Source organism: Takifugu rubripes, chromosome 6 (assembly GCF_901000725.2).
Source record: "Takifugu rubripes chromosome 6, fTakRub1.2, whole genome shotgun sequence".
Taxonomy (NCBI): Eukaryota; Metazoa; Chordata; class Actinopteri; order Tetraodontiformes; family Tetraodontidae; genus Takifugu; species Takifugu rubripes.
The window spans coordinates 6,836,885-6,906,815 of record NC_042290.1 but is presented as its reverse complement, the minus strand read 5'-3'; the positions used below and the strand labels follow the sequence as shown (position 1 = coordinate 6,906,815).

General features: G+C 44.2%; 4 protein-coding genes across 13 annotated transcripts; 2 read left to right on the top strand and 2 right to left on the bottom strand.

The window, feature by feature from the left end:
* Positions 1 to 33,845: 33,845 nt before the first annotated feature.
* Positions 33,846 to 59,707, bottom strand: arhgef28a (Rho guanine nucleotide exchange factor (GEF) 28a). The gene is made up of 36 exons (XM_011604673.2): positions 59,500 to 59,707; positions 58,493 to 58,540; positions 55,097 to 55,241; positions 54,642 to 55,010; positions 52,820 to 52,997; positions 52,209 to 52,398; positions 51,983 to 52,046; positions 51,039 to 51,085; positions 50,849 to 50,927; positions 48,638 to 48,753; positions 48,278 to 48,549; positions 48,029 to 48,209; positions 47,838 to 47,949; positions 47,219 to 47,305; positions 46,630 to 46,672; positions 45,881 to 45,982; positions 45,399 to 45,522; positions 44,709 to 44,844; positions 44,445 to 44,500; positions 44,276 to 44,336; positions 44,073 to 44,205; positions 43,869 to 43,984; positions 43,600 to 43,740; positions 43,279 to 43,529; positions 43,059 to 43,184; positions 42,841 to 42,958; positions 42,476 to 42,730; positions 42,315 to 42,391; positions 42,051 to 42,229; positions 41,735 to 41,826; positions 41,465 to 41,650; positions 40,906 to 41,135; positions 40,445 to 40,492; positions 39,450 to 39,968; positions 37,755 to 38,013; positions 33,846 to 34,964 (listed from the first exon to the last, which is right to left on the bottom strand). The coding sequence occupies exons 2-36, from the start codon at positions 58,523 to 58,525 to the stop codon at positions 34,789 to 34,791; spliced, it is 5,301 nt and encodes a 1,766-aa protein (XP_011602975.2). The 5' UTR covers positions 58,526 to 58,540; positions 59,500 to 59,707; the 3' UTR covers positions 33,846 to 34,788.
* On the top strand, positions 59,571 to 62,507 carry LOC115250160 (uncharacterized). Of its 3 annotated transcripts, XM_029837548.1 has the most exons (4): positions 59,571 to 59,797; positions 60,811 to 60,869; positions 61,513 to 61,599; positions 62,238 to 62,507. In XM_029837548.1, the coding sequence occupies exons 1-4, from the start codon at positions 59,598 to 59,600 to the stop codon at positions 62,243 to 62,245; spliced, it is 354 nt and encodes a 117-aa protein (XP_029693408.1). In that variant the 5' UTR covers positions 59,571 to 59,597; the 3' UTR covers positions 62,246 to 62,507. The 3 variants fall into 3 exon arrangements, with proteins under 3 accessions (XP_029693408.1, XP_029693406.1, XP_029693407.1); XM_029837546.1 differs by having other exon boundaries at positions 61,513 to 62,507; XM_029837547.1 differs by lacking the exon at positions 59,571 to 59,797 and having other exon boundaries at positions 59,833 to 60,869; positions 61,513 to 62,507.
* A 359-nt stretch (positions 62,508 to 62,866) lies between these two features.
* On the top strand, positions 62,867 to 65,865 carry ankra2 (ankyrin repeat, family A (RFXANK-like), 2). 5 transcript variants are annotated; one of them, XM_011604670.2, is made up of 9 exons: positions 62,867 to 62,983; positions 63,227 to 63,572; positions 63,660 to 63,818; positions 63,898 to 63,963; positions 64,048 to 64,145; positions 64,275 to 64,400; positions 64,504 to 64,570; positions 64,662 to 64,742; positions 64,825 to 65,865. In XM_011604670.2, exons 2-9 carry the CDS (start codon positions 63,281 to 63,283, stop codon positions 64,878 to 64,880), a joined length of 945 nt encoding a protein of 314 aa, XP_011602972.1. In that variant the 5' UTR covers positions 62,867 to 62,983; positions 63,227 to 63,280; the 3' UTR covers positions 64,881 to 65,865. The 5 variants fall into 5 exon arrangements, with proteins under 5 accessions (XP_011602972.1, XP_029693470.1, XP_029693471.1 ...); XM_029837610.1 differs by having other exon boundaries at positions 62,869 to 62,979; XM_029837611.1 differs by having other exon boundaries at positions 62,891 to 62,983; positions 63,219 to 63,572.
* On the bottom strand, positions 65,686 to 68,834 carry btf3 (basic transcription factor 3). Of its 4 annotated transcripts, none has more exons than XM_003965254.3 (6): positions 68,698 to 68,834; positions 67,255 to 67,323; positions 66,886 to 66,999; positions 66,598 to 66,799; positions 66,396 to 66,452; positions 65,686 to 66,176 (listed from the first exon to the last, which is right to left on the bottom strand). In XM_003965254.3, the coding sequence occupies exons 2-6, from the start codon at positions 67,321 to 67,323 to the stop codon at positions 66,130 to 66,132; spliced, it is 489 nt and encodes a 162-aa protein (XP_003965303.1). In that variant the 5' UTR covers positions 68,698 to 68,834; the 3' UTR covers positions 65,686 to 66,129. The 4 variants fall into 4 exon arrangements, with proteins under 4 accessions (XP_003965303.1, XP_011602971.1, XP_011602970.1 ...); XM_011604669.2 differs by lacking the exon at positions 68,698 to 68,834 and adding an exon at positions 68,635 to 68,687; XM_011604668.2 differs by lacking the exon at positions 68,698 to 68,834 and adding an exon at positions 68,549 to 68,663.
* Between the last annotated feature and the right edge of the window lie 1,097 nt (positions 68,835 to 69,931).

The following is a 69,931-nucleotide window of genomic DNA, read 5'->3' as shown; positions in this document are numbered from 1 at the left end:
AACACATGCTCGGTATTCTGGCTGATGAGGATTCTGCGTCGTTGACCCGTCTCTACTGACCTTTGCTATTTTCACTCCGTAACATTCACACCTACGAGGACACGAGAATAGCCGACTGTGATGTTGCAACACCTTGTGAAATGACACTTCGACATGTCATCCGCATGCAACGTGACGAGACTAGTTTTAAACAGATGATGTTTGAAAAGCACTTTTAGGTAATTGTTTGTCCTTACAGAATGACATCAGTAAATACAATATATTATGATATATTATGTCAGCTGTTACGAGCATTACTGCTCTTTTATATGGCAATTTGTAAGATTTTGATTGGGATTGTATTAAAGTATGTAGGATTTATTTCAGGAGTGACTCAGGGATCTATACTTGGCCCAGACAGTTTTAGCTTCACCAAACAGGTTAGGTAAGGGGTGACTTATTATTTTATTTTTTTGTCCTTGCAGAAGTATTGAGACAAGAACACAGATGTGACGTGACTGCAGAATGATGGCGTGAGTAATTTGGTGCATCGTCTCTGGTTCCTGAAAGTTAATCCTTAAAAGATGTTGCAAAAACAATGATAGATGAGCATTCTCTGAGATTATGGGGGGGGTCATTCTTTGAATTTCCAAAAACAACATCTGTCAATGTTTTTTTTTGTATGAGAAGGAAAACCAGTGGTCAGCCAGACCTTAAGAACTGATATGCCAGAAAATCAGCCTCCCGGAGCTAAAGTAGTCTCACCGATGCACCAGTTAAAAAGACATTAGAAGTGGCTCTTCTGCACGCAGGTCTTACAACCCTGCATCACCCTGCCCCCCCCCCCCCCCCACAGACCGTGTCCGGGGGCCCCATCTGTCATAATCACTCACATATGTTTTCGTAAAGAACCCGTAGGACCGTCTTCTACAGGCACCCAAACAGACCCCGATTAATCTCGCAGACGCACGTGTGAGGAATACAACACACTCTGACACGACGGATTTGATTGGCTTAAAAGAACGCAACAGACCCCCCCCCCCCACACACACACACACACACACACCAGCCGCCACCACCGCCATCCCCAACGCCGCCATCCCCCGCCCTCTGAACCATTCATAAAAATTAGCATCAGCTTCAAACTTTCAGTGGAAATCTTGACAAAACTGTTGATTTCTCAACATTGTGGAAGGCGTCTGATCGAAACCTTGAAACCTTTCACATAAATAACGAAAATAACGATGAGCAGGATTGGCAACATTTGGCACCTGCTGCCTTTTAATTGGAGGAGAGCCGAATGTTTTGTTTGGCCGTCCTGGGACTGCAGGGTTTTCTCACCTCTCCTCCCATTGCTACCCCTCCTCCTCACCTCTTCACCCCCCCCCCCCGGATTTGTTGCCACTGGTGTCACCCCCTGGGACAGGATGTCATCCACTTGTTAGCTCCCCGCTGAGTGACCATTTGGGGCACTGGAGAGAAGAGCCGGTAACCTGGTGTTTGTCATTTAACTCCGGAAGGAGACATTAGAGGAGAATTGGCGGCATGCGGCGCTCTTTGCACCGTATGCGGAACATACATTGTGCTTTCAGAAGGTTTCTTCTTCTTTTCTGTGGGCTGGAATGTGGTTCAGGCAGTCACATACAGTAGCCCCAGCAGGAAGGATCATTGTATCTCATTATCTCTGCTAATCATCTTCATGCATAAGAACAAGAGGTCCTGGTTGAAATCCTGTTGGGCGGGTTTAATATCCTCCCCACAGTGAAGCAGAATTAAAACAAAAAGGTGGGAAGAAAGAAAAAAATCCATTGTTCCACGCAGCAGCCTCGATCAACACAATTTATTTTGATTTTGAGGGTAAATTGCTGACAGACTGTAGATCTGAGCGTACCATCATATTGTTTTGCGTTGTTCATACCTGCAGATGCTGTAAAACATTCATGAATTGTTGATGATGGAGTGCGAAACGTAGCCAGACGGCAGTTTTTCTTAACTCGTCTCTCCATCGCCGCCCGCGGGGTCTATATCAGGCGCTCCCCCTCCATTGTTGCTGAACACGTTCAATAATTTACCACGTATCACATTTGGTGCGTGCGGGAAGACGTCGTGGGCATTAATATTTGACGCCCTCTTCGCTTCATCGAGCTGATGGGCGACCACCACGCTTGGGCGGTTTGGGCGGTTGGACCGACGTCGACGAGTACAACCGTGCCTCTAAAGTTTTCTTGAACTTTCTTTTTCTGCATCTGACAGAGAATCAATTCAACATTTAAAAAAAGATGAGGTGCTGGGGCCTTGTCCTGCATCTGAATGATGCAGTGAGTGGAAAACAAGGAATCACGCTTCAGATGAAGCTTCAGCGTTTCCATGGTGAAATTATGCAGGTTTGGGAATAATCATTTGGGAATAATCAGCGCTATGTTGGCTTCTGTTGTATTTGTGCACGCCACTTTGCTTACAGGCCGTATAAGTTTGGTGTTCCAGGGCAACAGGTTAACTTGAGCTGTGTGTACGTTGTTTCTTCAGTGTGGTCTGCAGCATCATATGAGGATTGTATTTCATTCCAACTGGAATGAACTCCGGTTACACTACAGGGACTCAGGGCGGTTCTTTTTCTCTAAGCAGATACAGGGAGTAATATGTTTTTCAGGCTTTAAGATGCTGAATGCAGGGAAAATTGAAGATTGTTCGATGAAACACTTTTAAATTGCATGTTTTCACCCTCTTCCCCTCCACACAGTTGCTCGTGACCGTAAAGCTAAAGTCAAACATCCCAGTCAAAGCAAGCACACACAGGAATAGCTTCAACACGCCTTTTAATGAGCTTAGAGGTGTGACATTCCAAAGCATGTGTGACTGTTCATTCATTAAGTTTCATCAAACAGAAGATTGAGGTCACACGAGCCATGGTCAGGATGAACAAATATAAAAACAAGCTCAGGTGGTGGGACAGATTGGTTTGATCTCTAAAGGAAGGTGAAGGTGTATGGTTGTCCATTTACCACTGGTTAATAATAATGTGGAAAAATATTCAGAGTTGGAGTCGCAAACCTTCGTCCTGCCCACCCACACTCCCACTGTGTGTCTCTCCAACTCTTACGTGAATAGAAACATTTGAATGCAGAGCTCACAGATGAGGAGTCGGTGCGCAGGCACCAAAGAGAAGAGCAGATGCTGCGCTTCTGTTTCTCATAAAGCCACACAACAGGAAGTAATGACAAAGCTAACACGATATGACTCAAAAGGTTCGTCACTTCATACCCAAATGCGGTCCTTATTATCCAACATTATTGGACAAATCTATCAGGACTATTCAAATTTGGGTGAAAATACAACGTTACAACCTGAGAGGCTCAATCACTGATGCTAATTTGAGAATAACATGATTAGAATGCTGCAATAAATGAAGATTTGGCTTCCAATGCAATTAAGACACAATTGTTTTCTTTCCTCACCACAACTGGATTTATAGGGAGTAAAAATGTTGAAGTATTCAAACAGGAAACAGCAACAAGAGCTCAATCTACATACAATCGTCACTCACGACGACTGGGTCATTGGGTGAAACTTTATCAATGAATTTTATTTCTATATGCAGTGTTCTGCATGAAGTATAGCTTGATCATTCAGCGCATTTTACCGTCGTGCAAACAAAGCTGTGTTTAGTCAGATGATGTTTTTTTTCGAATTGGTCTATTTTATCAACTACAGAATGTGTCAGAATAAAAACAAAACACCTTTAAAAGGAGGCGAGAAATCTTCCCTGCAACCAGAAATCAGTAATTCTGGCGCTTTAAAGAGACTCGGGAATTCCTTCATAATGGATAACGAAGCTCTATCTGAATGAAAATGCACCTGATTACACCGAATATGAAGCCACTTTTGAAACAGGAGAGTGTGGGAAACTTTACACCCACATCCATTTACATACATCCACATTAACTCCTCCATAGTGCAAATATATACTTATAAACGCATGCAAATATTTCAGTTTCAACATTACATATTAAACACGATGTCATCAGTGTGTTTTGTACATAAAGGGTGAGTCACTGTGGCTCCAGCCTGAGCGTGTTCAACAGAGACAAATAGGATGGGATGTAAACAGAATATAGGTGTTCCTTTATTTAGTCTATGGGATAGACCAAATGTGTTTTCATTAGCAAGGAAAAATAAATACAAGCAAATGGACAAAGAAACACAGGTACGTTTTGAGGTTAACCTGACTGACAAAACAAAATTGCATAAGCCGTAAGTACATTAGGCTTCATGCAACAAGATTTAGGGTGATACTAAACTGCTGATTGTGATTATTATGGCGCTTACTTCCCAAGGCTGGTGGGAGTGGATGCGTGAATAAAGAGATGCATAAACACACCACACAAGCTGAATCCAGACTGACAGTTGACATGATAAAAATGTGACAAATGGCTGAGGGTGGCAGAAGGTAGGACAGACTGAATGATAGTAGGTGATCCGGTCTGCCTGGGTGTTGGAGAGTCGTCCTTTGGTTGCGTGCTGGCATGTGAGAGTGATCATGCCATAAAAATGATACAGGGCGCGGACTATGACCATGGCCAGGGCAGTGCACGTTATACACAACCCTTATTTTAATACGGCGCAGACTGCACACGGTGCCAGGGTCCTCTCCTCATCCCTTCCCTTTTTATTGCCTCCATTTCTCACGTGGGGAATTCATTAGAAATCGACAAGTGCGCCATGCTCAAACCGCTTAATGGGCGCCGGAGATAAGGGTCATCACTCTTGGTGTGTGCGTCGGTGTGAGTGGACATCTGCATGTGTGTGCCCACAGTGTTGACTTTGCAAAGAAACACGGGATGTTTTAGTTTGCCGTGACTGTTTTCATTAACATGAACCACTTAGTCGTCTGAGGCTGACGCTCCGCAAACAGCGTTGCTGCTCCCCTACCCGTAATGGAGACGGGGGGGGGAGATAAGACTTCAAGCACACACACCTTATCGTCAGGCTGCGGCTGGCTGTGTGTGTTTACCTGTCACAACAACTGCGTGACGGTCTCCTTCACGTTGTGATCACCGTGGTCGGCACCATGGAAACATTGACCTTTGGTCGGAGACTACAAGCTGGACTCAGTCTACATCTCCAGTTGTAAATGAGACACGCCTGGACTGTTGCTTCCCACTGATGACATCATCGGGGTCAGTGACCCTGGCCTTTACATAGAGGTAAGACGACGTCAAGTGGCGAGCATGTGACCCTGAAGGATTGGCAGCCTTCCCTTCTGAGTCCAAAAGGAGGCTCCATCCATGCAACATGATATGATAGACCCACCACGTCGGCTCGGTACAGCTGGGATTATACTTCCTTCTGAGGTCCACGTAGAGAATGTGTTCCACACATTAGTTGAAGCGCATACATTGGAACCAGACTGGAGGCGCTGAGACGCAGATGCCTTCACGTACACCGTTTTCTGATAATGAAATCTCTGTCAGATCCTTGTGTATTTGGGAGATGCACCTGGTGCTTTAGGTTTCTGTAGCCATGCTGAATGCATTTAATGCAGCGGGTTAAGGTAAAAGACGTGTGGGCTGTAATTAAAACTCAGACAGGCGGTTCAACAACAATGAGCCATCTGGTAGGTGAGGTCACTCCTTGAAAATGAGGTGGAGTTTCCTAAAGGGTTTGCAGATGCCTTTAACTGAGCTTGTCGTGGCTGGAAGTCACAAAGACTCAAACTGCGGTCGGCCAAACCCACTCGACATGCCTGAGATAGGTATCACTGTCTGCCCCATGTGCTACACAAACACACCTTCCTCTGCACGGAGCAGCGGCTGTGGTGCTGTCACCGCACGGCCACCCAGAATGACCTCTGCTGGCACGTAGACAGGGCGGGGGGGGGACAATAGAGTGCCGAGGCCACTCGGACAAAACACTCATGAACAATGATCTCTGGGGTCGCTGAGTCACTCTGGACTCAGGAACCACCTTTGAGAAACCAAAATGAGGGTTAATGACATTTCAGCATGCACTCCAACCAGTGTGACCACATTAGGCCCACGTAAAGGGTTGTTTCTACCCGCTTGTCTAATTTGACCTGGAGGGACGTTTTCTACATTACTGCCCTCACTGGTTAGGGGTTGGGACAGTGGAGAGACGTCATTCTGGTCCAAGCCAGAAAAACAGGGATCTGTTTTGCACATTCTTGTCACATAATGTTCATTTGAGCGCCGCGTTATCTACAGCGGTTATTCAGATTTTCATCCTACAACTTGCCGGTTAACTGGAGACATACATGGTTTCTCTTCCAGTCGCCACAGTGGTTACATCACACGGTCGACAGTCAGACCAGATTCGTTTTTTTCCTGTCAGAGTTTACTTGACAAACATGCAGAAAAAGACAGAGACGACATTTGCCAGCTCTTCTGGCGTCAGCTCGTTTCCTTTCTGGCCTCATTGTCAGGCGTGCTGATGACATCTGCCCGGGTCTGCTGTGTAAACTCCAGCCAATTGGCCTGGCGTATGCTTTTTTTTTTCTCTCTGTCAACCCAGGGAATGATGGATGCTTCCACATCCATCTCGTTCATTAATAAAATATGTTTCTGCTTGAATGTCTCAGCTGACGGCACCGCCATGGAAACGCCTGTGAGGGAGGGGAGTAAAGATGAAAAAAATCCATTTTACATCAACAAACAAGCATGTAAATACTCCTTATTTATCATCTCAAGCCTCCATCTACCGCCGGCTCATACGGACAAAGTGCTAAAACTCCAACACAAGTGTGATGTGATTTACGAGCTGGATGCGGCCCCGCAGGTTGATGCATTACGCTCTTATCTGACGCTTCTGCAGAGGGCAGGTCTGGTATCATTTAAAAAGAAGAGAGAAGCCTTATAAAGTATGACCACTGGAGACTCATACACCCACGGAGCTGCAGGAGAAGAGGAGGAAGGAGACAGAAATACTTTGTTATTTATTAGGAGTCCATTCGGTAGGAACAGCATTGGAAATTTAGAGGTCGGAGAACAGAGGCCAAAGGCTGGAGAGTTTTAAAGAGAAATCTTGTTAGGAGATCTTTGAGGGGAAATCAGTTTAGTTAGATTTAATCTAATACACTACTTGGATGCTATCACATCGGTCCGTCCAGTGAGATGTTACCTGAATACTAATGAAGCAGGGAAGAAGGCAGTGATTAGATTTTTTTTGAACAGACAAGCTGTTAAATCTGCAATTTTTAAAATCAAAATGGCTGATTACAATTTTTACACAGCATAAAATGAAGTCTGCAAGTAAAGCCAGCACCTCTGTTCCCCTCCTTCTCACTCTCATCTCACCAAAATTCCAAACAGAGCGAAAACCTGTTATTAGTTTGGTGGAAAATGCGGTCTGTCCCACAGGTACAGTGAGAGCTTGTGCTCCTGACTGGAGTCTCTTTTTTGGAATTAGGGCAAAGGACTTTTGATGATGGACCCCTGCCTCTGCAGAGACAGAGCAAATTTAGAGGCATGTCGGGGGGAAATGGAAATTAAGACTGGAAAAGAATAGATTAAAGTAAGATTCAAGATTAAAATAAAACACTTCATTGGAAGATAATCAAAGATTCTATCTCTATTTCTGTGCGATTACATCAAACTCCAATGCTAAGAGATTATCTTAGATTAATAACAATGTTCCTTTATTTGTAGCACCAGGCATGTTGATGGTTCTATGTGTCTAATAAACACTGCATTCGATATTAGCGAGGTAGCTGACAAATCTGGTAATTCTTGCCAGTGATCCTGTTAGTCTCATCTGCAGTGACAAACGTTAAGATATTATAAAACACCTGAAAAAAACAAAAGTTTCTAAAAAATCTCCCATCAGTTTAAACAGGGAGACGCTCGGTGTGTCTCTGTTTAAGCTGACGGGAGAGTCTTTTATCTGGAATTAAACTCTCTTCCTTCAGCTCAAAGCAAGTCATGCTGGGAGTTCACATGCTCACGATGGGGAGCTGGGATTTAAGTGTAGTTTTCAAAGTCTGCGTACCTTCTGTGGTGACTCATGAGTGCCTGACAGAGCTATGCTTGGAATTCCGAATGCTTTTTGTTGTTTTTGTTTTGAGCCCTTTCCTCGCTATGGCTACCTCGCTCGCAGATCAGCTGATAAAAGAGAAGCTCCTCATTTAGCAGGAACTGCTGCAGGAAGATAGCGACAGATCAAGCAGATAAATGTGAAAAGATCCTACGCTGTCACTGAAAGTGAACTGGGTGCTCTGGATTTATGCTTCTTTAAAATGAGATGACCCCTCCATATGCCTTGAGGAGGTTTCATGCATAAATACAAATTCAAATTGTAATATAATATTTATCTGATTAACCGTATCTCAATTTTAATTTATTTTGCTTGTATTAAAATGATATCAGTAGCAGAGTTTTTAAAAATGTTAAAGCTTGAATTTATTCATCTTTGTAATTCAATTTTTTATGTAGTTATTCTGCTTTGCTTCAGTTTTTTGGCATGCTTGTATTAACATAACGCATGGCTAACTTGTTAAATTGCGGCATTTATGTGCATGTGATTATAGGGAACATTTCAATTGCTTGCCCCCCAGGGCATCAAATTCCTATTATTTCTATCAGTGCAGATACTTCCAGTGAGCAATCACTCACAGGGAAAGCCAACGTTATAATAATCATGTAAAGCTGTTTTTTCTTTTATTGTTTGGTATGTACACAAATATATATATATATATATATATATATATATGACACAGATTGCTCATATTGTATGTGTATCACTCACAACTCAGAGCTCACAACACACTGACTGTGGAGGAGGAAACACAACCCTCTCAAGAGTGAATCGTGGTCTCTTTGAGCTTGTGGTTGTGCGTCGACAGGCGGGGGTGTTATGTCTCGGAGACAACCTGGGCAAAGTTCAGCCTCATTCGGAGTCACCAGAGTATAGACTGACCTTGCATGATCACCGTCAGGATCGCGTGAAGCTGCTGGCTGCCTTCGGAAAATAAAGGAGACAGCTCCTTCACACATCGTGAATCGTGAGTCCATTCACATATGCAGCACAGCATTGGAAATGATTTAAAATGGTGGGGAGATAAATGAATAACCTATTAAACAGTCACACAAAGGAACATAAACTGTTAAATACAAGTAAAGCTCTGACTGAAGTGTTATCTTTCAGAAAAGATGATGAGGTTGGTGTAAGGAGGCGTTTAGGTGAAATTTACAGGAGGGGGAAGTTAAAAAAAATTCCCATTTATCCTCTCATTTCACATTATTCAGCTTTCTGTACATGACAGACCAGAACTGAATCTACAGCAGCGCAGTAAACGAGTTGCCCTTTACGGCTGACATGACGGGAGCGTCTGCCATGCGTGAACCAACGAGGCTGGAGCGAGGTTACTCGGCCGGAATCATCTCCACAGGACAAATTTGAAGGTTCCAGCGAGCGCATCAGATGTCAACACAGTAGCAATTTGGAGCGAAATATTCGTCTGATGCTTCCGACCAGACTGAGAGGAAAGAAACACCAACAGCAGGTGTCACCGGCCTGGCCGAGGACGTAACAGAATCAAAGCAACAAAGACATTCAGTGGCTTTGACTGTGAACCTGCCCTGCCAATCCTGAGCTTTTAGCATAGGTGTCAGACGCCTCTGTAAGGAGATTAAGCCCTGCACGAACATAATTTACCCCCAGGAAAACTGCAATGAAGTGGATTAGTTTAATGGGAATCTGTCTGTCATCGTATCTCAACTTGGTCTACATTCAATTACAGCGCAGCCTGTCTGGCTGCCTGTAATTATTTACTGATCTGGCCGACAGAACCTTCAATTTCACATCGGTCCGTGTCAGGCTGGCGCATGAGGTGGGTGACAGTAATGGAAAAGTAATGGAAAGCGGCCTCTACCCACGTCACTTTATGCAATTTGCATCCAACTCTGAACTTATTTTGCTCTCATAATGAGAAAAAAATGTTGAATATCCCAAAAGTAACAGCCTACATAATGAGTATTTGTCCTATAGTAAACAAGATATATGAGTAACCGGGATTTTTACTTCCAGCATCCCCAATCTTTGGTTCTGAACGATGAAGCCGAGCTAAAGCTGTTGGAAAGCATGCCGATCTCTTAATTCCTCTTTGGCTAAAGGTCTGCCAGGACAACCTCAAGAAATCCATAGTCTCGTTGGCCACAGAAGTAGAATTTGGAGCAGGCTTGAAGGAAGACGGACACATTTGCCCATACAGTCACCACTCAGTGGTCAGGCTGTCAGCGTTAATCAGCCAGCCTAATATTTTAATCGCTTGGGGTAACGTATAGCCCTTAATCTAGAGAGCGCTGACATGCCATTGGCACACACCCAGGTGGGTTCCGCCTCTACAAGTCTGCCACTCTCACTGCAGTCTCCCCCTCCCTTTATCTCCTCTACACATGAAAACACTCTTGTAGTCTGTCCTGCCCCCCTAATATCTTCTTCCCCCCCACAATGGTCTCTTATTACAGTCTTATCTCAACTATTAATCTCATACAAGTACTTCACTCAGCAGCTCTTATTGTGAGAGCCACCTGCCCAAGACTTTGCTGTGTGTGTGTGTGTGTGTGTGTGTGTGTGTGTGTGTGTGTGTGTGTGTGTGTGTGTGTGTCTTCTTGTACTTGCTACATATTGAGTACCAAATGCTCATTCTACTGGCAAAATGAGGACATATTTGGGAAGTGAGGCCATTTTGGCTGGTCCTCATAACTTCAAAGGACTGTTTGAGGGTTAAGACATGGTCTTAAGGTTGAGGGTGTGATAGCCTTTTACTTTAGAGTTAGCTGCTTACTGCGTTATATCTATGAAAGTCTCTGCGTGTGTGTGTGTGCGTGTGTGTGCGTGTGATGTTAAAGATTTTGCCTCCCTTTAATCTGTTCTGCTTTCTGTAATCCAGTCTGGATCGATTTCAGTCGCTGCCCAAAAGCGGAAGATTACGATCACGTCGTGCTTCCCTTCGCAGACGGCAGGATGGGATGGATTCTGGACAGCTGATGTAACTCTGTAATGTTTCTTGTCATAACAAGTCATCTCTCAGGCAGCTGTGCAGGCGCCTGCACTCGCTGAACAAACATCTTCTTCTTCTCCTTCTTCCGAGCTTTCTCGATAAAATCTTTTCATTTTAAACATTTAAAAGTGCTTGACAGAATCACGTTGTGGGGCACTTCTCTGCACGTGGACGCTACTGTCACGTCTGCTGCTGCCTTCAGAGCAGTCACACGGACAATAGAACTTGTGATTGTGTGTGGGATATTTTTTCAGGGAAGCATAATTGACACAGACAAACCATACAAAGGACTGTAAAAATGCACAATGCTTCACCTACTCTTCACTCTGCAGGGTGACAGAGGTTAAAAGCTTTTTAGGGGCAGGAAGTGTCAACTGTTGCTATGAGCAAAGCTCTCAGCTTGCTCTCACCTATACAGAGAGAGCAAAGTAGCTCCAAAATAGTTCAGTGGTGCTAATGTAGGTGGTTTTTTGTTCGGTTATCATTTGACATCCTTTCCTCCATTTTTGGAGAGAAGGATCACAACCAGTTTTAAACTTGGGCACGGTTTCACGGGTTTCCTCTTCGCTGTATATGTTTTAATTTGCACAACATATCTATAGGACCCCATTTATAGCACTGTGGACCAACTGTATTTAAGGAACACGTACAACAGATAAACCATCCCCAAATTCTCTGACTAGTCCATGAATTTAAAATCCCGTCAAGCTGTCCACATGTATTAAAATGACAGTATGCCTTGCATGTGATCGTTCATCCATATTCTGTTTGGTTTCCGTGTGCATGCCTGAAATAATATATAAATCTCAGTGATGGATTTGTGTTTGCCTGACTGCACGTCCAGCGATGCTGTTGGTTGTTATTTGAGAATATTCAAATGTGCATAACCCCGGTCTACTCTGCAGCATGTTTAGCCAATACAAATGCAAAAACCTGACTTTCTCCAGAGAAACTCTCCTCCAGAACACAAATGCAAGTGACGACGTAACGCAATAGCAAAAATAACATCATGATGAGTAAAAAGATCTAAACAGACATTTCAACGCTGTAGACACGTTATAGTGATTCATTAAATCTTACTTCAAGCTCTTACTTTTTGCACGCTTATTACAGAAATCAGCCTAAATATCACCGGATGCACCTCCTCTCATGGCATTTATGAGGCCAGTTTAATTGCAAGCCTACCGGCTTTTATTTGCCAGAGAATTTGCATATTGAGCATTGCATGAAAATGGTTGACCTTTTTAGTTTGACCCTCAGGGTGATCGTTTACATTCCAAATCTGCATGCTGGTGGAGAAGCCATGCAGGTTAAGGCGGAGAGAAAGAGAGAGAGAGAGAGAGGGAGGGGGGGGGGGTGGTTGATGTTCTGGAAAAATCTGCCCCCCCCCCATAAAAAACACTGTTGTCCTGGAAATGACACATAAAATCATCATGTGATATGTATTTTTTATTTCCTCTAATGGAGAGACAAGACACCAACACTCACAGACTGTAACATTAGCCAAAATGTAGCTAGTTTTTGCAAAAAGCTGGAAAATGCCACAAAACAAATGGTCACACCACAGGATAATCGCACCATATCTGATGCTTTTTCCAGTGAGAAGAGCTTAAAAGTGTAGATGACATTTAACATGTCCACACAGGCGTGACAAGACACGTGACCTCTGGCAAGGATTTGCATTCAACAGAGATCAAAGTTAAAGACAGCCTGACATTTAAGTGTTTTCAACATTCTTAGCACTTATTTTTTTTCCTTTGGCACCTTTTTCTGTGTTGGAGGGGGATGCAGATTATGTCAGCTCAATGAAAGGCGGCTTCAGCCTTTGAATAAACTGTGCATTTTCGTGCAGCGCTGCCACAGGCTTTTGATTCCTTTTGAGTTTTTCGGGGTTTTGTTAGAAAAAGAAGCTAATCTGCCTGAACGCCTGTGTTTGTTGTGCAGACAGTGGGAATTTAAGGTAAATCAATATCATTAATGGAGCACGTTTTGTCTGGAGAGCAAAATTTCCTGCCTTGTTTTTCTGTGATTTGGGTAGATTTTGGTGGAGCAGGGCAACACTCGCTGCACAATGGCGTGACCTTCGAGACCGGCCCCTCGCCGCAGTAAACTCTGATGTTAAGCCAAAACATCCAGGTGTTTACTCTGGAGACTCTCAAGGTAACCCTAACCCTGGGAGTGTGTGAGTGAACGGTGTGCATACATGTGCCTGGATGGACTGGTGACCTATACAGGGTACGTTCCTTCCTTTTGACCATGACTTTAGCCCCGCCCTCTGACCCTGATTGGGAATAACTACTGGTGTTGACACAAAGTATCATGTTGTCACATCTATGCAAAACGTTAATTAGGTAAAGTAGAATATTTGGCAAGGAGTTGCTCTTGTGAAAATCCCCATGATGCAACAGAGTGGATGATGGAAGTTTAGGCTATAACCTACTTAAACAAACATCAGGAGTGTTCAGACAGTAGTAAATGTAGCTCCAATTCTTCTGATTTATGTTTCCATTTTGGTTTTCTGTTAGCATTAGCATTTCTTTACTGTGCGTTCTGGGATCAGTCATATTTCCAGTGAGGTGGAAACGACCCCCCACCCCCTACGTGGACCAGCGGGGACGATCAGCCCGGGCCTTCCTGTACAGCTGTAGGAGCACAACTCGGCCGTCTGCGGCAGCATTCCTCAGCCGGACTCGAAGCGCCGTCAGGCTCACTGAGCACAAGTTCAACCATGTCCAAAGCCCTGATAACCAAAACACACACAGGCTAAATTCCTATCACACCCACCCGAATACCACAGACGCAGTTATTGTATCACCAACAATCTCAGTTCCTTCTTTTTTTTTTTTGAGAAATCAGATATCAGTCCGTCATTTCATTGTTGTTTTTCTTGGACCGAGGCGTGTTATTATTCTTAGAGGAAGGTGTCCAATCGTGAAGTTCGTGGGAATTCGGAAAGGTGTTTACAACGCGGCAAGGTTGTCAATCCGCGCCACTCCTGCAGAAAAAAAAAAAGTGGAGATGCTGGGAAACATAAACATATCAGGCGATGTGTAAATGTGCTGCAGATAAACACAGCAGTCCTCTGGGGAAGAAGCCAACTGTGAGGTAAAGCCATAAAAAGCCAAAATATGAAGGAGAGGTAGATACATGAGTGCTGACATTCAGGGGAAGCGGACGGTGCACAAGGCTGCTCTGTTGGAGACGAGGGCAGGGAAAAGGAGCAGCTGTCTGCCCGGGAAGGCGGCAATATATTCACCCCCCCCCCCCCCCCCCCCCAAAATCCCAGCTGCCAGAGCCTGCAGAGAAATGGCCAATTCATATACAGGACATTGGGTCAGTGTTCAAGGACTGATGGAACCTCAGATCTCATATGGAGGAAGGTGTTTTTCTGAAAACACTCTGAGGAACATGTATGAAGTCACACTGGAACGAAGGAACTAACAAGAACAAGCCTCTCCTGTCCGGGTTTCTATGGTTCACATCCTTGTTAGAGGGGACAGCAGAGAAGACGTCCGACCACCTTCAGCTGGGGGTGTCAGACGGGAGAACATCCAGGGCTTTTTTGGAGGGTGGAGACAGATACAGCCGAGGCCCGTCAGACTCAGAGTGATGGCAGATGATCAAAATATTGCTTGACAAACACAGGCTTGGTTTTCTCTTCTGACCAGGTTTCAAGATACATGTTGTTGTAAGGTGCACATGCCAAACATGGTCAGATCTCTGACTGCCTAGACCTGCGGGAAACTATTCCAGGTTCGGTTCTGTTTGGTGATTAATTTCTCATTGATACATGAGGAGCTGTATTTTCTTTCACATTGTGATGGATAAGATCGCTGCCCAGCGAGGAAGCTACCTAACCCTGCAGTCTAAAGAAGAAGCTGACAGATGCCATAAACTGTTCAAACAGATAACGATATGCTGGCGGTGCTGTTGCAGTTGACTCATCCACCGGTCTGAAATCACACACAACTCATGTGTCCATGAAAGCGAGCCAAAAATAACATTATCTCCATTATTCACCAGATTCAGATTCATTTACTGTCTGTAAATGATTATTATTAGCTTCTGCTGATGTGGAAGGCGATACACGGTAACCTGTAAATCTACAAATGTAGAATGTTAGATTTACGTACCACTACAAAATATGCCTTTAGCAAAATGAACCTAGGTATAATAAACAACAGAACTTAGTAAAAGCAACACGACCAAACTGAGAACATTAAGTCAGGAGACGGGCCACTTTAGCTAAGTAGTTCTGGTCTGTGTTTAAAGGGCCCTACCCCCCGCCCCCCCGGCTGGCACTGATTTGTTCCGCTTGTAGTATTCATTTGTTGATCATCTCCAGCTTTTCTTCCCCCCGTCATCACATTTACACAGGTATGCGGACACGGGTCATGCTGACAGACCTTTACACTGTTGGGGTCGCGGGCCGGTCTCCGACAGAGGTTTTCAGAAGGCAAGATGAGGCAAGTTTTGTTGCGCTTATTATCAAAGTTTGTGGAAATTCCCCAGTGATACGGCTACATTCCTCGCCTTAAAACCAACACAGACCACCAACCGGTGACAAGACCATAGCTGGTAAACAAATAATCAAGCCCTTGCCAGGTAAGACATGAAAGGGAAAGTAGGCCAGCCCCCCGGTACCGTGAGTGTGGGCAGACGGCGTTTGTTCTCCACCACACTGGCGTCCTTATCCCCCCACAGCGAGAGTGGAGTCCCTGCGAGTGTTGTCCCTTTGAAATCCTCCCAGTGTTTATTTATGTCATGCACTCCCGTGTTTTAGGGATTACATCTTCCTTGGTTTCCTTTCCTGAATTCCCCTTCGAGTTCACCTCGAAGGAATTTAGCCCTCACACACAGACACACACACACACAGACACATACACACAGACACACACACACACACACACACAGACACATACACACAGACACACACACAGACACACAAATGCAATTACAGTCTATATTTCCCTGCAGTGATACAACCTTTTTTGTCCCTCGACAGTACACGCATGCCTAATATGTGCGCCGTCGTAGTTTCCTTCGACCGTTTCCAGCGTCTATTGGGCTTAATGGTCGGACTAATGAGGCCTTTGGAGGATATTGTTGTCAGACCAGTCAAAGTTGTGACAAGACAAGAACCCAGAGAGACTATTAGAGAGCTGATTGATGCCCTGTGGTCAATCACTGCAAAGGTTGGACATTTTGGACCAAATAAGCCCCTCCTGGCTTCACGGAGCTACGCTTCAGGCACTGCTGATTCATTTTGTATTCATTATTGATTAGGAACTTATTCATCTGTACTGTTTATCCCTCCGTCAACCAACGTTCATGAGCAATATAAGTTTATATCCACTTGGAAACGTGGAAACTGAGTTTTTAGAGATAAAATGTCCTTAGATATACAGGCTGAACTATGAAGCCACTACATATATAAAGAGTAATGGCCCTATATTGGACATATCATCTCTCCAACCACTTAATTGGTTTGAATTTTCTTTGTTTCTATGTTGCTTGGGGAAAAACTCTGACTCTGCAGTACATCTGATTGTTTGCACAGGTGGAAGACGGCTCAGTTATGACATGCGAGGAATATCTGATTAACACTTAGAAGCAATCCTGATCCCGCAATCCAAAACCACCCATGTCCCTCTCTATGAATAATTATATAGAACATCAGAAGACACAAGGCCTTGCCACCTTCATAGCCTCATAGTCCAGGTGATGAGCTGCTAATGATCCACTCTGACTCATGTAGCAGCACTCACATATGTGATAGTCCCCACTAGACTGTAAAATAATTTAGATCTTGCGTTCCTTTTCCTGCCTGACGTCAGGCTGTCCTTAATAACCCTGTCCCAGGTGATGAATGTGCTATGGAGATCTATCAAATGCAGACAAAATTAAAAAACAAACTTTTGTGCTGAGTGTCTGTTCTGCTGAAGAATGAGCATCCGTGTCTGCTTCTTGCTTTCTGGGGTTGTTTTTCTAGTGCTGACTGCACTTTTTATACTAATAATGATTAAAAAAAAACAGTTTAGCTTTAAAGATCAGTCAGATGTCCTCAACATAGAGCCGGTGGCTCGTTAATGGATGCGTTCTTGTGCTTCATGCTTTAAAGAAAATGGAATCCTGATGAATGATTGTTGCATCAATTTGGGCTGAAGGTCTACATGGTGGTCCCTGTCAACCGGCAGCAGCAATTCCCTCCCTTAATCAGGAGTGAGAATCCATTCATGTACAGGAGGAACAATGTCGCTGTTGCTGGGGAAAAGCGGATGTGGACGGAACCATTGAGAAGCTTTATGATGCAGATCCAAGTACAGCCAGGGCAGAACGCTCTCAGGAGAAACAAAACTGCAAAAGTTGATGCTCCCGCAACATCTGGGCTCCAACCCTAACCCTCTGAGTTCTATGAGATGGCAGGAACAAATTACATGGTCCTATCGGACATGTCTCATCCTTCCCATGAAATCCAGAGGATCTCCGAGAAGCCACATCAGAAGCTGCTGAAGCTCATCCAGAGTTACAATTACCAAGTTAGCGGGATTAAAGTGAATAAAAGAAAGACACAGTTGTTTTCTAATACATTTGCCACAGCTGTGCGTTGGTTTATGTGTATATGTGCGACTGTCGGCGAACACACAGCAGCTGTTTTGAGTCGTTGGATCGCTGCTGCTGCCTGGAGCTACGCGTATATTATTCTGTCAAAACAGCAAAACCCCTGACAGGTGAGGCGAACAACCATCTCCCTCCATCTTCAATCTCTGGATTCTGCATTTAAGGGGACAGACGCCACCTGGTTTTAATGTGGCCGAGCGTATGAATGGCGCCGTTTTCCCCATCAAACTCTGCGCTTATTTGGAATTTTCCAGGAAAAATTCACTCCGTCGCGTCTAATTGCTCTAAACTTCAGGCACTTTTCTTATTTCAGCATCAGACTAATACGAATGAGCAAATAAATTTTAAATGCGCAAAAATTTGTCTTGCTGTGAAGCAATTAAGTATAAATATTTCATTAGTTCTTTTTTTCGCTTTAAGTATGAGCCGTGGTGCTTATGGCATTTTCCTTTTTTAAAAACTCATTTGAATTCTCGCAAAATTAGACATAGAGGCGTCTGTAATGGCCCCCTCGGAGGAAGGAAATTATGAGCATCAGAAAAAATAAAACCCAAGGTAATTACCATCAAGACTTCAGAGCCCAACCGAAAGCACCCCCCCCCCCTTCAAATGCTGAGGGAAAGAGAAAGGCAAACACAGGAATCAGCTACTTGACAGGGAAACTGAATGCTCTGGCCACCCACGAGCGCTGACCGCATTTCTGGGAACATTGTGGAGTTTTTGTTGAAATGTTGTAAAGAGAAAAAAGAAATCAAATATCAAGTAAAATGTTCTCGAAAGTTTCCAGTAGAATCTGTGTAATGGTCCCTTGTGACTGCACGCATCAGTCCAGTAAAAACACGAATCAGCATCCGAGCAAAAATCAGGGCCGCTGGAAATAACGATCCATTTTCCTCTGCCTCTTTAATGTTTTGGGTAATTCATCTTTTGCCGCTGTGTTTTGCTCCCACTGCCTCGTTTAGATTTACACTCCAGAGCCATCGTTGATATAATGATATAACCGTAATCCTGCCATTAATCAATATATCTCCAAAACAGACACGCTATCTGCAGCTGCTGCTCCTACACATGAAAAGAAAACCCACCAACACAATCTGTGAAAGATTAGCCCACCCCACTGGTAACCATTAAAAATGAAATAGTGGTTTGTTGCATTTTAATAAACCCGCCTCCATGAGGGAGAGCAGGGTTTCCACAGGCTCCACACTCTGGTGATGAGTTTCCCCAAACTGTCGGGGAACGACTGCACCCTCGCTAATAGATGCAGCTCTCTGCGTATGCTGAGAACCTCATTATTCTCCTGAGCACCATCTGAATCTCAATGTATGTAAATAAGAGACGGAGAAACCTGAAAATGCTGCACGGCCACTCAGTCAAGTGGAAGCAAAACTCTGCACGAACAGCACAAAACGCAAGTCAACTTATAAAAGACCCATGACGTCTTTGTTTCTTACACGGAAATCCATTTTTTTTTTAAATGACAACAACTGGCGCTTATTACCCGTGTCCTCTGTGTCATTATGGGCTTGATTAGGACGATCAACGCTGCTCAGGATGGATGGTGCAGGTTATTGCAGGGTTTTGTGCACGCACTGGTGTAGAAAATGACCTTGCACAAGCACTTTACAAGTTTGGACAATCTCCATTGATGAGTCATCATTTTTGTCTGCAGCGTGACACAGGCTCAAGTTATGAAGTCCGTTCCCTTCCAAAACAAGAGGGAACGGGATATATATAAAAGGAAGGACTTCTTTACTCTTTCTTGGTGGTGCATTCAGGTTAGACACAAACATGCAGTGTGCACCTGGAATGCAAGCGTGAGCCCACCCCCGATGAGACCAGATTCCCCCTAAAGGCCCACTCAGGCCACTACGGTACACACTCAACAGCTGCATGAAAGGAACATGTTCTAAGCGTTTTGTCAGCCTTCCTCAGGAACGTTTAATCAGGCTACAGTCATGAGAGCACAATCATACCAATTGGAATAAATGCTTCTCTCCTGATTGAAGAGCTTTTCAGCTCAGCGATATGGAAGAACACACTGAATTATTGAATAGTGTTCATCAAATCAACAGCTTATTAATTAATGACTACTCATTTATTGAATTTATACTGCAGAAGTCACGCCAAAGCTGCAGCCATTTACCTACGGTTGGGTCCAGATGAATGCTTTATCAGATATAACATGGACAACGAAGCAGAATTAGCATATATGGATAGACAAATGCCGTGGTTATACTTATGGCTTTCAATATGGAATAGCTGGGATACTTTTAAACTAGGCAATGGGGAAAATAAGCTCTTTTCTGCACCAGTAGTCTCACAGTAATAACCACCCACTCACATTGACCTACACTGCTCAGTAGGTCAGAGAGAAATCCTTGACATTGTCATCTTTTCTTCTTCCAGCTTCTTATCACTAAAAGGTTTATCTTGACTTCGTTCTGTCGCAGCTGCACAGATCTAATAAAGTTTATTTGAAAATGGAGCTTAGCTTTTTCATTTAGTTATTAGTTGCGCTATTATTCTATTCTTGCAGATATTTACCAAAGCTAATCGCTAACGGTTCCATTTTACAAGGAGATTAGCATGCAAAAGCATTCACAACAACTCAAATAATTTACATGTGTGTGTGTGTATGTGTGTGTGTGTGTGTGTGTGTGTGTGTGTGTGTGTGTGTGTGTGTCTTGGAAGCCATTCAATGAAGAAGACCCAGAATGGGTTCAAGGGTCATTTAAGGAGTTAGCCGTAGCCCCAAAGCAATGGTTGCCCTTAGTTTGGCCCAAACAGGGAGAAACTTGTGTTTGTTCTTATCTGCATGTTTTTACAAGTGTAAATAATTTTTTTAAATTTCTTTTCGCGACCATAAAGTTATAATAAACTGATTTTTTTTTTTAAAGTCAAATAATCAGAAAACATGTTTAGCATAAAGGTTATCCATACCAGAATTACTGTCATTCAAGGTCCATAAATGCTTCCACAGCAAACAGCGTTTTAGGCCAGTTATACGGAAGTCTGCTGTGGAAAAAAATGAGCTACAGGTCTGTGAACATAATATGTGTGACAGAAAACTGATATTTAATGTTGCTGCAGCATCATCTGCACGGACGTACATTCACAGTGAGCGAAATGCAGGAATCTCAGGTGTCAGAGGATGAGGGGTACCTGTGTCAGGGGCCATGAAATGGACCTAACTGTAACAGCAAATCATGCAACGTGGGGACAATATAGAAACTAAATCCTGAGCTCAGCTTCCCGTACTGTTGACCACACATTGCCTTTCTTCATTATTATCCACACCCTGTAATTCAGAAACCGCATGCAGCATCTGTTAAATGTCCTTTGTGAACAGCAGAGAGAAAAAGGCTCGTCTGCAGACCGCTGATGCTTCCATCTCCTCAATCAATACTTCATTTTCAGCACGTTGCTAATCAATTCACGCTGTCAAGCAATGACAAATATCATTGCAAACGCATATCGGTGGGGGTGCCTCTTTTGTGCCTTCATATTTTCCTCCGCAGTAACTGGAGACAGAGACTTGTGGCAAGCGCCCAAAAAACATGTGTTTGCTTCCATGGCAACAGTGGTTCAAACACCAGCCCATCTCGATGGTCAGACGGCGAGGGTGTTCGTCGTTTCAGCACAGACACTCCCGTGTTTACAGCGGGGAGACGTCATGTAACACGTCTGCGGCGATGACAGGAAAACTGCTTTTTGCTCTCTTTACGGGCCGCGGCGACAGGTCCGTTTCAGAGGGCTGCGCTAAACTGCATGAGAAAAACACGGTTTACGGTTTCCTGGAACACAGTAGAAACGCGGTCCATTCTGTCTCGGTTCCAGAACTTTAATGTGTGTCTGAAGAGGGTGTCGAACGCCTGAGTCATTCCCGAGGCCCAAACTGTGAGCACATATGTTCTCACAAGTGTCGTCCCTGTTTGCGCGGGTGAATCTCATCTGTTAACATCGTCGGCTGAGTTGTGGAATCCTGGCTTGTGTTTGTCTGCGAGGAAGACAATAGTGCACCGCTGTGTGTGTTTCTGTGTGTGTAAACTTGTGTTTGCAGGTCTGCTGGAGGTGTCAAGCCACCCAGGCCTGACGCAGATGTGGCAGTCCACCCACAATGGCTCTCACGGATTCTCAGCCTGGATTACAAGCAAAGATGAAAGGCGAGGTGGAAAAAAGCTGCGGTGGAAGTGTCGGCGGCTTCCTCAGCCGTTTTTTTTTAAAGTGCTGGCTCTTCACTTTGCTTTCAGTCAAGCCCGTGTTGGCTAATTATCACTCGCCTCTAACTGGTCTCAGGATGAAGTGAAGGAATTCAGAACCTGGATGTGATATTTCATCAGACTGCGTCAAAGCAGAGAGCGATTCCCGGAACAGCTACAAGTGGGGGTGTGTGAGCAAACACACAAACACCCAAACGAATGAAATGAAAAGCAGCCGAAGCCTGAAACCTTCCCTCAAGTTGAGTAAGTACACCTGAAAAATCTTTTGAAGCTGTAATAAAAGCTCACGTCTCTATTAAAAATCTGCTCATTTGAACAAAGACACATTTTTGTTAAGAAAAACTAAAAAACTAAAAAAAAGATATTTTGTTGCGTTAGAATCCGACAAAATGGTAATTGTGGCCTACATTTATAGTCAGTAAATACTGGTGAAGTGTTTGTGTGTTTCTGTAGACGCAATGGGCGAACAACATCTGAGGGGCTAACAGAATGATTATAATGAGAAGTTGAGGTCAGAGCGAATGTAATTACTCGTGTATTTAGTAAACGAGCAACCACTCTCTCATGTTCCAGTCGCAGAATGATTAGTGAGAGCAGCTTCGACGGCCGAGGCAACACCCTGAGCAGCATACACACCCCAGGATTCATTAATGAATGTACTTCGGCGTTAAGAAAGAAAAAAGGGGGGAGTGTGGACGCGCAGAGGTCCGCTCCGTGCAGCGTTTAAGTGTATTAATCATGATTAAAGGCAGCCTGCTGCACAGCACAGAGGTGATTTCAATTCATCCTGGGCCTGTAACACCAAGAGAACTGCCACTGCTGCCGCTGCTGTTCATGAGGGGGTGCATGTTCACGCCCCCCTCCCTGATCCCCCTCCTGCCCCCTGCAAGGTCACAACAAGCTGTTGCAATCACAGTCAAGAATCAAGGATAAACGCAGGGACATGAACATGAATATATGTGACACGATCAGTCTTTTCCACTGACTGATCGGCTGAAATGAAAAAGTTTATTAGTGAAATAATAATCTGGCATGTTTGCCTGCAGCCTCGAGATGATTAGGGCAGCTTCGCTTTCAAGCTTCCTGACAAACAGCCACGCAACACTTGATTTGTTCTGTTTTCATGCATTCTGTAGTTTCACAAGTATTATTTCACATGATTATTATTTACACATCCAGACAGAGCGGCGTAGCCACGCACAATGCAGCTGTTCATGGGGAATTGTCACTTTACTTCACTGAAATGAGGGATCAGGTCAATGAGCCGTGTAGTTTATACACAGACTCTCAGTCAGTTGATCTAAACCCAAGAAAAATGAAGGGGCGTTTAATTCGCTCACCTCCATATCAGTGACGTTCTCTGCTGTCGGTGTCCGGAAAGGCGGTGATTCATTTCCGGACACACATAATCATCTAAACAAAATCATCAATCAGTCCTGTTTGGTTTCCAGATAACTGAATCATTCATTTGTTTTATTTATTTGACATGAAAGGAAGCCACACAAAGGGAGGAAAATGAAGATTTAGAGCTTAAAAGGACTGATGATAACACCACTGAGCGTGACGATTTAATGAAAGGTTAGAGCTTGATTATTTGATGATGCCAGCCATCGGGACACAGGGTTCCTATGGGTAATGACGGGGAAAATGGCTGCGGGCGGAAGGCCGCTTGTTATTCAGAGCTGTTGACTGGCAAACAGCCCCCCCCCCCTTCCTCCCCAAGTGAACAAGTCTGTATAAATGTGTAAAATTCCATCCAAGCATTACAAAGATTGCCAAAATGTTGTGAGGAAAAAAGGACAAACTTTGACTTGATGCTACCAAGCCAAGTACTCACAAGTATGTAGGAAGGCTGCTGCCCATTCAGAATCTCTTTGCCCCCCCATCCATCACGACCACTCAGGTCTCTCCCCCACAGTGTACCACCGTCTGCCTCCTGAGATGAATTACACTTCCTGATAAACAAAGACTCCCCCTGTGCCGGACGGAAATGGCACGGGAATCGCTTGGAAAGGGGGTGAGAGGGGAGACTGATAAATGGCGCACGTATAAACACTTCTGGGTGATCCTGGGGTCAGAGGGGAGAGACCCCAGTTAACACTGAAGCCATTCATAACAGGCTGTGGTGTTGCCTTGCTCTCTTTATGGATATGGAGGCATAACTGACACGGAGACATGGGAAACTGTCTCCTCTAAGACCGACAGTCTTAAAGGGTTTAGTGGTAAGTTTTCATGAGCATGTTGTGTAAAAGCCCTCCCAGGAGTGATGAACACTGAATTTATTGGCTATGTCACGCAGCTATGATTTCATGCTGTTCTATTTATGTGACCTTCTAACTATCTCGCTCATCGGTTCGGTCCTATTTCAGTTTTTTACCTGCTTGAGGACTTTTACCACATTTGCTGCTAATTACATGAAGAAACCTGAGCGTATTAATAGTTTCTATCATCCATTAAATGCCACAGTGCACAAAGCAGCCAGACCAAGTTGTTTTTAAGGTCAAAAAGTTGAATTAAAAGAGCCAGAAACTGCCCAGCATCCCTCGGTGCATCTTGATGCAGATATTTGAGTGTAAAAATAACCTTCTGTCCCCGAGGCTGTGAGTGGGAGGGTTCCTCCTGCTCATGTTTTTATTCTTCTCACCTGTCAGATGAGGCCTGCTGCACTGAGTCAGCCTCTGCAGGAGGAGACAAAGAAAGTGCTTTAAAACAGAGATGGAGAAAGGACAGGAGTGCCTCAGAGATGCTCTAGAAATGGATTTTTACTGTCTGTGTCAGACTTTTCTTTATCCGGGATCGTGGCGCCGTCACCCTTAGAAAGACATCCCATTACACCCAGCTTTGCGGTCTCATAACCGGATCCACCTCCGACCCTGGATAATATAAGTTCCCCTGATATCACAAACACGGAGCGGTGACGCACCGACGGGGGGGAAATACTCTCCGTCATGGATTACTAATTGAGTTACTGATATTTAAAAAGCGTGCGGTGAGCTCAGGGGATGATTCACTCGTTGATTCACCTTCCAATAGGGACGGGATTGAATCACCCCAAGAGAGATGACATCAGGAACTGAACCCATCACTTCAGCGTGCACTTCACTCTTTGTGTGACCGTCTCCTCGACACAGACAGAAAATAAACTGACAGGGCGGCAGTGCGTTACCTCATGACTCCACCCTCTCTTATTGTTGGAGTCCAACATGAAGTCATGGGCTAGATCAGCCTTAACAGCAAACGTTACATAAGGATTTTATGGGCTTGTGGTTATAAACAACAAATGTGCAGGTCACAGTTAACTGGTTTTAATCAGTTGCAAATGGATTCTTTTTTCTAAAGTTGTAAATGGATCTGTGTTTAAAATGTGTTTTATTACTCAACCACTTCAAAAATGCGAGGAGAAAAGCATGGCACGCCCATGCGTCGTGGAATAACCTTCCAAATAAAATGACCTCTGGGACGGCGGGAGCGAATTGGACAGAAAGCCGTTCTGGTGCTCGTCCAAACCTCCCGCTGGTCAACAGAACGCAACACAAACTCTTTCTGAAGAAAATGAAATGGAAGGAGGTTGGGGGGAATGAGAATTTCCCAATATCAGAAGCAAACAGGCTGCTTTCTCCCTCACTTGCAGAAGTACGTGGGTGGTTATTGTTGTTTGATGGGGCTAATTTAAATATTCCGCCTGTGCCTCTGGATAGTTGTTTGCTTCTGAGCGAGTGTGACAATATGCAGAAAGAGGACTGTTTTCAGATCCTTTGGCATCCGATAATGACATTCAGGGGGAAAAAAACTATACGTGCCGAATTATTTTATTCTATTCATTTTTCGTTTTACTAGTGCTTGGCTACGTCAAACACTGAGGAAACGGCACCATTTAAGCCTATTGTCCTCCTACTGCACTGTTGCAAGGCTAAAGAAAAAAAAGCATTTGTGTAATGAGAAGGGAGAGCTGCTTTATTGATATCTGATATTGAACCACAACCTCAAGATCTCTGCATAAACTCGGCGGGATTAATGTAGTCACTGGTGGATCCTCGGAGCTGTGTGCAGTGTCACCAGTTCTTTTCTAAGATGGCACACAGGCTCCATTGTTCCCCAGCAACTCAGTCAGCACTGACCTGCACTCAGGTATGCACCTGCAGCCCCACGCACCAGCGTTGAAAAGACCAAATGAGCAGTGCCCCTGAAAACAGGTCAGCAAGTGCATTCATTGATGTTTGACCTGCTGAGGCTGCAGTAAGCATTTATATAAAGCTAGATAATAATTTCACAGGCACAGGGAATTCTTATTGGGAGCAGATATTATGCTAGCATGCTTTCCCATGCTTTCAATATGTCACTCAAAACGAAACACAAAATGGTGAGTTGATCTGTTTTAAACTTGTTTTTCCCATTGAATGTAAGATCAGTTGGGAGGAAGGCTAATGTAATCCATAACATCTCTCCCCTGTAGCCAATTTAAGCTCAACTCAGCAATATACAAATGCAGAGACAACATCAGACTGCTAGAATGCAGTGGTTGCACGGTTTTATTGGCCAATATAACAGCATTAATTGCGACAGCCAAATTGTGCTTTAAATGTGGAAGATTTAAGATCCTGTCTCATATTGTTTAGCACTTAGAGCAGTTTCAGCAGAGTCGAACGCAAATGACGCACAAAATTTATTAGACACTCTAAATTGAAACCCGTGAAACCGCACGTCTTTAACCGCAACGACAGGCTTTTATTTAAACAAATCCATAAAGGTGTCGTTTTGGCCCTTGTTTCGCACGTGTACGGCCCAAAAAAAAGTAATTGCTGTAATCAAGAGAGGATCGGTGCAGAAAGAAAGGGATGGTTGACGAGCTGAAAGAGGAGAATCTTCTGTGTGAGTGGGCGTGTGACAGTTTCCCCCTCCAGCTGCTGGAGGAAAGGGTCTGCCGGTCTAAATTGGCTGTCAAACAGCCGCAGACGACCCTTCACACAGGCAGCCCTCTCATATTTCTCCTGGAATATGAACCGGTGGAGAGAGGGGCGGTTGGTGGGGGGAGAAAACGCAATTACTGCTGCCTTTTCATATGTCATCTCCGTCGTGTTGCCGTGCTGTAATACCTCCCCTCGCTTCAAACTAATTCTCTACAACAGACACAGGTGTCCAGGATCTGATTACCTAAACCGTCCAAGATTGTCGAAAGCGGTCAACATTACAGGCTATTACTCTTTATTCCTGCTCATTTTTAATAAAACCTCTTCCCTGCACGGCCTCTCCGGAGGCCGCCGAGGTCGAATCACATCACGTACTCCTGTGGTCCCCAACCTTTAGTTTCGCATGTGTTTTTCCCTCCGCCTGGGTTTGAAGGAATCAAACAAAGCCAACCACCAACCTCTCATTAAAATCACAGCAGAATGCAGCACAAACGTGCACCGCCGTGCATAACACTGCTGAATACATTATTCTGCACAAGATTCTAAGCATGACAGCCGCCCACAGCAACAGACAGCTGTACCCACCCCTCGTTGCCCAGATATTCTCGTTATGTGTGCTGCTATGACACAGCACCTCTGATCAATGGCGCTCGCCCTGGCGGGATTGAGCACGCACCGTCTCCCTATTACCGTCCGTCTCCTCGAGAGCGCCAGCTCCATCTCATCATCACCTGTGAGTAAGTGGGATGGTGTGGAGATGCATGTGCTGAGCCATGTGCAAAGGATTTTGGGTAAAAGGACTGATGCCCGCTCGCGTTGCTTCAGCTCACAGGCGGAGATCCTTGCCCGGCTGATAGAACTCAGGCAACGCGCTGGCTCACAAATTACATTGAGGCCCATTCTTCCACGTTTTCCTCTTCCTCAACACAAGAGGAGGTGATTTACCAACTCGGAAGAGGTGGAAGTGATGCCGATGACTTGTTTGACATATGAACTTCTCGCGCTCTCCTTACCCGTGATCTATCACCCACCCCCAGCCGACGGGTTCCCGTAGAGCGGCGCTGTTGATGATTGACCTCCAGATGAATCAATTAAACACCTTCCCTCTTCTCCATCACCGGCAGCATCGCTACAGTTATCCACGTGGGACAGACCGGTATGGAAATGAAACACAGGCGACGTATCGCATCCCCTTTGGAGCGACCGCATCCATCTGCGTCTCCACCTCTGAGCCACGGAGTCTCCCAGGAGACGCGGCACATCAGGAATGGTTCCGACCCCACTGTACGGTTATTATCATATTAATGAATACATTTGGGCTGGAAGGCCTTTCCGGGCCACGTTCCCGAAGGCAGAGAAAGGAGCCATTAAAACATAGGAATGCAGGGCAGGACTGTGGAACATGCTCTTCTGCACAAGCAAACAATTGTCTGTATGCCATTTTACTCTACGAGCAAAAACAAAAGACGTGTAATTCATGCCAGGTGTGGACACACACACACACACACACGCACACACACACACACACGCACACACACACACACACACACACACACAAATGCAGAAACATGCATAGTCTAGTGCTGTTGTGTTTCTCTGCCTTTCCTTTTGAAGAATGAAACACAGATGACAACACAACATCTCCGACAGAGTTCCTTCCAAGTACGCAATGTTTCCATTTAAAAATGCTAAAGCAGTTTGACTTTTTCATCTGTCTTTTTTTGTTTGTTTGTTTGTTTGTTTACAGGGCAATTTTAAAACACACCCAATGAACCTGGGTATTTATTTAATTAACAATAATGCAAATTAGGTTTGCCCTCTAGTGGCCGAATGCAGTAACAGAAAAAGACCCTCCTAGTGCATATAGTGACAAGATAATAATGTCGCAGGTCACAATGTATTTTAAGTGAATTAAGTTACATCCAGATAGTGTTTCATGGGGCTTTTTCTTCATTAAATGTCACATGCATGAGTCACTCTGAAACAGACTCCATTCTGTGGTGTTTAAACTGCTTCACGTTAAGCTCTCCACCAACCAAATTCATTAATTGGACTATGGTAGATTCCTTTTACTGGTTTATAAAGTCACTCGACTGTATTGCATATTTTAAAAAAGTCTTTTTAATTGCACAGGGTGGCGACATTCTGTTTCGAGTGCAAAAACAAGGTCTAAATGGAGATTCTTTCAAAGGCCCTTCTGAGGCTAATTGGGCCCCTGATACAACTCCTGCTCTGGTAATTGTGACACCGTGTCTGAATTTGCACTTTCAAACTTTGCTTTCTAATTTGCAGCAGCTTAGGGGTCTTTGTGAGTATGTTGTGGGGTGTGTGTGTCTTTTCTATGTCTCATTAGATGTGTGTGTAGTGACGGCGCTGTTTGTGGCTCTTGACTCTGGTCCTGTGATTGGCTTCGTGAAACCGCCTGTTTGCTTGTTACCTACCCTTCCTCTTAATGGGCTGCACCTGAATGTCTTGTTATTTGCATTTGTGGTGCGCTGTTGGTTCTTCAGGAGGGTTCTTGGGATACTTGAAGATAAAGGGTAGAACATTCATTCATGCACACCCTTCTGGAGCGGTTTCACCATGCATCATCTTTTGGAGACGCAGCAGCAGCCACTTCGACATTAGTAACCGTCAAGGTAGCGGTGGTGTCATGTTCAGAATAAATAGTCAATGTTTATGTTTTCTTTTACCTGTCCATACCTTACCTCTACGTGCCCCACCCTAAAAACCAAGGCCTCCTCTGAAAACCATAGTTTTGATGACCATGATGCGTACTCAGGTGGTCACCACTGTTTCAAATCTATACATTGTTTATACCATTTCAGGGTGAATAGACTAATATTTTAATCCACTGACTAATTTCCCAGAGAGACGCCTCCTGTTTCTACGCAGCGACCCTGCAGAGGCATTCTCACAGGTCATTTCAGTATATCACTCATAGCCTGAGCGCTGTTTATCTTTTCTTGGAGCCAAGATTCACTATTTATTTATACATCACACATGTTTGGAATCGAAGCCCAGGATTTAGCTTTTTTTGTTTCCACAAAAATGTGTCCATTTGTCAAAAGAGGACACTGAGACAAAGCTGTTATAATTTCCATCTTTTTATAAAGAAGCTTGACCATTTTCTTAGGGGAAAAAAAGACTGCACAGCAGCATGACCACATCACTCGAAAATAACAGTGATAGCAGCAAACAGATGAACCAGCCTCCAAGGATTGACTGACAGGAAGAGAAATCAAAGCTGGGCTTTGATTTTGAAGCAATTGTTCATCGACTGGCTCCAGGCAGATCAAAAATCTTCGCCTGGATCCAAATCCTTTAAACTCACACCCCGACTGCCCGGGTTCTGCATAGAACTGGTTATGGATTTTCCACTGTCGGGAGACTGAGTAGATGAGTTCAGTGTAGTTTTCCCCATCTGTCAGGGTGGAAAAGGAGAGACACCGTTTCCTCTGGAGGCAAAAATCACATCAAAGACGTTCACAGTCCAAAAAATATGAAGCATGAATATTAGTCCGCAGGAGCACATGAGAGGAATTAAAATGGCAGAGTCTTTCAAGGAAATTACACCTCAGCCTCAGTTAATTTAACATGCATAGCAGAGTTACAGCATATTATGCATCTCAGATTGCTAATATTCCTGTTTTTCCTGCAGAATAAGCTCCCTTGTGGTGGATGGTTTACATTTAGCATTCGTCTCTATTCATAATAGATGCATCTCCACATATCATGCATTCTACATGGGAACCTTCAAAACTGCACATTTAGCGTAAACAAAGTGCAATGCAGTGTTGCATCTTTGTTTAGCCTGTATGTCTTCCTTTAAATGGAATGAAAGGTAATATTAAAAGGCGGCGGTGGGGGCCTGAGGGCAGTGCATGCATCTGCCGTGTGAGGTTTTACATATGGAATTATAGCAGGATCTCTGCAGGTCATTAAGACATCTCTCCTACTGTGTCCCCAACTGTGTCAAACTGAGGAGATTCAATGTGCAGCTGCACTCGCTGCATCACTAACAGCTTCTCAGCTGATCACAGAGCAGAGCTGTTGTGCTTGCAACTATAAGTAAATGACCCCTGAAGGCTGTAATTGCTTCTCTGTGCACAGGCAGATGGAGGCGAGGACCAAGCTTGTTTTCACCTGCTTTAAAGGCCGAGAGTTCACTGAAGGGGGAGGGTAACCTCTGCCACCTGTCAGGAAGAACATTTTCAAAAAGGAAGCATACTGTAGTGGTTTGTGGGGCCGTTTTCATAAAGAGCTAACAAGAAGGAAAATTCCATTTTACCATTTTAATGGTGAGAAATTGCAACTAATGTTGACAAAAATCAAGTGTGAGATCAGGTGCAACCTCTAGGTGGATATTTTACCTGAATATTGAACCTCAACCACTCCAATTCTCAACATTTTTGGAGAATCTACAGTAGGATGGGGGCCAGGGAGCAAAACCAATGTTTTTTGTCCATCTGGGGCTACTGTACGAGAATTAGATTTATTAAATACTACTGAAATCATGCCTATTAGATCCATTCTGACCTTAATTGACTCTATTGTTATAGTCCAGTTGCACACATAGGCTACTCATGGGACACCCACTCCCCAACAGTCAGAGCTCTTTCACAGATCCAGGACACATGGACACCTGCCCGTCCTCTTTAATTTGGCAGGACAAAGAAAGAAGATGAGGGTCTCTCTTAAGAGCAGGAGCTTGGGCTGAACTAATGAGAGAGCCTATTGTTGAGGATTGCCTGGCTGTCACGGTGTGGGATCACAGTTCTCTGCCTCTCACGGATGACATCAAGCATGACGCACAGCTCTCAGTTGCTGACAGGTACAGGCTGTTGCCGTGCAGCAGAATGTCTGGAAGACCACTTACTTACCCCAGCGGACAGCCCTGAACTGAAGGAAGTATTTGAAACAGACTCATCAGCTGGAAGACCTTTTTGAAAGGCTGCTGATGGTTTAATGTTGACATGTTTTCACAACCAAAGCTCGGGAATGTGACCAAACACATGTTTTCGCTGCAATAAAGAGTAATGGAAGCACACATTCACACACCCCTGCGTCAACATCACAGGGAAACGCTGATGAGGGAGGGGTTTGAACTGCATTGACATGATGGCAGGAAGTGAAGAAGAAGCCTTTAGCAAAGATGAGGCACCATTATGGCAGCGGCGTCTGCTACAGGTGGCATCACAGGTGCATTTATACAGTGGCACAGACGTTTAACACCAGCACAACACAACAGATGCTAAACAGTGTTTGGAAGTAAATTCCGATGCAGGTGTAGCCACACAAACGCAGAGTAAAGGGCGGAGGTGGAATGGATGTGGATCATTTTGATATCGACCTCTGTTCCCCCTCTGGCAGCGGAGAGGTGAGAACCAGCACAGGATGGGGAAGATCACAAGAAAAACAGTGTTCTAGTTGATCAGAACGTCAGAGTTATTAATAAGTGATGCTGAGAGAAAGTGGGGTGCAGAAACATTCTTCATCCTTTAAAAAGGTCTTTTCAGGGGAGAAAACTGAGCCTCTTCTTCACCAACCAGGTTTGAAATATGTTCAACACCTCAATGAGAAGTAAGGAAATGCAGAAAGTTTCAATGCACTCGCTTGATAATTGAGACGTATAAGCCACTGTCCTGTCTGATCTCTGAGACGCTGATTTGATGCTCTTTTGATACAGGAAGGCTGTAATTAGCATTTAATTTGTGTGCTATGACACTACTGCAGGGGATGTGAGGATCGGGAACACTTAAATCCACCGTCAAAAACAAAGATCAAATGTTGTGTCATTTAAAATACCACTTCAAATGCACTCCGCGCACAGGCTGCAGACACTAGTCACAAACAAGCTGACGAGTCTGCACGGAACTGACTCAACCAAAGCAGGAGATAATGAATCTAAACCTCTACGGAGGACAAAATTTACAACGCGGTGGTAAAGTTGTATTTGTATTCCTCTGTGGCAGCAGTCCAGAGTCTGTCCAGAATGATCGACCCTGCCACAATATTTCACCCTCAGAGAAATCTAATGACCTGTATATGTGTTGTTCAGCTTTCTGGGGAAAAGCATTCCTCGGTTGGATAACATTTAATGGCTGTTATTTATATTAGGCCCAGGCGGGTTTATTCTATGTGCCTGCAGACATTATTGCACTCCCTCCTGGGTAAATCTTCAGCGATGCATGTTTCCCTCTGGCAGATGACTCAGTTATAATGTGTTCTTTTTTCGCTGTTGTTGGTTTTCTCCCTTGCTGTTATTGTCTTGCTTTCATTAAAAAAATAACTGTGGGAGGTGGATCCAGACCACCAAATGTCTTTTCAGTCCAGTAAATGATGTGATCTTGTGTTTAGTGGAGATGAGGCTGAACACACTAAAAAAGCTGTTTGATTTGATTTCTGCAGTGTTCCAGTCAATGCGCTAAAACAAAAATAGCACTGGTGCTGGCTTGCGAGTTCTTTTTTTTTTGTGTGTGTGTGTGTGTGTAAGAGGTACCATAAAGAGTAGTAATAAGCTAAGGTAGCAGAGAGATGAAAATCAGGAAAAGTCCAAAACAGGAGCCCTGAGGAACTCCATTGTCTGTCCCATTATGTGTTCTCAATTACTCTGCATTGAATCTACATACATTTACTGTTGACCGCAATAGTGGAGTTTTATATATGGAAATTTAAACCTCATCTCTACACAATGATTAAAAATCTTTCTCATTAAATATAGAAGCAGCTGCATGTGCCTGTATAAGCAAATTAACATTAATTATTAAAGAATTTTATCTCTTCTCTGAACCCAACAAAACTGCCTGAAGCACGTTAATGCAAAATTTGAAATGAAAGAAATACAGTCCTCTACACAGAAATAAAGTTTTTATAAAGACTTTAAAGATAAAGATAAACATGAACTAAAAAAGGACTAGCATTTTGTCGCCACATCAGGATTGATGGTGTTGATGGTGCTGGTCTCAGGCATTCTTGCTAAAAAAAAATCTTTTTAAATACATAGAAAGACCTTGGAGCTCCAATTTGTTTCTTTGAATGGTTTTGGATTATTATTGTTCCAGGAATCTCTCTGCAAGGACTTAAAAAAAAAGAACCATGTCTCATAACAATCAAAAAGAGATGTTTATTTTAATAACACTTCTAGTCACAGAAACCTGTCAAAAACATTGTAAAACATTACAACTTGTGAAAAATAATAAATAAATAAAGCATATGTACAAGATCACACAGACTTAACAGCCACTAGAGTAACTGAACAATATTTTACAGTCTCGGCAAAAATACCAAGACACTTAAAGCATAAAATTGGCACATTTACAGATAAAAATGACCAGTAGGGAAGAGGAAAGAAGTGGGCGTAATAGTGCATCACCTCTGGCTGCTTGCATTTCTGTCTTTTGTACATGGATAAGAAAATAAACAGAGGACAAATTCTGAAACATTTGGTGGAGAATAGTGGAGTATAATAAGGCACAGGAGTGTTTCAGCTAACCAGGCTAACACTCTCACGGTGACAATGCTAACATGCATGGTGTTGGCATGGAAACCATTCCTAATTAGCATTAAGAACAGAGTTCATTTTAATTTCCTTTTTTGAAGGATCCAGACCTTGAAGAGGAGCATTAATTATCTATCAAAGTAAGTTCTTTTAAAATGACTCAAACAATCTAGAAAAACTTTGGACCACTGCTTCAACAGCTCATCTTTTCATGTTTCGGGCTCCATGTTATTTTCAATTAAAAGAATCTGTCCACTTCAAGACAAATCACAGGAGCTGGAGATGCTGCTGTAGATGCATCGGTGACACTAGGACACTAGAAAGCCCATTTTGTTACAGCAAGAGGGGGAGAAGGTGTCACTGCAGAGAAATAAAGCACCAAAAAAACAGAGAACAGACAAGAAAAACCTACCAAGAAGTGCATAAAATTCTGGGCGAAGCGAGGACCAAGAAGCAACTCCGCACTTTTATAACTGGAGTGCAAATTGTGTGGCAAGCCACAACTTCTTGGACTCTGTCTCAGGCCACAGAATTTCTCAGCCTTCACAGGTACACAATAGTCTCCTCGATGCCCTCCTCGCTGCTGCTGTCAGTCTCCAAGGAGACCAGCGTGTCGAGGTTGAGTCCTGGGTCGCTGTGATGTGGAGGCGACGGGCACGGGTCAGCTTGGCGCGCCGTCTGCGACCAGGCCTCCGCGACGTAGCTGCGGCCGATGTGATCTGAGCGACACATAAACACAGAGAGCGCAGCTGTTAAAGCCGCTAACCGAGAGCTTTCATCACTGCTGTAAATAATCGGCAGGATGGACACGAAGCCTCTCGTTAAATAAGCTCTGTTTAACCGTTTGGACCGCTCGACCGCAAATGGCTGAAAGGCAGCTGCAGCAGCGCCGTTCGTTGAGCGTCAGCACCTTTGCGCCATTCATCATCCCTCCACTCCAGCTTCAGTAACGACACTTTTGTCGTTAACTTTGTCATCGCAATCGATCGCACGGGCCAGGGCTGGAAGGCAGCATCGCCCCTTGGCTTCTCGGGCACGGTCTGGTTGTGTTTGTCACGTTCGCACACGTGGCGGGTGCTGTTTAGCATTGGGAGAAGGTGCGCTGCCGTGGTAACAGATGGCGTGAACTATAAATTCCCTGATCGTGTCCCTGTGGGAGAGCGTCTGATTAATTATATAAAAGTCTGTTCCAGTAGAGCCAGGCCTGGTGTCTGACAGATATCCGTGTGCAGTCAGATGATGCCAGTACTCAGTCAAACGAAGCGAAACATTTTTGCACGATCATTGATATACGTCCGCTTGTGAGCGTTGAACCACATTAAGATGAACGTGGCAAACCCTGCCCAATGCTTATCGTGCCTCAAAATACGGGGAGATTAATGTAAACACAGAATAGTGATATCAAGATGAATACCAAATTGTGGATTTAATCCCTTTTTTATTGCTACAGTCAGACTAGGTCGGAGTTAACTCAGTGTATGAGGGATGGAGGTTATTAGAGAGACTGTTATCATAGCAAAGGATGATGTTTTGGCTTAGTCTGAGTGAGCGATGATAAGGAACACAACCTGGAAATGTGGTTTGGCGCATTATATGGGGAATTTTGAAGATATGCGCAGACTACAACCACCTTAACATGCTATTTTCTGTACTACAGGAGAAACTAGAGTATCCAAGAAATACTGCCAGAGACAATGTAATCAGTCAAATGAAAAAACTAAATGTATCATATACAACTGCAGCATCCTAATGTGTAGTTTCTGGTGTGTACCGGTATGCTTTCATGCTTTGTTACAAGTCACCCATCAGGTTTGGGCATCATGCCTGACGCACAATAGAACAAGAGCATTAATCCACATGCTACACAGCACGCCAGTTTCATCTCTCTGTTCTCACACAGGATGTTCTCATTTCTGATCGTTAAAAGGTGACTAAAAAAACACAAGACAAGTCATCAGATGCATTCTGGAAATACCATCTAACAGGTTCCCCGAGATTACACAGCGGCGGAGCACATGATCCGGTTTACAGAAAAAAGAAGGCTGTGTGCATGGGAACCAGATTTCACACGCTTAGGTGAGGACGAGGCGCTGTTCTGATCCACGTGACTGGCACCGGAGCGAAGAATTTGCATTTAAAAGAAGACACAAAAGCAAGGTAACGGTTTCCTCGGCGTGCCAGCCAGGCGCGTCTTCAAGGACGGAGTCGTAAAACAGGTGCAAAAACAGAGAAATGCCTTGAAAACATTAAAGTGACTCCTCACTGAGGGGCAAATCATATCAGAAGTTATGGGGAACATTATTCAGCGGCGTTAGGGACCCTTGTGGAATCCGCTCTGGAATGCATTGCTGATGTCATCCGAGATCCAACCTGTATTGTGGATCGCGCCAGGAGCTTGTTAACAAGTGACTCGGGTTGTGACCGGGCTCACGAGGACCCGGTAACGAGGAAAGGTTCATGAGAGGATCGATGAGGTGAAGACGCCGTTTCCTGCTACATTTTGCACAAGAAAATGAAAAACCTTCATGGCCGACAGGTCACCTGTGCAACCTTCTTCTAAAGTTAATACGAGAACAAGCTTTAGCAACAGGGACAACAAATGTGACAGCTCACAAGCAAACCACAGATAAATTCAAGCCTCTCGCTCCCCTCCCCCGCCCGCCTCTGGAATAACGCGATGAAAAGTCGTGCGGTAATGAGTTTTATAAAGATTTTCCCCGATCGATGTTCCGGTAAGTCAGCCATTGCCCGAGAACGGTGATTCACAGGCTGTTGTCTGCACTGACAGTTGAGAGATAGAGAAACTATTGATTTTCTTTTCCTTTCTTTTCCCCTCTGGTCGGCTCCCGGTGCAGGTGGGGGCGGAGGTGGTGGTGCAGTGGTGGCTCTCGTTGTCGGGAGACACTGATTAACGGAGAGGAAGGAAAGACGAGGCCTCGCCAAGGATACGGCCTTGAGACCAGCGCGCGTGCACAGCGTGAGCTCATATGTACATTTGTGAAACCGGCGCAGACAGAGCGGTTGTTTACGTTCTCACAGGCAGCAGATTTCTGCAGGAAGGACCGAAATCCTGCGCTTCTAATTTGAACTTCGGAAGAATTCAAACAAAAGGTCTGAACGACCAGCAATTAAAACAGGTGGACTCAGAATCAGTAGATCTGGATAGTTGTATCTGATGTAGATGTATTTTCTTCATTAAAGGGGAGGGCTGGATGTGGGTGAGGTTTGCAGCTCGTGAGTCTTTCACACCAGCTACAGAATTGGCAAGTTGCTACAGAACAGGAAGCATGTTCTTGTCAAGCCTTATAATGACTAAAATAAAGCTGTGTGATTTGCCTAATTTGTCTTTTCTTCTCGCTTATGATTTAATTCTATGTCTTTTGCCGGCGGTAATGTATTCCATCTCCAGCACTTACCCACAAACACTGCACCGGGCCTTAATGAGGCACTAATTTAGTGTTTCACCTCCAATGGATGACAAAAACATTAGCTGACAGTAATGGACTTACCGCTGGATGGCTGCTGCAGCTCCAGCTTCCCCGTCAGCCACCCCTGAGGGTCCGAGTGTGGGCTTTCAGGGGTCTTGGCAGTGGGGGAGCGCCTGCTGTTGGACCTCGCCAGCAGAGTGTTGAGGCAGTTATGGGCGCTGGGGTCGTTCCTTTTGTGGTGGACGTGACGGTTGTTTGTGCTGGCGCTGGCGAACGCAGCCTCGTTGACAAACAAGGAGCAGGTACTACTGCAGTCTCTGGAGCGATCCGACGAGGGGTTCTGGGGAAGAGACCAAAATGTGAGGTGGCAGATACAGACAAGGGCAAGAATCTTGTATAATGAGGAGATTTGGAAAAAGGTGTAATAAAATATTTAGGTAGGTATCAGCGGGATTCATAGGAATATTCCTGTTTTTGTATATTCCCGAACAATCTGCAGTGGCGGCGGGAGCTCAGGCTGAGAAGTGGAGGGTTCCCAGTTCAAGTCCCAGTGTGGATAAAATGTTATCAGGCATTCTGATTGCAGGGGAAGTACCGGCACACCATTAGAGCACTGCCAAAGTACCTTTTAGCAAGGTAACACACCTCCAAATGCTCACATAGGGCCCTGCGGTGAGCAGGCATCTCATTCAGGGGTATATCCTGCCTTCGTCCATATCTAGCTGGGATAGGCTTCAACACCCTCCCCATGACCACAAAAGGAATAAAGTGGTCAAGGCGGTAAAAAAAATACCAGAAATATTAAATAAATCACTTTCTGTCCTATCCTAGCCTTTTCTCTTCTTATCATGGCCTCCTTGAGTGAGCATGAGTGTGTGTGTGTGTGTGTGTGTGTGTGTGTGTGTGTGTGTGTGTGTGTGTGTGTGTGTGTGTGTGTGACTTGATCTGTGTCTGACCCCATGAACTGTTGCCTCAGGCTAAAACATTCGCACATTAGGGCTGATGCAGCCATCAGTGAATAAATAAGTCTGCAGAAGAGACACATCACGCTTGGCCCCTCAAAGGTCGCAGGCAGGTTAATCAAGGTGGGTGGGATCACTGTAACACCAGGTTGGTCATTCGTCTGTCCGTTAGAGCGCTTCCTGCGTGCGCCTTTTCAGCGCTCACACCTTCTGAACCGAGCAGTACAAACCTATTAGAATCCCGCTTGTGTGCGAGGTACATTCGAACATAAAGGACGGTGAGAACAGTGGAGCCTCTGTCCTCCATGTTCTCCAGCTGAGGACATTTCACTACAGAGCTTCTCCAACTGAATCCCCCATTGATCGGCTGTGCCCGCCATGTGGCTCTGGTTATAATCATTTTCTCATAGCTCTTATTTGCAGTGGCCTAATTACGATCTGTCGCTAAGATGTTTGTTGGCAAGTGGAGCGGTCCTGATTGAGCGCTTAGGACAAACGATGTTAAAATTGCTCTCATTAGCACAGGTCATTCATCAAGAGGCCACCGAGCTGCTCTAGGTGAGCATTTTAACCAAGTCAATTGCCAGAAAACGGCTTCTCATTGATGATTTCAGTCAAGAAACGCTCAAGAACTGCTTCATTACACACCTCCTGTGGTTTCAGGTGCATTTCTAAGCCCTCAGCTAAGACAGTGTGACGCTGTGAAGATACTCCTAATTCCATTGAAAAAAACGGGTTCTATGGAAACTGGTTATGCTGTAAATTGCACAAGACCATAGTCGTGTGTGACCTGTGGGACTTGACCTGCTCCTACCTGTTCTCCATCCAGAGGGATGAGCATGTGAGGAATCACAGCTGGCAGGCTTCTCTGCCGACTGTACCGCCACGTCTGGAGCAGCTTCTCCTGGCTCTCCAGCCGCTCCCGCTCCCTCTCGATGTTCCTCTGGCCTTCTCTCAGCCGCTCCAGGCCCTGCTGGTACTCCTCTAGCTGCTCATCCAGATCGTCCCTCTCCCGCCGCAGCTTTTCGGCCTCTAGGTGGCACTGCCTCTCCCGCTCCTCCAGCCTCCTCTCCCGCTCCCCCTGCTGGCTGTCCCTGGCCTGACATTCCCTCTCCCATCTTTCCTTCTCCTGCCGCAGCTGGTCTTGGAGACGCTGAATCATGGCCACCTCCTCCTTCTGCTTCTCCAGGTTACGCTGCTTCTCCTGCTCCTGGAGGGTGTTCCCGCGGATGCTCAGAAGATGCGGTCGATGGGCACGAGGAGACGGTCGCCCGCTTTCTTGCAGGAGGAGCCTTTGGATGTCATAGTAGCTGTCCTGCAAGCTCACCCTGGCCTGGCAAAGATAAGGGCTTGGCTTTAAAAAGCAACACACTCATTTGCAGGGGATATGAATAATAAAATGTGATGGAAATTTTGATCTGATTGCACCAACTGTCCAGACTGACTCTTATTTTAGGCCTACGAGCATCTCCTTTCAGTCAAAATGATGCTAGTAGAGCTGTGGTTTTCAAATCTGAACACATCCACTTTGAATATAAAATGTGTGCATGTGCGTATGCAAATGCAAATTTTCTCACCCAAATTTACATTTTTATATCATTGAATTGTGTGTGCTTATTTATGTATGCGCGTTTGTGCGAGCCAAAAGCAGCCAACTTTGTCTCTCAGCAGAAAACACAGCTTGTTTCACAGTTTTTAGCTTAAAACAGCTTGGGCTGCTGAGTGTGTGAATGTGCACGTTAAAGCCTTCATTCTAACCGAGCCTGGGTCTGTTGCACATGTGTAAATGCAGAAACAAAAGACACTCACCTGCAAACTGTACAGTAACTGGGTCAGATTTTGGACACTTTGTACGACCTATTAAAGAAAGAAATCAACAATAATATAGAGATAGGCAAACGGGTATTGTTAAGTTTTGTAGAAATTAGTGAGACTGCGCAACTGTTCCACCAAATAATTAGTAAAATTCACAGTGTAATTTATTTGAACGTGTTGCGCTGCCTTACATTCAAGCGACAAGTGCGCCCTCGTGTGGTTACATGGTGGCATAGGTTACAGTTTACTGCTAAAAACACGCTGCAGTTAATAAAGTCTGTTATTCTCTCTTGTTAACGTCATTTATCTGAGAGTTCAGCAAAGGCTGGTTTCAGGGTAATGAATGGTTTCTGCTGCACTGAATTATTGAAACCCATGCCACACAACTGTTTTATTGACATCTGATCATTATAAGATCACACTTTAATTGCAACAGGCCAGAAACTACTAAATACCTTTAAGTCAACATTCTTGGCATCCGTTTTTTGAAGCAGGGGTGGGTGGAGAGTATGCAACTCGCTCCCTTCACCAGCCTCTGTGCTTTCAGGTGACGTCTCGGAGTCGGAGGAGGTCTGCATCAGCGCAACGAGACTGCTGGGAAACTCTGAGTCGGTGTCCGAGTCTGGGGTGAGGCTGGAGGGTGTGGAACAGGCCGGAGAAGACAGCATAGCTTTCAGGTTCTTAGCTGGAATCCAGAAGATAGTAAGAAAATTACAAGTAGGAACAATAGGACCATAATGTAACATTGATATAAGCGCAATGTTAGCGCAATGTTAGCGCAATGTTAGCGCCTCTCCTTATATGTAAACATTAAAGGAATTATATTTTTTTTATAGGATTACATTTCAACAGGCGTGGTTGCATGAGTACTATAGCTGATTGCTAATAAGCACTTTGGGCAGATTTAGAGGAAAGTCTTTTTTTTCTTGTTCTGCACTGTCGGTAATCAAAAAGCAAACCAGCTGTGTTGTGTGTCGGTATTTGCTTCAGCACAGGGGATGTCAAAAGTCTCACCCTCTTGCAGAGCTGCAGCCAACAACACGGCAGCCTGGGGCACGTCCTCTGAGTGAGGCTGGACCAGCAGTCGCGGGTCCATGGGCAAAGCGTCTGTCCTCCCACTCAGGGCAGAGAGCGTCGCGAAGACCTGCAGCTTCTCTTCCAGGCTGGAGCAGATCAGCTGGTCCCGGCTGATCAAGTTGTCTGGTGGAAAAGATCAGCGGGTTCATACAAAATACTTAGCAGGAGCTTAAATTCACTCTAAAGGTGATCGGTGTCACTAGATACCCTGTAACTTTTGGATCTTCTGAACTCGAGCCTCCGCAGCCCGTTTCTCCTCTTCAGATTCACTTGTGTATTCTTCCTCTTCCTCCGGACAGCTGAACAGCAGACAGCCAGATTGAAATCATACTTTAATGTTGGCAACCATCAGGCTTGTTTCATTTACATCTAGCTGAGCCAGAGACTGAAATGAGCAGTAAACGTGTTGAAGATCCAGAGTGTGCATAATAGTGACATCTAGTGGTGTGAATAAAGATGCCAAGAACCAAAAACACACCAAAATGACATTTGCATCCATGTTCATCTACAATCCAGTTCTCACCTCTCCACCGCCTCTCGTATAAGCCTCATCCAGGCGTTTCTCTCCTCTTTGGATGACGTGTGCACCTCGTACATTTCCGGCCCTGCAGCTGAGGCGCTGATTAAAAACAGGCCTCTCTCTTCATTTGCTACTTCTCGTACTATTAACTTCTGCAGGGCAATGACCGGAGGCTTCTGATCCTGTACAAAGGTAAAGAGCCAGCGGAACAATAAGAGACAGTAAGACAACCACAGAAACCGATGATGGTTTGAGCTGTGCGCGTACCACAGTCGCAAATGTATATCTCTGGTCTTTCTCTTGCAGGAAGATGAGTGAATCTGTGAGCAGCAGTGCCAGCACATCTGTGGAGATGATGATGTGCAAGAGAATGTGCTGAAAGAACTGATATATTGATCACACAACAACAAACCAGCCATTTTTCTCACCCTTAAGCCGACCAGTGGCCGTCTTCCACAGCAGCAGGCCCTGATGTTTGAGCATCTGACCCGGTCCCATCATGTCCTGCTTGCGGAAGGTGTAGCCGTTTTTCAGCTTGGCCACGCTGCGGTTCTCCATGCGGTTCCACACCTCCTGTAACCTCTGATGGCGCTCGTATTCGCTGACGCTGAGATCCACGGCTGCGATCACCTCCCGAATCTGAGCCAGTGCTTTGGAGAGGTCGGCGTGCTCCTCTGTCTCCTCTGCATGGGAACACAAGACATTTTATTTAAATATTGTCAACCTAATGCATGAGTGCACAAATTCACCAATATGTGAGCCACCAGCCAGCAGAGGGCAGCAGAGCACTGACCTTCTGTATACTGCAGGATCCTCTCCAGAAGAACTGGGTACTTAGTTATTCTTTGGGTTACCAACAAGATGCATTCTGGGATCTCTCTGCGCCTCACCAGGGAATTTGTACCTTGTTGCTTGAAAGACATTTAAAGTTCAGCACCAGCTACTTCACTATTCCAACTCTCCCATATAATCTTTGAATGTCTGCACGCTCCTCTAAAAGAGTTTAGGCACCTTAATGAAGTTCTGAAATCTCTTGTTGTGCTGCTGGAGCTCTTTAAAAAAGCTGACTGCTTCATTGTGACGGCTGCAGAATTCTCCATAAACCTGCTTCATTTTCTCTTGATTCTCCTCTGAGAACTACAGAAAACACACACACACACACACACACACAAGTGTTACTAAGACTAGCCGATGGGGGACAGATATTACTCCAACAGGAACCATTGGTTACCTGTTGGAGCAGGACGTCTCCTATCCGTTGAATGAGGTAGTTCCCGTGTCCCGGCGGCTGGGCCGAGTTGTGTCGCCGCTCCTTCATTGCGGCGAAGAAGGCGTGATGGAAGACCAGCAGCTGGTCCAGACAGGGGAAGACCCGCTCCACTGCCTCCGTGTCCAGCTGCACCTCCTCCTTCATCCCCCGTCGGAAAACCTCGGCCATGATGTGTAAAGTCTGCAGGTGGTGAAGCTCCGTCTGCATCAGCTCTGCAACAAGCGCGCAGACAGTTAGATGCATATAAGAGTACGTGACATGATCTGTTTGCTATCTGCTCACCGTAGATAACATCCTGCCTCTTGACAGCTCGCTTGTCCTGTGTCTTGCAGAACTTGTGCTCTACTGTGAGGCTCCATGACTCGGCTTCATAATCAACAGCATCCATCGACATGTCTCTGTTGATACACGCGTCTACAGTTTCTACAGAGACGAGGAGAAAACACATTTGAGGCCAAGGTTCGCTTTCATGGGAACATGTCGCAGCCTGCTCTTCGTTGTCAGGCATCTTTAAAGCTGTGTTGTGGTTCTGCTCTGAGTAAATTACACACCGTCTCCAAAGAAAGACTCAGCAGGGACGGAGGACACCGGGGTCAGCAGTCGCTCCTCTGAGCGGCTGCTAACTTTGGGAGCATCCGGCTCCGTCTCTGGACTCTCGCTGAGTCGACTGCAGCAGAGAGGAAACATGGAGGACCAGTGTTAGCAGTGGGATCTGTTTATCCCAGTGCCATCATAAAGTGGGAGAGCTTTGTGACCTGTCGCTGTGCGAGAACCCTCCAGTGGCCGAACTGGAATTGGTCATCGGGTCTTTCCTCTCTTTGGGGCTCACGGTGGGGAGAGAGTCGGTAGGAATGGCACGCTGAGGAGAGTTGTCTCTCACTGTGAAGTCTGCGGGACAGCAAAGAGACCGTCCAACCACATCCACAGGCGGGTGCAATATTTCATGCCGTAAACTCACTCTGAGGGAGCGATGCTGTCCGGCTCTTCGCCACAGTCGCTGCACACTTATCCTGAAGTTTCTAAGTAGGACAAATGACAGATTTGCAGGTGAGTTTCTGAACACCTGACACAGGAGGGTGCCCAGGTCAAAAAACAGATTTCACCCCACTAATGGAAGCAATACGCACTTTCATGCAGGGTGGAAGAGAGTCTTTACAGCACTTGTGGACGATTGCAGTGCAGCCTGGGAGACGAGATATGTCCCAAATATTAATGATGGCGATGAGGATTTGTGACGCGGATAAAAGTTAATCATTGAAATAAATCCTTGTTAAGCACATAAAGGTATACTGGAACTTAAATGTATATAATATAGAATGTTATGTTTGCATAAGAGAGTTCATTTAAACACAGAAATGTCTCAAATATTAGGTGGTTGCATCATTACTAACTTGAGCAATGCAGCAGGTCTTTTCCAGAGGCTGGCTTGTCACACACCACACATATGGTGGGACCCAAACAGGAGCCAGCCGAGAACCGATGTCCATTCTGCTGCCTCTCTTTGGCTTCCCGCTCTTTCCCCTTCCCCTTGGAAAACCAAGACAGATACATGGGCGTAAACTCAGAGGTCATTTAGAGGCTAAAGCAGTAACTGCAGTTGTGCAGCATGTGAGGCTCTTAATACATATTTTCCTGTATACAAATGAGGAGGATCCCTGTCAACATGCGCGGGGACGAGTGCACAAGCCTGCGAGGACTTGTTCCTTTTTTTTCCTTCCAAAAACAGCCAAAAAAAAAGAGAAAAGACTGCCAAGGAAATGGAGCACAGCATAAACAACAGATGCAGGTCAGGGAAGGGCTTCCAGTCTCTGCTGACTTCAAAACACGGGATTAATCATTAAAAGGAAAGCGACTGGACACCGTGTTTGGTTTGTCACCCCGACCTTGAGATATTTCCAGAAACATTTCCTGCTTGTGTCTCACAGCGAGCAGGGAGACTCACATATTCCATGCCTGGGTCAAGACCCCGCATGCCTGGACGTGTAACACCATAAATATTTCCATCGACCAAAAATGGGAAAATGCATCAGTCGCACCTACAGGATGGTTCCTTATATGGCTGTTTGCGTGAGCATTCCTACCTTGCTCTTGTTCCGTGTGCTGGACATTCGGCTTTTGAGAAAACTGAAGGTGCGAATCACGCGGTATTTTTCGGACTCCACTTTTGCCGGGATGTTGTACTTGTCTGAGTCCTCCTCTTCGATCCTGCAAGAAGAGGAGCGTGTCATTGCCCTTTGTTGGTACTCAGTTTCGTGTTTATTGTATAAACATTATTTTAGTGTTAGCTGATAACGTGACATCGTTTGTGACTTTCTTTTAGGTCTGCTCTAAAGGAGAAAACAAAAACACAGTAAAGAAACAGAACTTGTTAGTCATTAAAAAGTGACAAAGGACACGCTGCAACTCTGTGCTGTAATGTGAATTAAATGTTTCATTAGTAGATACTGGATGCATGCAATACGAGCCACGGTGCAGGAGAGCAGATGATGGTCTATCAGGCCGTGCTGTAAGTTTTGGAGTTAGTGTGGTTAAAGATGTTCACATTCAACCTGATCCCACATACTCTTTAAGGAACTCAGACAGAGTGAGATGTTGGAGGGATTCTGGCAGCTCCATGCTGCCCTCATCGTCAGCAGACTGAGCTCGCTTACGGAACATAATCTCCCTGTAACAAACATACACACAGACATACACACACATGCTGATGGAGAGCTGCCAAATGAGATATGTTGGGCGTAAAGGGCGTTCCCCTGGTATTACAGTAGTTCAACAAAAAACCGAAGAAGAAAAAAAATCATTGGCTTTATAATGTTATTTCCGCGTTCTCCCAGTAGGGAGAGGTGTTAGGGTTTATGGATGATCTAGCAGAAAGGAAAAAAACAATTTCCTTTAAAGTATTCTTGCAACGTCTTCTCCTTAGTGAAAAATACAGTATTAAAACCCACACAGTTATGTTCTGTGGTTAATTGGCATTAGAAGTGTGCCTGTACCTTTTAGATACACTTTATTTTGCATTGCAAAAAGCAAATCTGCTCAAAAACAAGGACAGAAATCGAGAAAGAATGAGCATTATAACATTTCTGCTTCCTGAGAACAATTGAGCCTCACAAAAGAATAATTTCGCACCGTCACCAGGCAACCAGGTTATAACTGTACCCCATGTGTGACAGTCATTATCATTGCATTTGTATAACAATTAAAAGCAAACACCAGTATAAGACGGTTCATCAAGGCAGGCTGAATCCTTAATACAAATAGGCCAAAGAGCAGAAAAATTTATAGTGTTAAGTCATTTGAAAGTGAAATGAATACCTTTTGTCATGTGACTGCTCTGATATCGTTGATGGTCTTTGCTCTGCAAACATCAAGTAAAAGTTGATTAACAATTTCAATCAAATCCTGGCAAACTACACAGAGCCAAGCCGAATTAATATTTCTTAAAAACAACATGCACGAATAGAAAACACATACTAAAACATGCAGACGGTGTGCACATACCAGCAGAGTATCAAACGGGGCAACGTGATCATGTAAGCCATACACACATGCAAGCACATGCTAATGGGACTGAAGTGCCGTGGATTCCTTAGGTGACTCTCCAGTGTCACCTTTCATACGTGTCTTTCTGTGTTCCACAAGTTTTATCTATCTGCATTTTAGTCTTTGCCACGATGCTCACAGCGTTTCCCACAGCTAAAGCACGAACACAGCAGTTCAGCATAATCATCAGTAGCGTGCGAGTCCGTCTTTCGAATATTTTTGGTCTTTTAAGTTGGATCACTTGTCAAACATAAGCCTTCTCTGGCTGAGCGCACACACAGAAGCACTGATGCTGGCAGTGGCATGCTGGCTATGCTGGGGCTCAGCGCAGTTATGTCGGCTGCGGGTGTTCAGTACTTACTACCGGGGTGGAGCAGGGACAGAGATTTAGACAGAGAGAGGGCCTGAAGGAGAGATCGGCTGTGGTTGACACTGTGGAGAGCAGCATCTACAGGGCACAGTGGACAGAAGGCTTCTCATGCATCAACTACAGACGGTGGGAACTATTGCCGCCTTCAGTAGGCTACAAAGAGGCGCCATTAATATCTGTGTACAAGCTTGGTTCCTGCAGGATTCCTAAAGTAGTAATTCAAGAGAAATCACCAGAATACCTCAAAAGGAATAAAAAGGGATAAACCAACTGTTCGTAATAGTGAAAAATCCTTTCAAAATTAAGTAGAATTTGACAACCTCGACGCTCAGGCCCGATCGTGCGTTTGAGTTCTGTCCTCAATGCACTTTGGAGTTGGTCAAAACTGTGTGGAGTTTAGCAATTAAGCTACAATTAAGCTACAAGTCTGAGTAGATCATTTCAGGATTGAGCTTCTTCTTGGCTAAAAAAAACTAACTTGTACTTTCCTGCACATATTTCTTGACGGTGTTCCATTAGTGCAAAAACACCCCGGGTGGTAACACAACAGACGTGTGATGTTAGCTGGTGTTAGATTCCAAAGTGCGAGCAACAACTCCCTGTTACTGACCGGCGCTGTTGTCTGAGCCGCGGCTCTCCTGGGCTAGCCGAGCAGGATGCACGCCGATTTTGGCAGAAGAATAGGAATATGAACGCAGCCTCATTCCTTGGTCAGCCTCTTCCTAGAGGTGGTAAATACAAAGAATTAGGGCTTGCAATGCCTGCCGAGGTGTTTGATGAAAGGCTGACGCGGCATTTTACTTTTGCGCCGCTTTCACATGCTGACACGGCCGATTGGCTGGGAGGGAAAGCGAGGTCAGGGGAAGGATGGCACGAGTCCATACTGTCCTCACGCCGCCCATCACACGAAAACAAGGAAATGGGAGACTTTGTTTCAGAGATTTCGTCCTCGCTGTCCATCTCCAGGGCAACTGAACTGGGACTGGAGAAGAAAATACCATTTGAACACAGAAGCGTACACATATTAAAAATAGAGAAATCCTTTCACACCTGAGGTCACAACTGTCCGGGGGAGGACTTCCTCTCAGACTGTTGCACTCAGAGGAGGCTGAGTGATGCAGCCTGGCTAGGGCCCGGTTAGCCGGCGAGAGCGGGGGGGTACAGGGTGCTGAAGGAGGGTGGGAATCTTCCAAGTGATGCAGAGGAGTGTCGTTGACCAGCAGGAGATCTTCCGTGTCCACAGCGTCCATTATCACACCTTCTGTCTCCGTGCTGTCCACAGTCACACCACTGATGCTGCACTGGCTGTCAGCATCGTCCACCTAAGGGGGGACATGAAGAAATACATTTAAAAATGTTTAAAAATATATGAAGACATATGCAGTTCCGATGTAATTCTTGCTGTGTGACCTGGTTCTCCTCTCCGCAGGTGGCGTGGTCGCTGGTGGTCGCACAAGGTCGAGAGTCTGCGGGACACTGGAGGATGTGGGGTTGGACTCCGCGGGACTGCATGCGGTGTCCATTTACTGCAGAGGTAATACAACAACGTCCCAGGACAGCAGGACCTTTAGTGTAGCTCCGACTCTCTAACAGGGTGGACGTTTCAGAATGATGCTTCATATTCTGCACACAGTTGATGGCGAAACCCGTCCACATCTGAGAATCTGATATCTGTGATGTCAGCTTTAAGCGTTATCTTCCTGATGATCCCAGTAATTTGGGACCACGGCACCGCGATTCCCGCGTTTATACTTTTGAGCGTAAATGTCATGGCTTTGGGGGAAGAAAGGAAAACGGAGAGGTGTGACCTTTAAAGGTTTGACAAATCGGCGTTACTGGCAGGTGGTCTATCGGCTGAAAAGAGGCAGTTTATTGACTTGTGTTGAATCGTGCGTCAGTGACACTGAGCCAAGACTGTTTTTTAGGTATATTTGTGCCTCCATAGTTTAATCAATGATCTACCTTCATTTTTTATTAACATTGGGTTAATCATTTCAATATAGAGCTGGACTATAGATGCACATGTAGCCCTGCTGGCATGGCTGCGTATTCACAGAGGTGTTGATAAAAATATCCGACAGTAACCTGGAAACTGACCTCTCCTGATCAGAAGGCATTTTAACTGCTTTCTGCACGTTCCACCCACATTTTGATGTCTGGAGCAGCAGGGCCTGCACTCATGCAAGGGAAATCCTGAGCAGCAGAGAGGAAATTCCTCTCTGCTCTCACACAGGGAAGCCATTAACGCGGAGCACTAACTTACAAGGCACGCTTCCTACATTCTACTTCAATTCAGTGCTTTTATTTAGCTTCCTTTGTCTGTTTGCTTAGTTTGAAATGAGAGTTTTAAAAGAACATTCCATTTTAAGAGTTAATATTGCAGTATTTATATCACAAAAAAAGAAAAAATATAGAGATATATATACTTTTTTTTTTTTAGTTTGCTACAAAGTGATTTCAGTTCTGTTGCAATGATTCCGACATGAAATTGAAGTGTGAGTTTCAGAATGATTGTGTAAATATTGCACTTTGCCAAAGGCATGCTGAAGGGTTTAAATAGCTAGATGTTAAAAAAGTTAAAGTGCTATGTGGAAGTGTGTATTATTGCATCAAGATGGGTTTTACCCGTCCATTATATTGGCTGCAGAGAACCAAGCACTGAACCTTGTGGAACTCCTTTTGTTTGATTTCAACAGAGCTGTGAATAGCTGTCATTCTCATTGTCGAGTTTCCACCACGGCAGCTGTGAAGTGTTCTAATTGCTGGAAAATGATTCATCAGCGGTGAGGGAGAGGATGAGGGCAACAGGGGAATTTATTTAGCAGCACCGAAGTCCCTGTCGCCTTTATGACAAATCCTCAGTCTTCCACAACAGACCCACAAGAAATGACCATTCACACAGTCGCTATGACAACGGCGGAACAATTTCAGCACTCTTGTCAAAGTTTTTACCGGCCAGTAAGCGTTTGTGCGAGTTCAGCTTGTAAAAACCTGTGTTTCTGAGGACGATTCACCCTAAAATTCACCCTTTTACTTCAGGAACAGAGCCTCACATGGGGGGAATATGGGAATGGACAGTTAGCTGGGAGGAGAGGGGGAGACAGGGGATCGGCCTGACCCCATTCCTGTCTTTGTCCCAGTGACAGGGCAGATTGCTGGACTCATAACCTCATGTCTCAATAGCGCAAACAGGAGAGACTCAATTAAAGCAAAGTACAAAATGAATTTTATGAGATGACTCAAACATCTGGTTGGGCCAGCACCACAACCAGCTTATCAGGCATCGGTCCCACACCCTGCTCTGCAGTACGGCCACAGATGTGGTTTTGTGTGTGCTTTTATGGACGACTGCCTCGTCATGTAAGCTGCAGAGCTCCCTGTTAATCACCAAGCAAAACACAAAAGCCACACCAGCATCTGACATCCCGCTGACAGCAGAACATCAGGTCCTCTGTTACAACCCTCCTAACCAGTAACAGAACCCAGAACACTGTGGTTAGACAAAGATTTTTGCTCTGAATGACGCGCCACTGTACTCGCCAAGCTAATACATCATTCAACTGGCATCAATCTTCAACTTAGTATACTTATTATAGATGCGCGCTGGAGTGAAAGACTCACCAGATACCGAGGAGTAATCTGTTATATCACCATCGTCCTCATCCTCGTCCAAAGACAGAACAAGCTGTTCCTCAAAAACCTTAGAAGAAAGAAAGCACAACTGCATTAAGGAAAGCATGTAAAAACTCGCTTTCTGCCTCAATGAAATCAAAAACAGTGGACTCGGTGTCCTCTGCATTTGCATACTCACGCTGTCCAACAGCGCCTGCTCGTCTGCCTGGAGCTCCCTCGCGATTCCTGCGTAAAACGACAAAACTCAAACAGCCGTTGATGCATGGCACAGCCTACACCTCTGTACAAAAGAAGCCAGGACTTCTGGATATGACTCTTTGCTCCAGCAATGGAAACCTGGCCGAGGCTCCGGAGGAAGAGCGCGCCCTCCCTGCCCACCGCCGGGCTGTTATTTCAAGATTAATGGACAGCCGCCTAAGTCGGGACAAGGTTAAGGTCGATAGGGCAGAACACTTCCTGCTTTCGCTTCAGGAGTCGATACCGCCATGTGCCATCTCCGTGGTTACCGAAAGCGTGGCATACCAGGCTGCGCGCAAATTAAATCGGCCCCCCGGCCCGCCTTTCTCTGAGCTCTGAGCAGCGCATGAAACTCATGTGCTGTTTTTTTGGCCTCTCCTCGTCCCCTTGAGGTCATTAGAGACGGAGGTCTGGCCGTGCAAATGTTTGTACAAGTGCTGTTTTCTTTTTCCACCTCTCTAGAGTAAAGTGTGCGTCACATGTCGCTGCACAGAGACGAGCAACACTCCAGCCGAGCGTGTGTGCAGGCGAGACAAAGGCTGCGACTGATAATTACTGTCCCGACTGAGCAATCCGTCCATCAGCGTCTTCAGCCCACAGTCTACTTACAATGACATGAAACAAAAAGGAAAATCTGCAATGCAAAGCTGCTCCTCAGCAGCCGCGCGTGCATGTGTGCCAGTGCACGGATGTTTCACAACCAGTATACATCTGTGTGACAGCGGGTGTCTTAACGTGACCGCCTATAATACATGCGGTCGATACTTGCAGGTAAATCACAAATCAGTGGTTTCCATGCAGGCTGACCACAAAAGCTCTGCTGTCGGACACATTTTAATAAGCAAAATTGTTTTTTCAGAGGAGTTATGTAAGAAGTCCTCCTACCTTTGTTTATCTGGAAGATATCATCATTGCTTTTCCCGTCTGGGAGCGCTTTGAGCACACATATCTGGAACAATAAGATGGTTAATAACCAGCAAACAACTAAAAGATTATAAAAATGTTAACACAGTGTTATGACTGCACATCCTTAATTACTATTTAAACAGTATTCTGATCAATATTACATATTACATTACAATCTTTCATTTCTGTCTCTGTTCGCTGTCACCTGTTTGAGGACATCCTGGTCTCCCAGTCTGTCTCGTAGGACCATGATGGCCTCCTGCGGGCAGCTGCCGAGCGGTTCCCTCACGGTCAGGGTCAGGGAGTCAGCCTTGGGACAAAACGTCAGCACACTGGAGCTATCGGACCAGACGTGCCAAACACCAGGAAGAGGTCCGACTGCGGAGTCTGGAGGACTGGAGGTAAGAGCGGCAGGACAGAGCAGAACTGAGTTTATGAGAAGTGAAGCATGCAGCTCATTATTATTTTCTCTGACTCATCATGGACTGTCGGTGTTACATCACTGGAATGTATTGTCTCAACTGAGAGGTTCCCAGGCTCAGTTTGTGGAATTTTGAATTTTTTCTTGAGGAACAATATTTCAACAATATAATCATTTTTTCCTCCTTAAATCTTTCAGTCGCTAATAGTGTATTAATCACCTCAAATCTAATTTCTACCAGGTTTTTAAAAAAAAAAATCAGTTCACTGCACAAGTAAAAAGGCCAAAATGTAAATTTTCTTCCTTAAATATGTCAAATCCTCGACAATAAGCCCATAAACCTCTCATATAAGGCAGCTTGGGTGGCAGAAACAGAACATTTTGCAATCAGGAACCTGAACAGAACTTTCTGTCCGTCCCCCTGAGGCAGCAGCGGGGACCCGCCTCCCTCCTCATCGGGTGAGCTCCGCCGTGTTCGACCTCCCGTCTGATGAACCAGGTAACGGGAAAGATAGGACCACCGTAAACACACCGCCAGGTGAAGCAGGGATTCTTTAGCCTGAAGATCAGCGGCTATGTAAAACACACAGGGGTAATAAAGCTGAGTGGGGGGGGTTGAATGTGCAGACAATATTATGTGTTAGCCTTAAAGCTGAGACAGCTCGTCTGTCACATACTGTACTGTACCATGTACGGAATGTGAGGAAGTCGCACACAGCAGTAACGGAGGAATGAAAGGCTCCTAGTTACGCTAGGACGGAAGCGAAAATAAAACTTTTAGCACCTTGAAAAACTGGATGTTTTGCAGAGCTGCTGCCAAAGCGCAGATCTGTTGCAGACCCAAATGATGCTCTCCAGATTTGGCACAAGTTCCACGTACGGTACTTGAGCTGTTTGGTGAAAACAGGGAGAAAGACTGCGAGTGCTGTTCGGAGCAGACGGTTGCCACGGCGTTATCGTCCAAACCTGGGAAACACGCGCCGAGGAATTCCTATCTTTTCCCCTTAACCCCAAAATTGTTGCTGAGCCATGAGAAGAAGCGAAGCGGGCCATCTCCTCCACAATGGGCCCATTAATTGCGACCTATTTTCGACCGTCTGGGAGGACTCGATGCTGCAAAACGCGCAACAAACAACAATTTCATTGTCAACTCACTAAAAAAGCTGCGCTGAGGGATCCCGTTTGCATGGACATTTGCATAAACACATACTGTATCTTTTAAGGGAACACACTAAGAGCAAATCAGGGCTGCACTTTTGCTGCAGGCTCTCGTGTGTGTCCGGTTTTATTTCCTTCTACTATCTGTTCTACATGAAAAAAAAACTGTCTGGAATTTTGCTCGAACACCATTATTTAATCCAAAATGAGATACTTTTCAGCATAAACTAATACCCTTGGTGCTTTACCCCTAATTCCTTACAATGAAAACAGCCTCAGCCACTTTAAATTAATGAAACACCATAAATCATAAAATCTGAGTCAAGACGCCAAAAGAAACTCTGACACAGCTGTGGTGTGAAGGAGCCGGAGCGATAGCCGGGCAGAGCAGGGTCGAGACAGCACAGAGGTCTGCAAGACAGGGCTAATCTGACTGAGGAGGAGTAATGGCAGTAATTGCTGCTTCACTGGAACATGCCCGGCTGGCTGATCCAGAACATCATGTGACAACAGAGCAGAACACTCAGATCTCCTGCATAGTTTCAAAAAAACTGCTGTGACATTACTATTGTTGAATTCTGTAGTTGGTTCACCTGAATTTCTATGAGGTGATGGTGCACAAAGTTAGTTTTGCCATCATTGTTATTTTCAGGTTGGGCCTTCATGAATAAAGCTGAAGGTATTTTGATTGGCATTTGATTTTGTTTTCAAGTACTTGATGGGAGAGGTGTCTAATCATACGGGGAATTAAAACAAACCTATTGGATTTTTATATTTCCTCTGTTTCATTTTGTTCCACCTTTTTTATTTTCTGTCATAAAAAGATTTCCTTCCTTTTCCTGCATTTTTTTTTTTAACGACCCCGTTGTGTTTTTGATTCTACGGTTTCTTGTTTTGAAAGGCACAGTACTGCTGTTTAACATGGGGTCCTTAGAATTCAATATTAACTTCTCAGAAAACATCAATAACAGGCTCAGCCTGGAACAGAATTACCTCTGGCAAATGAAACCTTGCACGACCGCAGTTCATGAGCTACGCTCTCACTTCCTGTTTCATTACCTTCCTCTCTTGGACGACTGTCGGTGTTTTTCCACTGCCGAGGGTAATCCAGGTTGGCCACAGCATACGTGATCTTCTCATCCAGATGCCTGAGCTCAGCTTCAGCACTTGAACCGAGCTGTGCATCCACCTCGCTGCAGCCGAATCTGCCAGTGCCGAGCGCCTCCCCGGCTGTCGACGTGGAAAATCTCTTCAGGGCTTCCCAGTAGCTCCGAGGGCCGAGCTGCTCCCTGGCTGCACTCAAACACTCGGCGACCTCCTGGGCAACATCCCTGCGGTATTCCAGAGATGTTTCCCCCTGGCACAGCTGGACCTGCTCCTGCGAGTAATAGTAGGATGTGACGGCAGCGACTTCACTGAGGGCATGGCCTGTAGGAGGGACAGAAATTCATGATGGAACACAGAGAAATGATGAGAAGAAAAGAGGATATTGAAGCTATCGGAAGTCAGCATACCAGGAACTGTAAAGCGGAGGCTCAGACCGTCCGTGTCTCTCTTTGCAGTCGTTACATGTGTAAGCGTGGAGCCTCGGACGACAACGTAAAACTCTGCAGCTTCAGGCGCGACGGTTTCCAAACTTACACTGGCCTCCACCTGCCCCTGAGGAAAAAACCATCCATTTATGCTTTTATTGCACTTAATCCATAAATGTAATACCTTCATGCACTTTTGTCTTTCTTTACAAGCTGGGCTCTAAAGAAGAGGTGGTTCAGAAGGTTGATCTTGAGGGACAGCATGTTTGGAGCTGCATGTTTGGAGCTGCATGTTTGGAGCTGCATGTTTGGAGCTGCATGTTTGGAGCTGCATGTTTGGAGCTGCATGTTTAGAGCTGCATGTTTGGAGCTGCATGTTTAGAGCTGCATGTTTGGAGCTGCATGTTTGTGCAATAACCTTAACTTTTGTTTTCCTTGAATCAGTTTTGAGGGGTTTTGGGGGCCTACAGAATCAAAGGAACAGGACTGAGCATTAATCTCACTGCCTCCCTAACATATGCCACAGATTAATGACCTTTCACCTCCATTACCCTGATAGAATTGACAAAATGAGTCATTTCCAGCATTCAAGGTACAACATGATGCTACTCTGGGTTCAGAAAAATAGATCCAGATTTAAAAAGCTGTTAAAGCAGTTACATGGCAAAAAAATGCTCTGTCAGAATGAGAGTTCCTGTGTTTTTCAGGAGGTCTTTTATTAAATCTTCAATGTTTGGACAGTCAAGAGGGTAAGATTTTGGTATTTGACAGCTTGGGATGACTGTGGGTTCGAGACGAAAAGCAGAAATTTCCACAATGACAAAAAGCAGCTGGCCGAGTGGGTCAAAGTCCCCCAAAATGGCTCTAACACAGCCACAAAATGTAAATGCGCAAGGTGATAAAGGACAATGTTATTTTCACATTTTCGGCTGTTAGTGTCACTTCAAATGTGAGAGTCCGCCTCACCTCTGGAGTCTATTATTTACGTTAGCGACATTTTGGCTGATACTCAGCGACTCTGTCAGGTCCTGAAGTTTGTCAGCTGGACAGCAGGATCACTTTAACCGTTCTTCTGTTATCACTGACACCGAATATCAATATCAAAGTGTCCCGCTATGATTTGTGCATCCTTTCTGGATCTCTGACAAGGCTCAGTGGAAACAGGATAACTCATAACACAGCACGGCCGTCCACATGTTTTTATGCTTTTTCTCACAGCAGAAAACTCGTCTCTTCTTTCTTCAAAGGAGGGCGAAACAATATTAGTTTACACGGGGGCAATTCAATCAAACAGACTTTCTATGATCCTAACTGTATCTGCCGTGCCTCAGGGAGGTGGACCCGGGGAGGCTGGCAGATGGTGAAGACATCGAACCGCGGTGATCTATGGTCTTTAGCGCGGAGCATTATCGTGACACAAGCTGCTCCAATAACAATGAAATATTCAACACCTTGTGGTTCCATCTCGTGCCTCACATGTGGGTAGTTTTCAGGTCAAACTCAATATGATAATGATGGAAAATATACGGGCATATCCATGTGGCTCCAATGGGAGGAGCTTTATGATCTAAAAGGTTTTAGTTTGGAAGTTTTAATGTGATAAAATAGTAACTGATAGTAAGCAATAACAAATCCAAGGGCGGGCCAGGAGATTATTTTGAAAAGCCTTCCTATGTTTTCCTCCACTCAGATGGGGGAAAACAACATCAGATCTGTTGCATGTGGTCTCCAGGAAACCGGCCGTCGTCAGCTTTAGAGCTCTTTGCTGTGATCTCTTGAGTGCAACACGTGGGTGACGTCAGGAGGGCAAAAACGCCGCCCGTGCAACAACAAAAACAGCTTCCAGTAACAGTCGGTTGCCTTGGTTGGAAGGGAGGCTGACGTCAGCGCAGATACGCCGCGCTTTATTGCAAACACAAACTGGGTAACAACTAATAAAGAAGACCTACAGTCATAATCACGTATAGTTTTATCACATTGAGCTGCACTTATTGTAACTTATTGTATTGTGTTTACCTTTTATTTATAAAATTTGTACAACAATTTGGTCACAAAACATGTAGAAAATCCCATAAAAAATGAAAACTGTAGTTCAGATATGCTAAAAGATGAAGTCCATGTGCCAGTATCTCAGTGAGGGCGTTAAAAATGTGCTGCAGGCCTTTTCTCAGGCTAGGCTGAGCCACATGCCTCTGATTTAATCAACCATACAAATAAAATACTTATAACCAGCCTAAACGTACTGTCAGTACCTGGACAGAGGCCATGAACCTCTCTTCAAATGCCAGCTGCCAGGACAAAACATTACATAATCCAACAAGAATGTCCTGATTTTGTACAGGTTTCCTGTAACTTGTTACTTGTAGGGGTAAAGCGATAAGAACTCCAGTTCATTTCTTTTTTGAAGACACAGACATTGGAGAAGGTGATGTAAAAACTGATTAGCCGGCAGGAGAAATTTCAACAATATTGAATATTATTGGCTGTTCCCCACAGGCCTGTCAATTTTACTCACACCTAAATACCAGTATGTATAACTGGTAATGCTCTGAAGCCCAGTCAAAGCTCCCCAAACACATTTTTCTCACAATTCAATGCCACCATTTATCCATTGAGTTGGACCCACAGTTCCTGCTGTGGAACAAACTGCACAACTGTGCGTGTGGAGGTGCACCAAAACAGTTTACTGAGGGTGTTAGCAAAAACACTCTTTATATGACGGCACTGTGTTGGGGCTTGCCCACACAAAGCCCAGCATTGAAATCTGGATCTCATTCAGGGGCGAGAGTCGCTCCCGCTCAGCTGTGACCTTGGAGGGTGGAGACTCCACTTCCTCTTAATGGAGAGTTGTGTGCTTTAGTGCTACAGTGCCCGTAATGATTCGCACGCTTTGGGTTTCAGACAACCCCCCCCCCCCAGCTCTCTCTGAAAACTGGTGACGCAGCAAAATGCGCATACGCGGGCACACATACACAATGCTTACCAGTAATCTGGCTATGCTTCAAAGAGTGGCCCACCCAGGCTTTGCGCACACACACACACACACACACACACACACACACACACACACACACACACGCACACACGCACACACACACACACTAGTGATGATGCAGAGAGAGCGCGTTCGCTATGGTAGCTCTCGCAACGTACAAAGTCATAGCGAGCTGGGCTGTGTGCCGACCGGATTCCCCAGAGACCCGAGCCCTCCTGGCTTGAGTTTCATGTGCAACACAAGGCTCACTACTCCAGGAGAGGAGTGCTGGGAGGACAGATGGCAGTGTTGGAAAGAGAATGAGGGTCTGCGAGCGTGGGACCTCTCCCTAGAGTTCAAGTATTCCACCAAATATCCCAGACGAAAAACACAGATGCACTTACATACAGAGGAACCTCTCTTCTGTCCAACTCCATTTTCTCTCCATCCACCTGGGGAGAAGTATTCATGTTAGCCACCTATAAAATGCTTGTAAAATAAATGCAAGGTGTCAAGGATCCACACCGCTCTCACAAGATATGGCCATACCCAGATTTACAGTGTATCCTTTCTTATTGACCTCCAGACTAAAACCTGAACTGTTTGTCTCAGTAAATCCATTATCACATGTTCTGTAATATCATGTTCGGGAGAGGTTTAGAAAGGAGAGCAATGCCACAGGCCTGGGTGTCTGTTTCTGGATTTAATCCTGTTAAATGAAGCGCCTCTGTTGTAAAGTGAAACTATAGAAGGTTCACGCATGATACGAACAACTGGAATGATCACTGACCCAGACTGGCAGGTTGCACCTTGCCGTCCGAATATTTTGGGAGGCTTTGAGTTTTGGGGCTTAATGTGAATTCAGTCCAGGGTTGGGCTGGATGAACTTTAAATCCTGTTTAGCTCCAGTCTGAACAAGATTCTTTTTTGTCAGCCACTGTCCTCCTTTAGCCTCTGGTTGTGAATAAGGAACCTGACCTGGCCTGTGGCCATGAACAGAGCGTGAGAAAAGGGATTACATGCAAGGAGAGAACGCACGCTGTCAGAAAACATCAGGGAAACGTCTTTTGACATCAGACAGTATGTGATGCAAATATTTTCAGTCACAAGCACGTTGATCCCGTTGTCTTCAGTGACTGAATAATCTAATTCCTCTCACATGATAAGCTGCAATTGGGAGTGTTGCATGATAAAGTGACTCTTCACAGCCTATATACACTTTAATGTGCATGTATTTGTACCTGGAAATACAGTTTTACAGTTTTTACACTATTATCGGTATGTTATAGATAAAAAGAGTTCTAAATATTTTAAGGCAACAAATCGCCGTTACGAGCCATTTTCACATTCTAACTCACTTGTCGAGGCTATTTTAAATTTTTAAATGGAAAATGAATCGGCTTCTCATTACCTGTTGTCTGCCTCAGCTCTCGTTTCGATGCCTCGCTGGAAAATCCGCGACTCTTTTTTTTTTTTTTTTAACAAAAAAGTTTCTCTCTTGCTCGTAAAATGATCCTAAACTCTTCCCGTACTATCATTCCATATCATTCTGTACGTCGGAGGCATCTCTCTCCGCCCGGTCCACAGCACAACTGGTTTGTTTGCAGGTGTCGCCTCAGTTGTTGCTGGTCTCTGCGGGCAGCTCCGATAGTTCCAGCCCCCCTCAAACGCACCACCACAGCCCGGCCTGCAGGGCTGCAGCCTCCCAGGTAGGCAGCAGCATTTAAACATGCAGGCTTCTGTTATCGCTGTTCTTTTCTATTTTTCATATCGCTTGGCTTCTATATACTATAGCTGGTGTTCTCTTGTCAGTTTAGACCTCTAAATATGTTTAATCACAGCCAAGATATGGAGTCACTGGGACTTTAGAGGTTATCATTAAATCGGTGCTCATTATACGGCTTTACAAAACGGAATTGTATAAAATGTGCTCCTACAAGGAACTGAAGTTGTGGTTTTAACTCTCACTAGTTAAAATAATCAGTTACCAATCCAGTTTACAGTAAGAAGGTACAACAGGTTTTATGTATTGTAGAAAAGTAATGATAAAAAATCGAATGGAGAACATCAATTTCCTTCAATTGTCCCAAGGGGAGAAGTAAAGTTTTTTTTTTTTTTTTTAAATTGAACAATTGAATTGAACTATACTATATGAAATTCACCGGCTATCTGCACATTAAGTAGGATTTTTGGTCTATGAAATACAATTTTGTTCAGGAGCAGCAGATCACCAATAACCTTATTTAGTGGCAAGCGTAAAGTATTATTTCAAGTAATTTTTTGGAAATTAAAAAAAAAACGGCTGTGCTGTATTTTTAAAGAGTGGCGACATCTGGTGGCCATAATGCAACAATACAGTTTGTGCGATTAATCCATTTTGAGTCACGCCGTGCGAGACAGGAAGGAGAAAATTGCAGATTTTTAAAAAATAAGAAGTTAAATTGGATATGGTAAACTTCTTCAAAGTGAAAATGATGCTTCCGGCAAACAAACAGACAAAAGTTAACCTCCTTAAGGACGACCTGAAACATGTGTCAGTAACAACAGTGTCAAATAAACGTGCTGACGTTTGTCCATCGTGACGTTGAGCCGCTGCTCACAATCACACAAGTGAGTTTTGAAGAAAAGTGAAATATTCTACAGGCAACTGACTAACTGAGCTGAAGGGGGAAAAAGAAAAAGTATAGTTTCAAAACTTTGATGCTAAAATGGCTTTTAATAGACCCAGTGTGTTGGAGCAGCTGCTGGCTAGATTCAGACAGTGGATTGTTCACATAGCAGGTAAGAAAAGCATATTTTTAAATGTCTTTACAACAATAATTTTTTTTAGGCTCTCTCTATAACAAAAAATGTAAACAAAATTGTGAATGAGAAGAGAGAAAAAGAAATTTTAGAACAATGTGATGGTCTCTATGTAGACTTCTTTGATATAATAAACTGTGGTAAAAGACACAATAGGTGAAATTATTAATGAGTTAGTTAGGGTATGACTTTTTTAAAATTTAAATGGCACTTTATTGGGATAGAGTCTGGATGAGATCATTTGACATGTTTTCCACTGACAATTTACTAAAGATTTTTAAGTTTTACAATTTTAAAAAACAAGGTGTTGTGAAGAGCATACTAGCATTTGCAGTGCTGAAACTATTCAAGTTAAAATAAATCAGGTACACTGCTCAGCACGTGATGAACCCTACAGTAAACTTGAACTCTCCCACCCTATTTGAAGCTAGAAATAAAGTTCCCCAGAAACCAGACGAACTTTGAGTCCTCCTCATTTAGACCCATTATCCTAATTGGATCTGACACACAAATACGTTTTAAACCCTAGCAACAGACTTGGAATTACAGACAGACCTAAGGGTGGAGGCTATTTCCTTTTTCCCAATAAAAATTTGTTGTAATAATTTTAGTTCATCATCAGGTGTTTCTTTTTGGCCACTGAACACCGAGTGCTCTGAGGAAGAGAGGTCCTCCAGTAATCCAGCTCCCCCTGGTAACCAGGAGAATGGTATGTATGCTCCTCAGCAGGTCGAGGTTGAGCCTCCCACAGGTAATGGTGAAAGTGAGGGGGAAGAACCTCCCAGACCCCCCACTCCTACAGCCCAGCAGCTTCCAGTGTACAATGGGGTGGAATGGCAACAAGGTCATGCTCTTTCATTTCCTGTTTACAACTATGCTCCCTACCATGAAACCTACGCTGTCCCACCCCTTAATCCATATGCGTATCCTCTGCCCTTTGGAGATCCTTATGCTGGTTTGTATTATGAGTTTCTTTATGCGAATCATTATGCATTCACTTCAGCTGGTTTTTACACACAGTTTGCACATCTCTTTCCCTATGCTTTACCCTTTGGTGTTCCCTATGCTGCGTCTGATCCTTTTGCTCATCCTTACTTTCGTGCTTTCCCCTCAGTTGATCCTTATGCTTTGCCACATGCTCCTCCTTACCCTGGTTTTCATGACAATCCTTATGATGTCCTTTATGGCCATTATGATTATTTAGAATATATGGATGATGATGGGGTGGAAAGCTCTTACTTTAATGCCACTGAGCTTGTGAGCTCTGTTGAAAACATTGGGCCACTCCCAGTGGAAACTTCTTCTGAGGAGTTCAGTTTTAGTTGCTTCTTTTCTTCTTTCCCCGAGGCCTCTGAAAATCCCTCAACTTCTGGCATCGGTTCTTCCACCAGAAGAGTCAGAGAAGAAAGCAGTGATGAGGAGGCTGCCAAGAGGCCGAGGTGGTCTCCTGAGAGTGATTCAGACTGACTTTACTGCTCATCACAGATGTGGTGAACTTCACCTCAATACATCTGTATTTTAAAGGTAAAAATCATCTTGTGATATATGATGATGCCATTATATTTAGATGTAAGAGTTTCATTATGTGTCATAGAATGTTTTAGTTAAATAAGTGGAGTGTAGGTTTAAATTCATGGTTTGGCCTTCCTCATTTTGTTGGGAAATGCAGAACAACTTGGGCACCAATAGTTCAGTGGAACCGTAAAGTAAAATTATTGTACTTTTGCGTTTAATAAAGTTGCTATACAAGTGGTTGTTGGGTTTCATTTCTTTCCTGAATTGATGTTGACATGCATTATGTTCTACCACTGAAAATCGCATTTATTTTTTATCTCCTAAAATCAAATCCCATTAAAATTATATTATACTGTAAAATTTGCTTTCTTCTTATTTAAAATGGTATGGTGGTAGTAACGGGATTACTAATACTTTCTTTATGTATTTATTCACTTAAAATACATCTGGAACGAAAAGGCGGGATGTTATTCGTGGATGCACACGGAAGTGTTGCGCAGGCGCACATCTGTCAAAACATCGAAAGATAAGGGGCGACCGCTATGTGATTTCGTGTAAAACAATGCCTTTTCCAGTAGGTAATGTATTTATATATGCATTTCTGTTTGTATTAGTCTATAAAATTGTAACGTTCAACTCTATTACAGACAATTAAAGAATCCGATAAGTGACCAAGATAAGGCTACTATGCTAATTGGTAGCTAACAATTCTTTGCAAAGTAATATTTCCATTAACATTAACTGTCGAGGGGAATTGAAAGTGTTGCTATAAATTATTCCAACTGAAGTATTTGTACGTACAAATTATTACGGTTTTCCAGGCGTTTATCCACAATAATTCAATCCAGTGTGAATATTAATTGGATGAGGAGAAAATGGACGACGTTACTGTATCAGCCCCCGAAGGAATAGCCGAGTGTCCCATGGTTGCCGACGACATGGAGGGGATCTGTGTAATGCCGGATCTGGGTACTATCAAGACTGAGCAGTCGAGCATAGATGACCCAGGAAACCAAAATGTGTCCATGGGCATCAAGTTCATACTTCCCAACCGCTTTGACATGAATGTTTGCTCAAGATTTGTCAAGTCACTAAATGAGGAGGACAGCAAGAATATCCAGGACCAGGTCAACTCTGATCTTGAGGTGGCTTCTGTTTTATTTAAAGGTAAAAACCTGTAAGTTGATCATGTTTGACGGATGAGTTTGTAACTGATGTGACATGAGGTCACATGTTTTGTTTTGTTCCTCTCAGCTGAGTGCAATATTCAGACCTCACCCTCTCCAGGGATACAAGTGAGACACGTTTATACACCATCCACCACCAAACATTTCTCCCCTATCAAGCAGTCAACCACACTGACCAATAAACATCGTGGAAATGAGGTTTCCTCCACGCCTCTGTTGGTCCATTGTAAGTTATTTTAACTTCATTTTTAAAGTGATTCTGACACGCATACAGTGAAAAAGCTAATACTCACCTTTCCTTTAAGCTTTGTCCATACATCAGCTGGCAGCCCAAGGTGAAATGGTGTTTCTTGCAAGCAGAATTGAACAAGGTAGGCAGTGCATTGTAAGCAAAGGCATGAATTTGTGATAACATACGTGGAGCTCATTATTTCCTTTCTCTCTCTTTTCAATAGAGAGCGTTATCAATCTTCAAGATGAAGAAGGCTTCACACCTCTGATGTGGGCAGCAGCACATGGACAGATTGCTGTTGTTGAGTTTCTACTTCAAAATGTATGGCCCAGAAGCTCATCAAGAACAAATCTTCCTCTTTTAAAACATACTGATATATATTATATACAGCAGGTATATAGATATAAGCTATATTCTGACAGTTTTTGTGTGCATACCTCTTCACAACAGGGTGCAGACCCCAATCTTCTTGCCAAAGGGAGAGAAAGTGCTCTGTCCTTGGCGTGCAGTAAGGGCTACACGGATATTCTGAAGATGCTCATTGACTGCGGAGTTGACGTTAATGAATATGATTGGGTAAAGAAAGTACAGCACAGGACCAAACCTAAAAGTACTGTTGAATAGAAGCACCTAAAAGGCAAGATAGTCCGTTCTGATGTCAGGGTTTTATGGATTTCAGAATGGAGGCGCTCCTTTGCTGTATGCTGTTCATGGGAACCACGTACGCTGCGTGGAAATCTTGTTGGGTGAGCAGCCACCCCTCCAGGCTAAAACCTGCACTACTGTTACATGGTGCATTATGTTAACAAAGACCTGGTGTCTCCATTTGTCTTCCAGAGAGCGGAGCTGACCCTACAATAGAGTCAGATTCGGGGTTCAATGCAATGGACATGGCCGTAGCAATGGGTCACAGGAACGGTAGGTGTCAAACACTGCACATACTCAAAACACAAGATTGAAGGCATTGGAAACGGTAATGGAAAAATCTCCCTCCGTTCAGTTCAACAGGTGATGGAAGCACACTTACTGAAATTACTGATGGGCGTCAGAGAGTGAAATGAATACTTGAATAATGGAAGCAGAAATCTGAGGTCAGGACAATCTCACAGGACAAGCCAGAACATTTTGTGTGGTCATTTCAACAGACTTTCTTCGTTGTTGCATGATGCATGTGAAGTTTTCCGTTGGTTGATTTTCCGAGTTTTCTTATAGACATTTTGATTTGAGGTTTTTCACCTTAAAATGGTACTGAAACGGATGTTCACTCATCCAATTCTAGTCATAAATCTAGTTTAATATATCTAATTCTAGTCAAAAAGCTTTCAGTTCTAAGCATCCTAAAACCCCCAGTTCATCGAATCTGCCTCTTTTCTGAGGTCCACCTCGAGACTTTACACGTGCTTTACCGACACAGCCAGATGTTTTTTTTCTACCAAGTTTATTTATTGTTACTCTGTAAATTGTGTTGTAATGTGATAAAATATCCTGCTGATGTTTGTTATGTATTGTGAAATTAATGTCAACTAACCTTATTTAAAATACCCCAAATGACTGTGGTTCAAAAAGGTCAGATACTTGTTTATAATACTGAATCTCTTATTTAAATAAAAGACCTTTTTGAAATTCCATCCTGCATATTTTATTTTATTTTTTTTTTTATTAAATTACACACGTGAAGATAAGAGATAATTGTCTAACACGCACACCACATAATTATAGTACACTAATAGTTTATAGATCATTTTTGCAAGCGCATACAATAACCAATAAGACCCATTTCCTGTAAATATTTAACGGAGTCATGTCTTATGAGGCTGACTTGGAAACTGCAGTGTTGACTGAAACAATGCTGCCATCAGGGTTTCGTTGACAGTAGCAAACGTTTATTCCAGATATGGTGGTATTGAGTGAGGCCACAAAAAATGAAGACTCAGTAACATGGAGGAAATTGACACAGCAGGATTCTTCTGCACCATTTACAGGTTGTTACTCTACTCTAATATATTGAGTACAGCAAATAATTAGTTTGGTGGAGAACAAACACTAAAATACCCAATGGCTGAATACTGCTACTCCCAGATTTTAACATTGAGGAGTACTATTCTAGAAAATACGCTTAATTAATTCTCACAGGAGTCTGCAAGTGTTTCGTTTAGGCATTTCATATTTTAAAGATTGCTCTGTCAAAAACTGATAGAATATCCACCTTGTAAAGTATGTTAACCATTAACTTTTCACCTCAGACACTCCAATTTGTGCCCAACATGGACTTGTTTCATCCAGGGCAAGGGGGAAAAAGTGTCCTCTAGTTAGCCTCATCTTTGGATGCTTCATCAAAATTCTCCACCAGATCTGAAATGACAAGAAATAAACCGTCAAAGGACGAACGATGGTAATGTTACCCTAATGCAGTGCTTATTCTCCCCCAAATACTCTCCACAGATATTAGAGATATTAAAAAATTGTAAAAAAAATTATAAAATTAGCTTCAAATGACAAGGTGTGATGCATTTTTTTTTTAGCTCAACCTTAAATGCAGAAGTTAAACTAGAAAGGGGACAATGTGCTCACCTGGAACGTCGTCGTCTTCTTCTTCTACTGTCGCGATTGGCGCTTTTCCATCTGTAGCTGTGAGAAGAGAGCACATCCGTCAGCAGCATGAAGGGATATAAAGCAGCTACAAAGGGTGCCTGAAATGAAGCTTCTTTCTCCAACATGGATTTAGGAATGTATATTGTCATCCAGCGTGTTTAAATGCCAATGGGGTACTGACCCTGTTTGGGCAGGGCCTCTGCGAGTCTCCTGAGGCTCGTCAGGCTGTCGGCTCCCAGCTGGTTCAGGATACCGGGCAGCATCTCGGTCAGCTGCTTGGTCTCAGCGTGGCCAGTAATGGTGAAGGTGTTGGCAGCGAGGGAGGCCTGCACTTTAGGATTGTTGAAGTGGATCACTGTTCCTTGATTTGTAAACATGTTAACCTGTAAGAAACAGAACTCTTTATTGCTGAGAAATGTTTAAAAGTGGTCGCTGTGGTGCAGAATGAAATGGAAAATATTAGGCCAACCTCTTCAATACCAGAGATATTGTTAACTCCCAGCTTTTTTAGTGAAAACTGGAGCTTCTTGTCATCTGCGGTTGCTGTTCTGTGCACAACCTTCTTCTTTCTGCGAGCACTGCCCTATGGAAACATTTGCACATACATTTCTTATTGATCACATGGTTGCTATAAAAGATGAAATTTTCAGTAAAACAAATCAAATTTTTCCATCAACTTTTACAGCACAGATCTGTATTTCATTGTGTTTTGCTGATATTAAGATAATTCTTTTCATAATAACCTGGAGCAAAAGACTAAGGTTTATGGGAAGCAAATAAGACCTTGTAAAATTACAAAATTAGCAATAAAAAAATAAGTATTTCTAGCTGAGATTACCTTCCCACCAATGCGGACTTGTGCCTGAAGTTTAGCAAGTTTTTCTTGATTCATATTTGCTTCTTTCATCTAGAGAAAAATAAAATTCATTACAAAAACATCAACAGTTAAACATGTTTAGCTATTGTGTAATTGTTAGTACGTTTACATGCAGTTGAATCAAGCTATGATCAACATTTGAGGTTGGCATCTCCTCAGAATACGTTCCTCGTCCCAGTTTTAATGCAACGTAGAAAATCGAGAACACCCTCAACACTAGGTGGAGATGTGCGTTGATACCACCCCTTTTCCCGTTGACCTATTATGTCACATACTAAACACTTGGAATCAATCAGACTGGTGTTGTGCCGTAGAACACACTCCTGCCATGAAGCGCATCCCCTTGCAGCTGTTCAAAAGTAAATGTCAGCAGTTTAAATGACACTTCAAAAAAAGAATATTGGTGGGGTTGAGGAGCATGCCCACATGTATCGTCGTTCAAGTCTGATTTAGGCGTGTATATGCCATAGAATGTGAATTTCCAATCCCATTATATGTCTTATCTGGATAAGGACGACTCACATTAGTTTAGACTAAAGTATACTCTGTTGTCCTGTTATAGTCCAATTTAGGCAACAGCTTTTAAGGGACATGTAAACATACTGAGGACATTTACTTTTCGAACAGGTGTGAGGGGGCCCATTTCACAGCAGGGGGGCATTCATCATAATACCACTCTGCTGGTTGGTTATTGGGCCACATACTACGTCAACCGGAAAATGGGCCCTTTTTGCCCGCTGAAAAGAGCCATATCGCCATCTAGTGTTGAGGAGGAGGACATGCTCTCGTCAGTTAGTCGAGTTTCTTCGTTGAATGGAAAATAAAACATGGAACGAATCCAGACAGGACGCCAAAGAAGAGCATGTAAACGTACTGGCGGATATTCTTTAAAAGAATTAAAGGCACTAAAGACATACTACTAAAATTGCACAAGTTGGGAGCAGGCTGTGTGCAGTGATTGCCCGTAAATTGCCTTTAAAGCCAAACGATGTCAAGTGCACAAAACGTTAGACAAGGCATCTAAACTCATGAAAACCCGAGAGTATCGCTGTTTTCCGCAGAGCATGGCGAACTCACCGCCTAATATCGAGGAATTCTTAAAGGTTAAACATCATAACATAAACTAGCGCTTGCCGTCTAATTCGAAGAACGTTTGTACAAAAAGTAAGGTGTGGTTTAGCTTTGGTGCAAGAACTTGTCGGCTCACTTTAGCTAGCTTTTCGGCTAACTAGAGACGGCCCTGTCATTTACCCACTCGCTCACACCACACGCCTTCTTAGTCACGTTGGCGTCAAACCGTGGCAGACTTCAGCCGGCGGATCACAAAATGATGTCCTTTACCTCTTGCCGCCGGGTCGGGGTAAAATAATGTGTAGAAGAAGGTATTTAAAGCTCCTCACTGACCTGTAAACTATCAGCAGACACATGCGGGGAGCAAGATGGAAGCGAGAGAGAGGAAGGCGGAAGTGACGTACAGGGAAAAGGCGCAGCGCTCCTGTGCTTTTTAGCCCTGAGTTTGGATTCGCAGGCATCCCTGGAGTTCTGGGCATCTAAAGTTCAAATTTAGAACGAAATAAACCGGGATTTTGCATTCGCAACCCCACAAGTTGGCCTACAGTTTAGATTTCAGCCACTTCTTTTTAGAGTTTTAATAGAGGCATGCGTTCAGCATCATAAGTATATAAAAATAACACAAACATCCACCGACCTTAAAATCTTTAATAGATTTTAGGGTTAACCACCAAAACAGAAGAAGGCATGGGATATTCTGTACCTCCCTATTCTTCATATATAAAGCCGGGACATTAGCAACCTTCTTAACAACTCTAAACCATCCTAACCACCCACCCCTTTAAAAGCTTTTTATTCAGCTGTGGACTGTCTCAGGCCAAAATTGCTTAAACAAAAATCCTAAAAATGCCTGTAAGTCAAGTATAAAAGTATAATTTAACATTAATGCTTGCAGTAATTGTTTTATTTGATTTTACAAATATTTCGATTAATGAGAGAAAATTATTTTGATTTCAGTTAATTTTGTGCTCATCAAACTGCCGTCATAAAACTCTGGGGCGCTGCCACACAGGGAGCACTAGCGCCCTCTTCTGGATGCAGCCATTTTGCCATTTACTTGTTTTGGCAGTAATCAAGAAAAATCATGGTTTAAAGTGGGTTGTAGTTTTATAGCAACTTGCATCTTTGTTTTATTGTCAAAGCTGATCTGCTTTTCAGATGAGCCCTGAATGATTATAAGACCAACTAAAGGAAACTGTAAAACCATTCGCTTAAAATCTTTTTCTTTGACATGTTTAAATTCATTGACGTTTTTCAGCCGCGATTAAAAAGACAACACTGTTTAACAGGTAGATCGGATCATCATGCTTCTAAAACTGAGTTTTTATGTACTTTCAAAAAAGGGGGAAAAAAACATAAAATCGTGGTTTCATTTCATTGTCCACATAAAAGCAACAAAACTCCTCTCGTTCCGTTCTGGTAGATAGAGCTGCTATTTTTATTTCACTATTTAGTTTTTTTAAGCACCACCATGGTTAAAATACGATCCAATGCATTAATAAATAATCAAACATGGTACTGTAGCACCACAAAAATATACAAACGCTACAATCTTTTAGACAAGATG

Bases quoted from the DNA above. Each gene is read 5' to 3' on its own strand.
- arhgef28a (XM_011604673.2), bottom strand. From the start codon at position 58,525: ATGGAGTTGGACAGAAGAGAGGTTCCTCTGTAT. The intron at 55,011-55,096 runs GTATGCTGACTT...TCCCTCCTACAG, and splicing joins CCTCCGCTTTACAGTTCCTG to GCCATGCCCTCAGTGAAGTC. The intron at 43,985-44,072 runs GTCACAAAGCTC...TCTCTGCTGCAG, and splicing joins GGGTTCTCGCACAGCGACAG to TCGACTCAGCGAGAGTCCAG.
- LOC115250160 (XM_029837546.1), top strand. From the start codon at position 59,598: ATGATCCTAAACTCTTCCCGTACTATCATTCCATATCATTCTGTACGT. The intron at 59,798-60,810 runs GTAGGCAGCAGC...GGCTTTTAATAG, and splicing joins GCAGGGCTGCAGCCTCCCAG to ACCCAGTGTGTTGGAGCAGC. The intron at 60,870-61,512 runs GTAAGAAAAGCA...GTTCATCATCAG, and splicing joins GTGGATTGTTCACATAGCAG to GTGTTTCTTTTTGGCCACTG.
- ankra2 (XM_011604670.2), top strand. From the start codon at position 63,281: ATGGACGACGTTACTGTATCAGCCCCCGAAGGAATAGCCGAGTGTCCC. The intron at 64,146-64,274 runs GTATGGCCCAGA...TCTTCACAACAG, and splicing joins TTGAGTTTCTACTTCAAAAT to GGTGCAGACCCCAATCTTCT. The intron at 64,401-64,503 runs GTAAAGAAAGTA...TATGGATTTCAG, and splicing joins ACGTTAATGAATATGATTGG to AATGGAGGCGCTCCTTTGCT.
- btf3 (XM_003965254.3), bottom strand. From the start codon at position 67,323: ATGAAAGAAGCAAATATGAATCAAGAAAAACTTGCTAAACTTCAGGCA. The intron at 67,000-67,254 runs GTAATCTCAGCT...ATGTTTCCATAG, and splicing joins AAGTCCGCATTGGTGGGAAG to GGCAGTGCTCGCAGAAAGAA. The intron at 66,800-66,885 runs GTTGGCCTAATA...TGTTTCTTACAG, and splicing joins ATATCTCTGGTATTGAAGAG to GTTAACATGTTTACAAATCA.